The sequence below is a fragment of the Helianthus annuus genome, chromosome 8, assembly GCF_002127325.2.
Source record: "Helianthus annuus cultivar XRQ/B chromosome 8, HanXRQr2.0-SUNRISE, whole genome shotgun sequence".
In the NCBI taxonomy this organism is placed as follows: domain Eukaryota; kingdom Viridiplantae; phylum Streptophyta; class Magnoliopsida; order Asterales; family Asteraceae; genus Helianthus; species Helianthus annuus.
In genome coordinates this window covers 93380504-93452592 of record NC_035440.2, presented here as the reverse complement: position 1 = coordinate 93452592, position 72089 = coordinate 93380504, and the positions used below count along the sequence as shown (strand labels likewise).

Sequence of the window (72089 nt, the reverse complement as noted above, 5' to 3'; positions counted from 1 at the left end):
CAGTTATTTTAATAGTACCCAGTAGAAACTAATATTTAAAAAGTTTTCTATAAATTTTATGAATTCTGACTATGTCTATTTTGCTAAATAGCATGAGTAACTTGTCTAAGACCTTTCAGAATTTAAATCTCTATCCAGTAAGAGTAGAAGTTTCCAGAGATTTCAATAGATATATACCAGATATAGAAGAACCTATAGAATTTGATGCTTTATCTCTCGAGAAACCCAAGTCCAAGGAAATAGAAATTGGGGAAAGCTCTAGGCAAAATGAAAAGTTACCATCTCAGGAAAAGCTAGATTTTATAATGGCAAGCCATAATATTATTAAGCCTGTTAATGAAAATATTTTTAATCACTCTCTTGAAACACAACTTCCAATGAACTTAGAACCAGCAATTCACTCGCAAATAGACGAATGGTTGATTAATGAAATACAGTTACAAAACCATCCCTATAAGCTTTTTCCTCAATTCAGAACCTTTACCAAATCCACCAATAAGTAACGAGAATATAGCAGAACCTCGCCTTAGTAAAGAACTAATAGATACTAGGAATAGGATCCATGAGGTTGGAGGACAGATCTCCTGGAAATGCAATGAGAGGGAACACCATTACTAGAATATCATCCACAGGATAGGGGATATATGGAACTATGATTATGTAATAGTAAAAATAAGTATGTGTAAAATAAATAATAAAACGGTTATACATAGAAGCATGATATAATCAATAAAGCAAATGAAATTTTAGAAAATTTACAAATTTTGTTTGTTTATGTGATTATGTGCAAGTAAGTATAACATTGGCTTATTTCTTGTATACTAATTATTTATCTATAAATTAGTTATCCGATAGAAAAAGCTAATAACGAACCAGTTAACGAGGTTAATCAATCTGAACATCAATCAGGGGATCAATATATGACTAGGCAGGATATAGAAAATATCGTTGCTCAAGGAATCGCCAACACTATTCCAACAATGATTGCTCAAGGGATAGCCGACGCTATTCCAACAATCGTTGCTGCCTGTTAAAAACCCAATAGAACCACAACAAAACGTTCCTAGCAAACGTATTTCTGAAGATAACTTCAGTAATAGCGTAAACAGAGGCAATGATCATGTTAATCATGACAATGAACCCCAACAAGCTCCGCTCCCTAAGAAAATGAAAGCTGCAACGCCTGGTTGCACTTACAAGGAATTTCTTGCTTGTAAACCATCTGAGTTTGCAGGCAACGAAGGAGCGACTGCGGCACTACGTTGGTTAGAGAAAACTGAGGCAGTAATTGCCATAAGTAAATGTGCTCAGGATGATCAAGTCATGTATGCGTCAAACCTTTTCAAAGAAGGGGCACTCGAATGGTGGAATACGGTGTTACAAGCAAAAGGAAGAAGAATGGCGTATGCTATGAACTGGGAAGAATTTAAGAGTCTTGTAGAAAGAAAATTCTGTCCCGAATATGAAAAGGAACAAATGACAAATAAGTTTCTAACCCACCGGATGGTGGATGTAGATTGTCGAAAGTATACTACGACATTCTTCGAGTATGCTGGAGTAGTACCAACCCTGGCTTCGCCAGAGCCGGTACTTATTTCTCGATATATTTGGGGGTTGATTTCTGAAATCCGTAACATCGTCAAGGCTGCGAAACCTCGCACGATTGATGATGCGGTGGATTTAGCCAATACTCTGACTGACGAACTAGTACGGACAAGAGAAGAAAATAGAAGGAAGGAAGTAGCCCAAAAGATTACCCAGGTAATCCGTTCGGATAACCATGACGATTTCAAGAAAGGAGGGAATGGGCAATCTTCCACTAGTCCATTTTGCAATTTTTGCAAAAGAAAGCATTTTGGAAGATGCAAAGGATACTGCAATTTTTGCAAAATTCCAGGGCATCAGGAAGAAGACTGCAGGAGGAAGAAATTTTCAGTTTGTTACAACTGTAGAGAAACTGGACATCTTAGGCCAAATTGTCCAAAACTAAACAAACCATCTGACACTAAAGCCAAACCTGCAGAAGAAGCAAAAAGGAATGCAAGAGCCTTTCAATTGACTGCTCAGGAAGCAGAACTCATTCCAGATGTGATAGCCGGTACGTCCTAGGATACAACGTTTACACAAAAAGTATTATCTGACTCTGGTGCAAACCAAAGTTTTATAAATACTTCATTCTGTCAAGATCTTAACTTACCTTTAACCAGCATTAGACAAATCTTTACAGTCGAAACGGCAAGCGGAAATACCCTCATCTATTTTAATAAATCTCGAGGACGAGATTTTTCTTAAGGTGGGGAGGAAGTAACAGCTCTCATTAAAATTAATAATTGGGATGATAATTAATCAATAAGGAAACCATAATTAAGACACCTAGGCATGTCAAGCAGGTAGGTAGGCATGTCAAGCAGGTAGGTAGGCATGTCAAGCAGGTAGGTAGGCATGTCAAGCAGGTAGGAAGGCATGTCAAGCAGGTAGGTAGGCATGTCAAGCAGGTAGGTAGGCATGTCAAGCAGGTAGGTAGGCATGTCAATCAAGCAGGTAGGTAGGCATGTCAAGCAAGTAGGTAGGCATGTCAATCAAGCAGGTAGGTAGGCATGTCAAGCAGGTAGGTAGGCATGTCAAGCAGGTAGGTAAGCATGTCTCAAAAATTAGTATAAATAGAGGACATTAGAACTTGATCTGGGAAGTTGAAACGACGCTCATAAGTTCTGTGTACGTCGAGTTATAGTTAAATCAGTCCACAACACACACTAATTCACGAAGTGCTGCCACAATCAGGGTAATAACTCGATCGCTATTACGATTCAACGTCCGATCGATTATAACTATCCAACGATTGTCCGAGTGCTGCTCAAATTGAGCTTGTACTTTGATTATTCATCGTGATTTCGACTTGAATATTTGAGTGCTGTTCGAATTCGGACTATGCTCTGTTATTCGTTGAGAATCCGATTGAATTATTAAGTATCGCACTTGTTAATCAATGTGAGGGTTTGATCTCGTGAATTGACGTAACTGCTGTATTAGTTACTAATCCCGTTTGTATATGCATTATTATTGAAATTAGGTTAATTAAAGGCAAATCAGTAAGGCTTATATCTTGCTCGTTAAATCTGCAATGTGAGTCATTCTCTTTTTCTCAAACTGTTTTACAATACCTCAAAGTATTTTCAAAAGTTATACTTACAGGGACTAAGTCGTGGATATCTTGATTTATTGGTTAGTGGGGTATTGTGCACATTACTATTTCTCCCAGTTAGGTTCATTGACCTACTAGGGAGGAACGTCACTATTAGAGTTCATTGACCTAATAGTGGTATGACCATCGTCACCATTGTGACTTGTCACCATTGTGGCAGAAAGCCAGATAAAGATAAGATGTGAACCATTGTAATTGCTCTTATGCTGTAATTTATAACTAAGAGTCATTTCATAAAACCCGAATGAACTCACTCAGTATTTCCCCGCTGACAAAACCTTTTTCAAACATGTTTCAGGTAATCTGTTGTGAGCAAAGACAAGTGCCAGGAAGCACTACCAGCTTAGAAAAGTGGCTTAGTATAAATAAATAAAGAAACATGTTTTAAAAATAAAGATTTCCATGGAAATCACATTATTGTAAATTACTGGGTTTTATCCCTAAATTATGTAACGAGCAGTTTTAATACTAAAGATCCTGTTTTAAAAAGACTTCCGCTGTCGCCTAAATTAAACACCGCAGGATTTCTGTCCCGCGGCTCCTGGAACGGGTCAAACCGGGCCGGGGGCCGTGACAGCTGCAATCCCGAACATCGTTGCTCAATGCAACCAAGCTCTCAACAACAATAATGCCCCCTGCAACTTCAAGACGTTCAATTCAGCTAAGCCATCAAAGTTTTCTGGGTCTCAAGGAACGACTGCACTTCTGCAATGGTTCGAGAGTCTAAAGAGCACCTTCAGACATGTTCAATGCCCAAACGAGCGAAAGGTAGATTTCGCATCTAATGTCTTTGAAAAGCGGGCTTTGACATGGTGGAATGGTGTAATGAGAGATAGGGGTGCCGATGTGGCACTAGCTCAAACATGGGAAGAGCTTTGAGATCTGATGATGAAGGAATTCTGTCCTCGTCATGAGATTAGGGCCTTGGAAAGGGAATTCGACGATCTTAAGCAAGACAGCAGTGAACATCGAGCCTACACTGATCGATATGAGGAGCTGAGCCTGTTGTGTCCTTCCATGGTTACGCCTTTGGATAAGGCGATCGAGAAATACATTGACGGTCTCCCTGACTCAGTTCAGGACATTGTTATTAGTAGTAATCCTACCACAGTTAGACAGGCCATTGAATTATCTGCTACCCTAACCAAATCTCAGATCAGAAAAGGCAAACTTTCCCGGAAAGGCGACAAGAAACAAGCAGCTAATGTTCAGGAGGAAACCAAGGAAAGAAAAACCGAACCCTCTAAGAAGCGTAAGGCTTCACAAAATTGTGCAATTGTTGCACAACCCAACCAAAACACCCTCAACCAACCGGCTCAACCTCCTGTAAGGAAACTTTATGCCGGTACTGCACCGATATGCAACAAATGTAATGCACACCACTTAGCTCACCTACAGTGTCGTTTGTGTGCATCATGTGGGCGACTCGGTCACCTGGCAAATGCTTGTCGATTTACCCCAAAACAAGGTGGTCCAAACCAACCTCAAGTAAATCCTGCTCAAGCTCGTTTCCCCCCAGGTTCTTGCTTCAACTGTGGCAAAATGGGTCATTTCCGAGAAATTGCCCAAAGCTTGCTAATGCGAATCCAGCGCAGGGATGAGCATCGGACCGACTAGAAGACAATGTTGTTTAGAAATAATCAAGCCTTATGTATTATTTTCTTTTATTGTCAAGGTCCATGAAACAGTTGTTGTTGTTGTTTATAAATAAATCGTTTTATTTTACATTGCAACGTACAAATGTGATGGCATGTATAAACAACGTATCCCCTACAATACCGACAATCAAAGAGCCGTATTCCTTGAAAAACATACTACCCCCAAAATCCTTCCATTCTATAATCGCTTGTGTTTTCCGCAAAAATCCCAAGTACCCGTTTCTTCCAAGGAAACGAAGTACAAGGCGCAAGTTACAACTCTGTACGAATACCCAAAGTACCACTATAAATTCTTAATAGGGCACCTAAGGGTATTTCCGTATGTCCCAAATTATTATACCTTAATTCGAATATTGCGTTTTCTTGAAAACGAAATCAAAGTTTTGGTAGATCATTCTATCTTCATAGATAGATTCTTGAAAATGATTAAAGTACCAAATGAAATCCATGGATTGGATTCCTGGTGTGCTTTAAGTATCCGCGTCCATAGATAACAAATTAAAAGTCAAATTAAACAATTATGTGATTATGTGCCTATGTACTCCCTTTTATATTTTTGGTGTGATCCAAATTTTTGTTATCCAAATCCTCGTAGAATCTTCCATATCTTCGTATAAGGGATTCATAGTAGGATATCTAAAGGTACTACCTCAAATCCTTAATGGGCTTCAACGTTATAGTTAAAACCCTTGGATTATACAGTACTATTCCAAAGTTTAAAGACATCATGTGTTGATGTAATTAAAGATTCCTCTTGGGTAGTTTAGTTAAAGAGATCATTCGTTGATCTAGTTAAAGAGATTAGTTCGGCAATCTAGTTAAAGATATCATGCGTTGATATAGTTAAAGAGGCCCTCTGGTGGTCTAGTTAAAGAGATCATCGTTGATCTAGTTAAAGAGATTGGTTCGGCAATCTAGTTAAAGATATCATGCGTTGATATAGTTAAAGAGGCCCTCTGGTGGTCTAGTTAAAGAGATCATTCGTTGATCTAGTTAAAGAGATTGGTTCGGCAATCTAGTTAAAGATATCATGCGTCGATATAGTTAAACAGGCCCTCTGGTGGTCTAGTTAAAGAGATCATTCGTTGATCTAGTTAAAGAGATTGGTTCGACAATCTAGTTAAAGATATCATGTGTTGATATAGTTAAAGAGGCCCTCGGGTGGTCTAGTTCAAGAGATTGTTTGTTAATCTAGTTGAAAAGATCCTCTGGTGACCTAGTTAAAGGGACTCTATTGAAGTCTAGATAAATAACCACAGGATTACTCATTTGATCTTTTCAACTTCATGTTTCAAGCACTCACAAGTTTCCTCTAAATAAATTTCGGGTCGAAATTTCCTGAAGTAGGGGAGACTGTGACACCTGTGTCACTTCAACCATCAAACAATACCAAACCAAAAAAATATTGTATTTCATACTTGGGATTTGTATAAATATGTGTATCATTTGCACATATTAATTCTTGTTCGATTTCGGGCTTTAAATCGCTTTCTAGAAGGTTATACGCGATCTGATGCGTAAATATAACCAGTTTAATGCAACAAACACTCCGGAACAGTGACATAGGCTTAACATACCTTAAATAACCTTTACATAACTTGGAAATAAGTTTTGGATGGTTTGGTATGCCGAAATCAAGTTTATTCGCTTACAGGTACTAAATTCGACAAACTGCGAAAGTATATCAATTCGTACTGTAAGAGACCCTCCCGAACATGATCATAAGTTAAACACACCCTAAGTATCCTTTACATAGCTTAGAAATAGGCTTTGAGGGGTTCGGTGTGCTAAAAGAAACTTTTTGGTCATTCAGGGAATAAAAGCGTCAAAAATTTGCATAAGTTTGCATTTTCGCGCATATCTTACGTTTTGAATACATCCGGACATCCAAAAATTTATGTAATCATTAAAATATTATGTTTTAGTGATTGGCTTGCCAAAAATCCATTCATCACGCAATTTGGACCGTTTTTGCGTCCGTTACGACTTCCGTCGTAATTAACCGAACAACGCAATCGTACGACCAAACGAACCGACATCCATCATATTTTTGAGCATATTTCATGTTCCCTATGCTTTAATATCCTTGTGGAGCTTAAAAATGGGTTTGACGGGTGTTAGAAGTGCCAAAACACGACCATACGCGCACAGGGACCAAAGCTACCAAAACTCAAACTTGGCTGGTCTGCAGGGTCCTTACGGACCGTAAGGGACCTCATACCGTCCGTAAAGCACCCCCAGATCAGCAGAATGTTGTTTCCAGCTTGATCCAGCTGTCCCTCACTTGTGCACATGGTTTTTGGATTTCTATGGGCTGGTTTGTGTGCCCATCAAGGTGCCAAATCAGAATATGGCAAGTGTACGGCTTAGATCGTGCCCCCTTTTGCAAGAAACGATCTTAACGGTAGTGCTACACCTATAAATACCCACCTTTTCTTGCTCATTTCCTCACATTTGAATCTGATTCAAGCTCTCTAAGTGGAAGTGTATGCTTCCTACCTGAGGGAGAATCGGATCAAATCTTGCGGGGACCTTCTGTAAGTATTCTTTCGTGCTTCTCGTTCGTTTTAGCGTTAAAGTCAAACTGTGTTTGACTTTCTGCTTTGACCAGTTTATGGTCAACGTGAAGTTCATTTGAACTTCATAACGTGAACGTAATCACAATGGTTATAGTCCCTAGTGACTATACCTACTGATTACCACATTATCTAGGCTTAGTGACGAGTCGTAGTTTCGGCAAAAATGCGTTTTCTCGCGTATTTTGTAACCAAACTACTCTAGGGTATCAAAACCGTTTGTTTTGATACCAAGCCTGTTTTCTAACTTAACTAAACATGTTCTAGCATGTTTAGCTCGTCATTTTTAGAATTGTGTTTGTCTAGGGTCGTAAAGGTAAGCGATCTAAACCATCGCTTATACTTTCGAACCCGGCCCATTTGGTCGATCTTTAGGATCCGACCAAATACTTTAGGTGACCATAGTTTTATAGGGAATAACCTTTTGAGGTTATACCTTATGGTCACGTCACTTAAATAGTTGTATTTTAAGTAATTCTTATGCCTTAGGAAAATTACCAAAATGCCCTTTTTACGCATAAATTCATTTTAAGCAAATGTAACATAATTTTTGACATCTAAACTGATTTAGAAACAATATTAGACATGTTAAGGCATATAATACTTGTCATAGGACTAGTTAAGCGGTCCGGTCGCGTTTTACGCGAACGGCGCGTTAAAGTAGCACAAGCTACCTAAACGGGTCGTAATGGTTTGTAAGCACATAGGTTAGGTTTCATTTTAGTATTTGGGCTTTGTTAAATCATATCATATGAGTTCCAATACTCATTTGGTTTACGAAACTTCATACTATCCAATCCCCCGATTTAGGTCCGGTTATTTATATAGTTATCTATATAGGGTGCCGTTTGATTTCGTGATCCCTCTAACTTTGCTTGGTTGTTATTCAAGACTTCTAAGCATCCTCAAGTGAGTACATAGTCCCCTCTTTTAATGTTTTTCAAACGTTTTTGGGTGAAACACATGTGCCTACTTATTACGTTCATGCTTTTCATGTTTTCATATCATATACTTGCTATGTTCATTAGTACACTATTAGTACATGATTTTATTATGTTTTTGCTAAGTATGCCCATTGTGTGTATACTTAGTACATTGTTTTACATTACCTTTTCCTGCTATGTATGTTCATCATACTTAGTACATTTCACATCAGATGCTATGTATGACCATTTGTTGCATACTTAGTACATTGTTTTGTGCATTTTTTTTACCTATGGTTTAGCTGATACATATTTCACTCGCCATACATGACATTTTTTTTACACGTTACTTGATTGACATTTGACATAGACATTATGATATTGATATACACATTTCATGGATTACATTTTGATATAAACATTTTGACATTTTTTTCACAAAGACATTTGGCAATTGGTTTAAACATAGACATTTTACTTTGGTGGTTTGTTTGGGTAAGTGATTTAAGTAACGAGGCGCATGTAATGTGATACAAGCATGGTGGATATGCCGCTGGTACTTCCTATATATAAGTGCTTGTATTATATTACATGTCGTAGCGTTATTAAATCATTCAATTTGGATTTATACATTTTTACACAAATAACATATTTTTTCACAAGACATTGTTTTTACAAAACAATTTTTTTTATACAAATTCATTTTACTTGGTTATTCATTTAACCTTACATCATTTTCTTTTTTTTACTATACATATTTATCATCGTTTTTCAAACGATTTATAAAACAAAACATTTTACAAGGATCATGACTGACTTTTGTTAAACAACTTTTTCTCAACTTATGAGTCATGAATCCTAAATCAATAAAACCTATGTACTCGCCGGCATTTTTATGCTGACGTATTTTCACATGTGTTTCAGGTACAGTAGTTGGTGTTATATGATAATGATATTGGTGTATGCTCACATAGGAATGGGCGAGGCCTTAGTGACATTAAAAGATGCAAGACTAGTTAATTATGTTATGTTTCTTTGTTGTTAAGACATTGTAACTCATTTAATTCAATAAAACGAAACTGTTTAAATCCATGGTTGTGAAACAATGATTCTGTTACAACACTCTCCGACGTTTCCGCCACGTTTTGTTGTTTTACGTGGTCGGGGTGTGACATTAAGTATGTGAGTGGATGACATTCTTGTAATTAAAAGAAAAATAAAAGGGATAATGAGTATAGTAGCTAAGGAAATCTATATCTCTAATAAAATAAACCATGGGGACACATGTCACCCATTGGTTTAAGCCAACTCCGCTGACACTTGTCATAGCTCTAATGCCAGGATTGAGAAGCTTCTCGAATACGCTTCTTCATTACTCTCTCTCTCTCATTCTCTCATAATCGTTCAAACAATATATGTAATTTCCTTCCTTTATATGCTTCTTCATTCTCATCTAACACTAAAATTATCATCCTCTGAGTCTCTCTCACTGAAGATCATCGGTGACGGACTTCAATCCAAGTTTTCCCTCATCAATCAACGTATACCAAGATTCTAAATCGACGGTAATTTCTATTTTTTGGTTGGATTGTTTTTTTTCGTTCGATTGGTGTGATTTCTGTAAGGGTTCAATGTTTTTTTTGTTCTTTCAATCAACTGTAATAGAATTAAGTTTAGTTGTTGATCGATTAATGTATTCGATTTAGTATTCTCTGATTTACCTTTGTTTTGGTACTGATTTTGGATAAATATTCAGTTTCATCCGATTTTAGTTAATGGATGAATGTTGTTTAGGGTTTATAAAACCACGGTCAGATTATGAACATGATTATTTTCTATTCCGATTTTGGTTGATTCAATTTTATTTAGCGTTTATAATCCTAGGTGATAGTGCATGGTTTCTTTTGTGTTTCCTTTTTGTTTGTAATGTGCAGTGTATAAAGTCTGAATTTTGATAATGCTTCTTGAATGTTATGTTATGTTGGTACTGATTTTGGACAATCGTTCGTCATCTTCTGATTTTTGTTAATGCTTGAATGTTATGTTGGTACTGATTTTGGACAAAGATTCGTCATCTTCCGATTTTTGGAAATTCTTGAATGTTATTTGATATGCTTGCAGTTATTCACTTTTCTTTTAATCACAGCCTCTCATGGAAAATCTTGAAGCACAAACGTATGAAACATTTGAAAAGGATAGCGTCAAATACATTTAGGTATCTCATACTTTGTTGGTTTTAAATGGTGATTCAAGATTCTCACATATTCATGTTTGTTAATGCTTATTAATGTACACTTGTGATTGGCAGTACCAAAGGGCGGTCAGTAAAGCATTGGTGGATATGATCCCCGATGAGAATGCATCTACTACAACCGTTGTTAACTTCAGATGTGTGCTTTATGTAACCCTAACCGTTGTTTGCAGGTATTGATGGTTGTAGGTGCTAGGCGAGGACCTCATGTTAGAGCATCTTTACAGGTAATGCATATATGGTAAAGGTGGTATTTTTTTGGCTTATTTACTTATAAATGGGTTGATTTGGCTTATCTTTTATCTTTGTTTATTTGTGAATAGGCTGCTGAAGAAACCGGGCGTTAGTTAAAAGTTTATGTTGTAGAAAAGAATCCAAATGCAGTTGTTACGCTTCATGTAAATTGTTTCTCAAGTGCTTATATCACTAAATATGTAATTTTCCTATTTCAATCAAGTCCGTCTATTAACTTGTATTTATTTATATTTGTATTTATCATAGCTATATAGATATTTTTTTTTTGTAATAGAGCTTAGTAAAATTAGAGGGTTGGGAAAATATGGTGACGATAATATCTTGTGACATGCGTTGCTGGGAAGCCCCGGAAAAAGCCGACATTTTGGTATGCACTTTTGTCAATTAGCCTGTGGTGCACTTTTATCGGTTCTTTGATTATTTAAATTTTATAGTTTTGGTGTATTTGAATTTCGGTCAGTGAATTACTTGGTTCTTTTGGTGACAATGAGTTGTCACCTGAGTGTCTTGATGGAGCTTAACGGTTTCTAAAGCCAGGCGGGATTTCAATTCCATCATTGTATGTACATTATGTTAATGACCTGGTCAAGTTTTGTTGGTTATTTGTTAGTTAATTAAGATTTTTTTTTATTTCTTGGTTTATGTCAGGTATACAATACAGATGTGACAACCCGTAATTTTGAGAGCCTTTCTTCGTAGTATTTCCTTTTCATGTGTTGTGCTTTGATGTAACTGGCGGGTATGCTATATGAATAATGAATATGCTTGTTTATAAACGAATGGTTGCGAGTTTATGTGCTATGCGTTATGAAATTCTGTCTATGTATAATCTCGTTGCATAAAACCTTGGGTCGCCCACTTGTGCTCAACCCGTTCTCAGCCCAAATGAAACCCAAATATGGGCTCGACCCTCTTCCACATCGCATACACACACATAACTTGTGTGTGTGATTCTCATAATTTCCAAAACATAAAAGGTTACACCAAACCCTAAAACTCCTCCACTACCTCGCACACCCCGACGGCAACCCTATTCCTCTTTCGAAGATCTTCACAACTTCCATCTTAATCCTTTCAGCTAGTGTGTAATTACTCTTGCTCGATTTGATTCCTTGCTACACTATGTGTATGATGTTAACATGTATTGTTCTATTTTGTTATCAACAAGTGTTCCACATATAGGATTTGCATGATGGTAGGATTCTTGAATAATCAACTGTTAAGTTTAATTTAGAAGCATGATTAATGTTGATAACCGATGATCTAGGTTATAAGCATGACTGGAATTCGATTAGTTACCATGATAATAATCGGTGTTCTAAGTGATTAGATTGACAATGTTTAATGTGGATGAGTTGGATTGTGTCACGTATGATTGAATAATAATCTTGATCATGGAAAAATTGACGTAAATAATGATGATGATGATGATTGATTAGATGAAACTGTTATGGGTTAGGGTTTATGCGAGTTATGGGAAGTAATTGGTACAAAAGTGCACAAAAGAAATAATGTAACTGACACCATAATTTGTGGGCATGGATAACCACATTCATAATCGCACAAGAAAGGGCAGACCGCACACCTCAATGTTGGTCGCACACCCGGGTTGGGAACGCACAGGTCCACTTGGATCGCACACTTTTTAGTGTGGGCCAGAGACAAATGGCCAGAACTATGTTCAATCGCACACACATGTGAAATCGCACAAATTGCATTGTCGCACACCTTGTTGGGCCAAGTCCTGTTACCGGTCACATAAGTTGTGGGGTCGCACACCCGGACAAGAACTGCACAGATCAACTAGGCCTTGGGCACAGTTGGGGTTAGTGTACGGTTGGTCCCCACAACTTATGTAAATCGCACATTAAGAGCCCAATCGCACACTTAGTGACCCGGCCAGTGGTTATGGGGCCGCATGCTGATTAATTCCCATAATTTCGAAATGGGAATTTGTGCTATTGACATGTGATCTGTATGCTTAATATGTGCTACGTGAAAACGTGTATGGAACGTAATGTGTTGAATATGTGATTTATGTGGGCACGAACTGATGATTAATGGTAACCATGTTAGGATTGGTTTGATCAACTTAAGCACATAACTTATCTTACCAAGCAAATCTAAGGTGAGTTCATTGCTTTTTTTAAAGCATGCATCCCGGGGAGGGACATCTGGTAAATATTCCGGGGAGGAATATTGGGTAAATGGGTTTAACTTGAATGTTAAACTGGGATGTTGGATAATAAACTCATTTTCTATCACTTAACTCCCATCTACTACCGAAATAGTTGCCAGGGAGGCAACAAGGCATTTAGTTGACAACGCTATTAGGTTTGGCACCCTCACACCGGTACCGGGGAGGACGGGCGTGAACTAATTACTTTAACCACTCAACCAATGTTTGATAGAGCATTGGGGAAGGGCAAACAATCTGAAGCCATCTTGCGGTATCGAGTTATTATCAACATGCTTTAAACTTATATTTGATAACTAATCGTTTTAACAAACTTTGAACTCGCCAACGTTATGCTGATACACTTATATGCATGCTTGCAGGTCGTTAGATTCTTGGACATGGAACTTGCTATCTAGGAGTGCTGGAGTGGTCATGGGTCGAGTCTCTTGGATACATGTGGCATGTTTATTGGTTTCGTATAATGGTTTTGAAACATTCGAATAATGATTTACTTTATGCTTCCGCTGAACGTATCGGTTTTAAGTCGTGTTTTGGAAATACATTACGTAATAAAAGGAGACTTTTATTTAATATCTTGTTATAGTTCAATGTGATTGGTGGCTAGATCCTGGTACATCACACGTCCCGCGGGGTTTCCACATGTGGTATTTTGGGGTTGTGACAGTGGACATGTTATATAGTGGACATGTGGATTCATGTCATTTATGGATTCAAATTCTCATACTATGTCCATGTCATGTATGTAGGGTTGTATTTGCCTAGCTTATTTCTGAAGTACAAATTACATTTTTTGCTCTTGATGTGAGGAGGTATGCGGTTTATCTTACATTTATGTTGCTTCGTTCTAACTTTGTTTCAGCAATTTATTGTTAAGATTAGGGTTACAAAGCCGCCATGGTAATCAATTTCCATTTCTTTATTGTTTCATAACTGGGTGTTTTTGTATGTAGATTAAAGCTGCAGAGTTCATGTGTCTTTCATGGCTCTCCTTAGTGTCACAACCCCCGATCCCTAATCCCCAGGAACGGGCGGCCGCGAGCCAGTTTCGGTGGTATCACGTTATTAACCAATTTGGCAGCGAAATTTTTTTCATCAGGACAGTAGTTAGGAAATATTTTATCAGAGTAAACCACCACATTGTATAACATTAAACACATGGGTAAAACCCAAGTTTTCAGTATACACACTTTTATAGGAATAAATCCTATTTTATTTAATAAAAACATCTATTTTATTCTTAGGTAACTTTATTGCCACTTTTCCAAGCCTTCAGTGCTGTCCAGCTGGCTTCTATTTGGCTTTCACGTTTTGTTACCTGAAACGCGTTTTAAAAACATTTTTGTCAGTGGGAAAGTGGGAAATACTGGTGAGTGAATCCCAGTTAATCAAGTTTAAATAAAAAAAGTCACAGTGTACAGTATTGAGGGCGCATCCGCAATTACATTTGTTTCCAAGATATAACAATTAACATCAGTGGTACTGTCGTACTCAATTTGTGGAAATGTTACTCCTTGACCAGGTGGTAACAAATTTTGTATACAAAACCCCAACATACCCACTATAATTGTATTCTTACAAATACTCAATAACTGTTATTCACATGGAAAAGTATATAAGGTTTTGTAAAAACAGTTAACAAAAAGAGAGGATTACTCACATTGCTGTTTTTTATTATCCTTTAGGGTTTCCTGGTGATAATCTATAAATTACATAAATGCACGTGTGTTAGTATAATAACCCATTTTAACATTAGTAATACCCTCCCCGAGACGGCATTCCAACGACTACGTCGGGCAGAACCACGACAGCCGTTGCGGCACCCTAGATCAATCGAGCAGAGGATCTAATACGTCTCCAGGGGTTATAATACTTACATCGTAGCAGAACCTCGCTATTTAGGGGGTATAATACCCGGGAATTATACCTATTATGAGAGATTTTCGAGTTACAGAAAAGAAAATGAATGATTTGCTATTGAAGCCCGAGGCCTCCTTATATAGTGCCTGATTCTGATCCTCTCGCGGCCCACGTAAATGTACGCAAGGGCTTATGCGGCCCGCGTACTAGCCTGGGTAGGGCATAGGGTGTTCGGGTCTTGGGGTAGGTCCAACACGCACACACACGTGGCGATACCGGGGCTCGCCTGATCCTTAAGTTGTCGCGGCCCGCGTAGACCTTAAGGGTCCTTTACGCGGCCCGCCTAAACTTAAAAATCTCAATTTTTATTTATTTTTAATAATATTTTATGTATTGGGTCCCGTTTTCGCGTATGGGGTGTTTTTAAAGACATATTAGGATATTTTAAGATATTTTAGGGTGTCGGAAAAATTATCAAGGGTGTCGGTTCAGGATTGTTATACTTAGATACAAAAAGGTTGATACATCGCTTATTGGATCCTAACCTCTCTATTGTACGTGTATGTACTCACTGTTGCATTTTGTTATTGAGATCATGGCTTCGTTATTACTGAAATAAGATATGTGCATTATAAGATATCACTACTTGAGCATTAAAACTGTTTCTAACTGAAATATGGACGGTTATCCCATCTTATCATTATTAGTATATTGAAACTCTTAGATATAGGTTCTTGTAGAAAACAAAAACAAAGACTCGAATCACGTGGAATGGGTAAAAGCTTTGAAGGAACTTTATGTACCTGGGTCAAGGGATTATGTTAAGAGTCACCATCCTTTAGGACCCGTATGGAATGCGGCAGGTGTTTTTCACTTGCCAGCTCATGATCTTCATCATCTTCATCGTCAAAACAAGGAATGGCTACTGTTTTTCAAGAAATCAGTACAAAACCCGTTATCGCTAGTACGTTTCCTTTTTTTTCTTAACGGGTCAAAACAGGTTCAGGTTGAAACATGTCATGTTTTTAAATATGGGTCGAACCGCACTGGGTTGACTCAGAAACACGTTATTTTGTGTGTATATATTTTAAACAGTTATAACTAAATGTATTGATATTTATTACAGGTATAGTTAAATCACTGAATAAATGATTTAGAAGGTTGTAAGTGGTAGACAAACAGTTCTTGTCTGGTTCCTTTAAAATATTATAAAAACATATTGTTAACAAGATTAATTAAAATAATTAACGAAAACAATTTTAGAAGGTTGTATAGAGTATAGATAGAGGTTTTGAGATCATTTGAGAATGTTTAAACAAAAAATGTCAAATGACCCATTTGACTTTGAGATAAAACAAGTTCAAGAAACATGCCATTTTTTAGCATGGGTCAAAAAAGACGTGTTGACACTTTTTTGTCCATTTCATTAAAAAGTATTAAATAATCAATGCGTTAATAATGATTGACAAGACTAATCAAAATCTTTGAACAAAACTATAGAAAAGGTTGTATGCAGTAGAAAGTTGAATTGACCCATTTGCAAGTTTGAAATAAAACATAATTTAATTCGACCCGTTTATAACAAAATGAATCAAAATTCCCACCTCCAGTTATTCAACACTTTTCCCTTTTTTCGTTTATAAATGCGTTGTATAGTGATTAACTTTCATCATTATGCCTTTAGGCTTAAAAAAAGTTACAAATGATATAAAGACCAAAAACCAAACAGATAGAGCAGGCTTTGTAAGTTCCGGTGTGGAAGTAACCAACAAGAGTGTGCCATATGGCGCTTAAGTCGGACCTCCAAAGCTTGAACTTGTAATGGGTCGCAGGTGAGTATGTTATATGCTTCAGTTTGTGTTATATGTTAAACGGGTCATCTATAAACTTTAGCTAAAAGAGGAACCTGCAAATAGATTAAAAACCTTCCAAAGTCTGTTTTTAATGCATAAAACCTCCTAAATTGTTTCACTCACCTATTTGTATTATTATTGCAACAATATTGTTTTTGTAGTCATAATTATTTTACATGATATGTAGATGGGTTGTTGGTGCACTGAATGTCTGTTTACTACGTCTTAATCGAGTCTTAGGTCTAGATAGGATTGAACAGTGCACGAAAATCAAGAATATGTTTTTAGCATATGATTCCGCTTGAAAGTGGGCATGTCCACTTCAAGCGAAATCAGATCTTCATGTAATTCCGCTCGAGTTGATCTTAGGGATTCCGCTCGAAACTGCAATCTAGTGATTCCGCTTAAATCACTTGGAGCGAAATCAGGGTTCCGCTTGAACCATTTCGAGCGGAATCAGCTATCCTATAAATAGGTGATAGATTCAATTCATTTGTAACTTTGGAGCGGAATTAAGAGTCGAGGTGCTGCCGGATTTTTGCCAGAAATCATTGTAAAACACTCGGAAATCAGTAATAGAAAGAGATTAAAAGGATACAAGCTGTTTGACTTTGTTTACTTTGTTTCCGCCTCTGTAAATGAAGATGAACTACCTTCACTGACTGTTTAGGGTCACAAACACGATCCAACAAGTGGTATCAGAGCTCAAGACGAGGAGTTCATACCATTACAGCTTGAATTCATCGGATTCTCACTCTTCTACCCTTTCTTTTCTGATTTGAACTTGTTTCAGTGGTGAAAATGACCTGAAATTAACATATATCAAGCAAAACACAGTGATAACTAATCCCTGAGAGAATTGGACTTAAAATCAATCAAATTCACACAAAATTTGATATTCCGCTTGAAAATTGTTCAATAAAAGATGATGTCATCAGATTGCGCTTGAAAAGTTCAATCGAAATCCCCTATAAAAGCTAATTCCGCTTGAGAGTTTCATCTGATTTCGCTCGAAAACCAAGATTCCGCTTGAAATACTTGTATTTTCAAGCGAAATTAGTTCAGAGTCATATTCCGCTTGAAAGATATTTCTGATTCCGCTCGAAATCAGAATAAATCTTATTCCGCTTGAAAGAAAAGTCTGATTCCGCTTGAATCAGATTTCGCTTGAGTTTACTTTCTGATCTCGCTTGAATTTCATTCTGTTTTCGCTTGAAGAGATTCCGCTTCAAGTGATTTCGCTTGAAATTTCTGTTTTTCAAAAAATTTAAAAAAATTTTCTAAGTGTTTGCTGATTTTCAGGTACTTGCAAGATGGACGATCCATTCATGAATCCGTTTAGTGACATGTATGCATTTGCTGGAAATTCTGGAGACGATACATCTTCTAGCAACACAAATGAGAACTCTCCGAGTACAAAGAAAAGTTTATCGGATACTTTGGGAATGGAAAGTGCTTTTGGAACTTACAACAAACCCCCGAGATTGATGGCTATCGAAGAGTACAGTCGGTGGGCAAAGAAGTTCGACGAATGGTTAAAGGCTTTCGCTTATCCCAGCTTGAAGAGTTTAAAGAATGGATACGATGATGGAGGCAAAAAAGGTGAAAGTTTGACAACAAATGAAGAAATAGAATCGTTTGTTGCTGAGCAAAAATGCAATCACACTGCTATTTCAATCTGTCCGAGAAGATATAATATCTTTGATTGAATATACCAATGCTACAGATCTCTAGAAAAAGTTGAGAGTTAAATGCTTGGGAAGTACATAAATTGTAAAAAACAAGAAGAAACTGCTTAGAAAAGAATTTGATTTATTTGGTTGTCTAAAGAATGAATGAGTTTCTAAAATGATTGAGAGCTTTGGACACCTGAAGCTGGAGCTGGCTAGGCATGAAATTTTCTATTCTCAAGAAGAGCTAGTCGACAAATTGTTTGACTCATTGCCAGACGAGATGGATTGGCAATATTATGCATTGATGTTGAAGAATACTATCAAATCGCCAGAAGTATTGACTGTAGATTTGCTGATTGAGAGACTAGAGAGTTACGAGCTGGAGTTAAAGAAATCTCACAAAGTCAATCATACATCTTATCAACAAAATTTGGATTTGTATTATCCAAAGAGCATGATGCCAAAGAACACATCTCCAAAGACAGTTTTTTCAGCTGAACATTCCAGCACATCTAACAAAGAAAGTCAAAGCAATGGTTTTCACAGTGGATCTTCGTCATCTGCTAACCAATCTGATGTAAAGAACCTGTTTCAATGCAACATCGCTGTAGACTTAAAGAACGCTCAAAACTTCAGCGAGGAGTCGGCAAAGCAACAGATGGTTTTCTTAGCATCTGTGCTAGAATCTTATGAAAGTCTTGTAGCAGGGAAGATTGGCAACACCAACCTGACAAAGGAAGATTATGATCAAATTGATCCTGAGGAGATGGAACTGATCGACGTAAGGTGGTGTATGGCCAGTGCAGTTCGTCGGGCACAACGTTTCATGGAGATAACTGGAAGGAAGTCTATTGGTGGACCATCTACCAAGTTGGGCTTTGACAAGTCAAAGGTGACGTGCTTCAAGTGCAAGCAGAAAGGTCACTTCAAGCGTGAATGCCGAAATGCGTATGCTGATGAGTCTGAGAACCCGTTCAGAAAAGACTACTACAAGAAAGCAATTTATCATCAGAATAAATCGGAGCCGCCGAGAATGAAGCAGCTTGAGGATAACAAAGAGAAATCTAGAGCTCTTGCAGTAATTCATGACGATGAAGGTTTCGACTGGAGCGAGTTGTTACCTGAGGAGGATGCAGTTGGATATGCTTTTATGGAAAAGTCTGTTGAACCTGCTCCTTATAAAGACAACAGAAATGAACAACAGAAGTATGTGAACAGAAAGATGTTAGCAGAATACAGAATGATCAGAATATCTGGTATCTTCTGGTATCTTTTCTGAAGCAAAAAGAGCGAGGAGATGGGATCCAAACAAAGAATGTTATCTTGACCCCATGGGAAACATCGCTATTGATCATAACACTCTCGATCTTGAAACCATAATTAAAGAAATTGCTGATGAAGAAGAGTTTTGGCAAAGAAAATGGTGGGGAAGCGGAGATGAGAAAGAAGAGAAAGAGAAAGAAGAGAAAGAAAAAGAAGAAAAGCCAAAGAAGATAGATGATGGAATCATTGACATAACTCAAGAGTTGAATGCTGAAAACATGGGAAAGATAGCTGACAAGGTGCTGGCTGCTAAGGCACTTGAGGTAGACTCTAAATCCGTTTCTGAGTCTAAAAGCCAGGTCAGTTCAAACACGTCAACAACTGAGTCAGGTAAGAAAGTCAATGGTGATGTTGACTGCAAAAATTGCATCAAGGAATGCAAAGTTTGTAGTACAATCACCTATCTGAATGGTAAGAAGGTTGATGATCTAACTACTAGAGTTAGAAGCGTTGAGAATCAGATTCTTGACCGTGATAAAATGGTGAAAGCTTCAACTGACAGACTAAAAGAATTAACTAACAAAATTGAAAGTGATAAAATTGATCAAGAAAAAGTTAGAAAAGAAAATGAACAATTAATTCTTGAAAATCGTCAGATTACTGAAAAATTTGAGAAGCTTAAACGCACAGTTAAAGATGATAATGAAAGAAACGGTAAAACATATAAAGAAAATGTTCATCTGACAACAGTGCTTCGATTAAAAGAAGAATTAATCAATCAACAACCGGATGAAATCGCAAAGTTGAAACTTAAAGTACAAGAAGCTGAAATCGAAAATGAGCAAATCCAGTTGAAGCTAAAAAGTTACAACTCCGCAAGTTTTGTTTTGCAACACATTGTTCCAAAACCCATAGGTAAAAACAAAGCTGGCAAAGATGTTTTTTCGGATGGAACTGGGGTGGGTTTTCATCAAGTTCCACCACCAGTTCTAGACAATTATTCGAAAAAGCAATCTGGATTGGTTACTCTTGAAGAAGAAAATGAAGTGAAACTTCCAGATACCATTGATGTCACATTCACATCTTCCGATGACGATAGTGTCCAAACTGAAGTGGTTAACAGTGTTGTTGAAAAAGTTCTAAAATCGGACAGCGACACTACTGAGGGGGATGCATGTTTCTTGGACAAATACATTCCGAAACAAAAGTCCAAAAACAAGTTAAATGATGAACCTAATCTTGTCATGTACAAGATGTCGGGATCGGACAAGTTATATTCGGACTCTGAGTTTCCTCTGGAGAATGTAAATGTTTCAAAATTGACAAATGTGTTTAAAATGGTTGAAATCAATTTGTCTGAAGTGAAAAGTCTAAAACAAACAAAAAGGCAAATGAATTTTGAGAAAGATAAAGCTTACTACAAGAAACCTGTTGTTCCACCACGTTTTTATAACAACAAACGAAACAATTGGTCGGGTGGTTATCAGGGGGGTAAGACTTATCAGAAGAAACGTGTTCAAAACAAAAAGTTTGTTGAAAAGAAAGTGTTTGTGAACAGTTCAAGTTCACTTTCTAATGAAGAGGCAAAAATTTTTTCGAAATCAAATGAAGAATTCTTTGAGAAGAAAGCCTCACAACCTCCTCAGTCTGAAGGCACAAGTCGAGTAGTTGACACTCGAACATGTTTCAGATGTAATCAAGTTGGACATATTGCACGTAAGTGTACCAACTTGAAGCCTAAGACTGAAGTTGTGAAGATTCCAAAAGAGAAAGTTGTTGAAGTTCAAAAGGAGAAAGCTGATCCTAAGGGAAAAGCTCCATTGGTTGTTGAGAAAAAGCTTCTGAAAAAGGAAAACATCAAAGTCAAAACTGAACCCGTAAAGAATGTGGTAACTAAAAACGACAAGTTTTACAAACGGGTTGCATCGTCTCAACAAATTTGGAAGCCTAAAACAGAGAAACAAACTTCAACTTCACAAGTGAAAAAGGTGGTGAATTCAGTTCCAACTGTGAATGATGAAAAATTTCCACCACTCCAAGCTAAAAATTCTAAGAAACAAAATGCGAAAGTTGAAGATAATAAGGTTACACCCAAGGCTGGTCAGGCTTGGGTGGATATATTCTTTGTTGAATGAAAACCTGACTTGCCGGAGCTTCCTTGATCGTGAAGCATGAATCAGCATCTTTATTGAAGTAATTAAATCATTTTGTGGTTTATGCAGGATCTTCCAAGACTCGTTTCGAGATGGATTATGGATAGTGGAGCTTCTAGACATATGACAGGAAAAACTGCGTTGCTATATGATGTTAGAAATATCAATGGAGGTTATGTAGGATTCGCAGGAAACCAAGGTGGTCGAATTGTTGGTGAAGGAACGTTATACAATGGGATTGTGACGTTTGAAAGAGTCAACCACATTGCTGAGCTGGAGAACAATCTGCTGAGTATTTCGCAGATCTGTGACAGGATGTATACCACTCACTTTACTGACAAATAATGTTTCATCTTGAAGCCAGGATTTGTTATCCCTGAAGAATGGATTATCATGAGGGCACCAAGAGTCAATGATCTGTACATGTTGGACATGAGCGTAGCTACTACTACCACGGGTCAGGCTCATTGTTTTGTGTCCAGAGAAACGGAGAAAGAATCAAGATTGTGGCACCGCAAAATGGGGCATATACATCTGAGAAAAATGAATCATTTGGTGCATAATGATTTAGTTTTGGGTGTTCACATTAAAGGTTTTCATCTGGAAGGAGAGTGCATTAGTTGCGTTAAAGGCAAGCAGAAGAAAAAGTCACACCCTAAAAAGCAAGTCAATTCAGTTTCAAGACCTCTGGAGAGACTTCACATGGATTTGTTTGGTCCTGTGAATGTCAAAAGTATTACAGGAGATTAGTAATGTCTGGTCGTTACTGATGATTATTCCAGATTTTCATGGGTATTGTTTTTGAAGTCGAAAGATGAAACGTTTGACAGTTTGATGGCGTTGTTCAAAAAGATTGAAAATCTGTACCAAAGGCGTATCAAAAGGATCAGAAGTGATAATGGTACTGAATTCAAGAACAACAAGATGGAAGAATTTTGTGATGAAAGAGGTATATTGCATGAGTTTAGTGCTCCGTACACTCCGCAGCAAAATGGAGTCGCAGAACGCAAAAACAGGATGCTAATCGAGACGGCTAGAACAATGCTTGCTGATTCAAAGCTACCAATAAATTTTTGGGCAGGAGCAGTTTCCGTTGCATGCTATACTCTCAACAGAGTTCTCACTGTCAAGAAGTTCAACAAAACTTGTTTCGAGCTGATCAATAACGGCAAGCCCAACCTGAAGTATTTAGAACCGTTCGGGTCACCCTGTACAGTTCTTGAACCTTTTGGGAAATTTGGCGCTAAAAGCATTGAAGGAATATTCGTTGGATACTCAAGTCCATTACGACGAGTTTTTGTTCCGAGTTTGAAGCGGATTATTGAAGCTGCAAATGTTGAATGCCAAGGTTATACAATGCCACCACAAAATCCTGGAGATTCATGGCGTTATAATTACGAGAAGTTGTGGGATTCGTTTGACATGATGGAAGAGCCAGAAGAAGAAGATTTCTTTGATGAGTTGGATATTTTGCGAGAATATGAGTCATCGCAGGAAAGGTTCCCAGCCGAGTATTCATGGAGACCACGACAAACTTCAAATGATGATGAAGCAGGTCCAAGCAATGCTGGTGAACATGATGATGTCCAACAAGATGAAGTTGCTCAAGATAATCAGACGGCACAGAATGATAATCAAGAATCTGAAAACATGCCCGTATTTGATCATGGTGATTCAGATTCAGAGGGGGAGCAAATTCAGCTTTCAAGTCAAACAAACCCAGTTAGTGATCAAGGTGCAAATCAGAACGTTACTAATCTGGAAGGTGAGGTAGATGTTCCAAGCGATCCAATGCCACGAAGTCTTTCATATCATCGAGAGGAGCTGATCATTGGAGAACTACAAACAGGCGTTCGTACTAGACGCCAAATTGACCAAGGGCTTACATGTTTTTATTCTACAGTAGCACCTTTACAAACTGAATTTTCATTGAGTTGTTTTATTTTGCAGATCGACCACGAACTTATAAAGAGGCGCTTACTGAAGATTCTTGGGTCAATGCGATGCAAGAAGAATTGAGTCAATTTGAAAAGTTAGGAATGTGAAAGTTAGTAGATTTGCCGGAAGGTTACAGAAAGATAAACACAAAATGGGTGTTTAAGTGTAAAAGAGATGATCGAGGAGTAGTTGTGCGAAACAAAGCTCGACTCGTTGTCCAGGGCTTTAGTCAACAGGAGGGAATTGATTTTACAGAAGTTTATGCTCCTGTGGCTCGACTGAAGCTATCAGAATTTTCCTGGCATTTGCATCTTGGAAGAACTTAAAAGTATATCAGTTAGATGTAAAATCGGCGTTTCTTTGTGGGAAGGTTAAAGAGGAGGTTTATGTCGGTCAGCCGCCGGGCTTCACTGACCCAATCCACAAGAACAAGGTTTATTTGTTGGATAAAGCGCTGTATGGTTTACACCAGGCCTCGAGAGCTTGGTACGAGACTTTGTCTCAACACCTACTAGCCAACAACTTCATCCAAGGGAAAGTGGATGGAACTCTCTTCACTAAAGAAGTCGACGGACATCTTCTGATAGTACAAATTTATGTGGACGACATAATTTTTGGGTCAACAAATGAGAAACTGTGCAAAGATTTTGAATCAGTCATGAAGCAAAAGTTCGAAATGTCATCAATGGGGGAGATGAAATTCTTTTTGGGACTTCAAGTTGAACAACTACCTGAGGGAATTTTCATTCACTAGACGAAGTACGTTCATGATATTCTGGAGAAATTTGGGATGTCAGGTTCTACTCCGGCTTCAACCCCATTAGCAACGAATCATGGGATACACCCAGATCTCACCGGAGTCAGGGCAGATGAGACGTTTTATCGGTCCATGATCGGTTCGTTGATGTACTTAACTGCTTCAAGACCTGATATTATGTACCCAACGTGCCTCGCAACAAGATTTCAATCTAACCCGAGAGCTTCGCACATGATAATTGTGAAAAGGATATTACGCTACCTGAAAGGAACTCCTACTTTGGGGTTGTCGTATCCTAGAAAAGGCAATTTTACGCTCGAAGGGTATTCCGATTCGGATTTCGGATGCTGCAAAGTCAATGCAAAATCAACAACTGCAGGATGTCAGTTCTTTGGACTTCGCTTGGTCACTGGGCATTGTAAGAAACAAACTTCTGTAGCGTTATCTACATGTGAAGCGGAGTACGTATCTGCTAGCAGTTGCTGCTCTCAGATCCTGTGGATACAACAACAGATGCGCGACTACGGTTTGCAGTTTCTTAACACACCTCTTTTCGTTGATAATGAGGCCGCTATACATATAACAAAAAATCTAGTACATCACGCTAAAACTAAGCATATAGAAATTCGTCATCACTTCATTCGAGATTGCTTCGAGAAGAAGTTGATACGAATTGAGAAAATCCACACTGACAATCAGAAAGCTGATTTACATACCAAAGCTTTTGATAAAGCGCGTCTTAAATTTCTTTTAAAACTAAATGGTATGAAGCTTCTCTCGGTGTCGGATGACATTATTGGCGTTGATGAAGGTACTGTTGTAGATGATGATGAGAAACAATCTGCAATGGTTTGTCGATTTTTTACATGTTTTGGTATTTAGGGGGAGTAGATATATGTAGATATTTTTTTGAAAATACAAAAATAGTAAAAAATTCAAAAATACAAAAACATGAGAAAATTTAAAAAATCCAAAATAATAGAAAATAGAAAAAGAGCTGGTGTGAAACAGGGAAAATGATAGTACATCGGTTTGATAGTTACTGTACGCTAAAGATTTGTAAAATATAAAAGCGTTAAACAGTCTCACTAATTATGTGTCGATAGGTTTTTACACATTTAGTAAGTTTGTTCGGGATATAAACTTAAAATCTTTACTTACTTAATTTGTGGGGAACACTACTTGGATATATAGGTAACCCCTGAAATCTCGTTTGAAAGGTCCCTCTTTCTGAAATACTAGGTCTTTATACTCAGTGATATCTGGGGTATTATTCTGGGACTTCTGCTGAATGGAAGTTCTGACCTAGTCCCCAAATAATACTTTCCGCATTGCTTGAAACTTAGCATCGCCCTCAGCAAAATGATTAAACAATAAAATTGATAATCATGGCTGTTGAAACAAAAGATCCTCTAAAGGGGACACACCGAAAAGACGAAGTCGTCATCTCTCTGCGTATACGGAAGTATTGACCTGAGCTCTCACGGCCCTCGCATCTAACCCCTTACAGATATCATTTGTGGTATACTCACCTGTAAGACTGAATATTGGGATTCTGGATACGGGAGTATATTCAAGAGGTAGGACACATGAATAAGTTTAAGATCTTAATTCACCTAAATCGTATCCTGAATAGATTGAAAATTGTGTGAGAATTTAAGTGGACCAGTATATCGACAATCTACGTGAATTGTTTAATTCTGAGTATGAATTAAAGCTTAACGGTACAAGTGACTTGTCTAATAACTGATATGATTCTCTAACACGCTCACCAAAAATATGTTTGTAAATAGTTTACTTTCTATTACATTCTGCAATTTAAGTTTCTGTATTTCATTTCTGTTTTTAGAAACTTTGTTAAAAATCCAAAAAGATTTTTCATTTCTGCTTTATTTTCCAACAAACCAGAGTAGAAAGTTGATTGTCTGAATCTCAAAGTTGAAGCAGATGCAGGAAGTTTCTGGACCGGAGGATGAGGAGAGCTTATCTAGTTAGAATCTGTTTGTTGAAAAGTCAAAACAAGTTCATTAACTCGAAACTTGTTATTTTCAGAAAATATTTGAAAATTGTTGTTTCTAAATCAGTTTGATTTGTCAAAGATCAACCAAGGTCATTAAGTTGGATAAGGTAGATTAATTGAGTAATCAGGGTCATTAACTTGGACCTGAATACTTGAGTGGATTTCTAAAACTGTTAGATAATGTGATTTATTATTAAAAATCAATAGATTGTAATGTTATATGTTTGAGAAATAGGTTGCGGATATCTAAATCCCCATGGCAACAAAATGACAAAGTTCGAACCAGAAATTCAAAATCCCAGCATTCCGAGAGGGGGAGTCTGTGAAAGGGGGAGTCAGAATTCAACAGTCAAAGGGGCGTTTGAAGATAGAGCTAGGTCAAGATCCTAAACCTGTGAAGAGAGAGTTTACAATGTGAAGACAAAGTTTGGAAAGAGACCAAGACTGAAGACTCGACGCCGAAGACTTCGTCAACATCCAAGGGGGAGTCTGTTGGTGCACTGAATGCCTGTTTACTGCGTCTTAATCGAGTCTTAGGTCTAGATAGGATTGAACAGTGCACGGAAATCAAGAATATGTTTTTAGCATGTGATTCCGCTTGAAAGTGGGCATGTCCACTTCAAGCGAAATCAGATCTTCGTGTAATTCCGCTCGAGTTGATCTTAGGGATTCCGCTCGAAACTACAATCTAGTGATTCCGCTTGAATCACTTGGAGCGAAATCAGGGTTTCGCTTGAACCATTTCGAGCGGAATCGGCTGTCCTATAAATAGGTGATAGATTCAATTCATTTGTAACTTTGGAGCGGAATTAAGAGTCGAGGTGCTACCGGATTTTTGTCAGAAATCATTATAAAAGACTCGAAAATCAGTAATAGAAAAAGATTAAAAGGATACAAGCTGTTTGACTTTGTTTACTTTGTTTCCGCCTCTGTAAATGAAGATGAACTACCTTCACTGACTGTTTAGGGTCACAAACACGATCCAACATGGGTTGTTGAGTATCAAATTTGGTGTAAAGGATCCGGGATTTGAATAATTTTATTTTTTGTCTTCCAATGTATGTGTTTTTACATCGTATTAGATTTGAACATATATAATTTGTTTTTGGATGAAGCCGCGTTTATCGCGGGCATTAGCCTAGTTTAATATATAGTATATAATATAATTGGTTTTTTATAAAATAATGAAATATTGTCATGGATAGTCTATTTGGTATGTTTATTCTATAGGTTTTGTTATAAGTTTGATGAACACAATTGATGTTCATTGTTACTCACAAACAAGTTACACATGTGGTTATTAGTGTTAACAAATATTAAGGTTAATGTGTGTTTGTGTTTTTTTTTTAACTTCTAATCTTCTTGTACGTTTTTTGTTCTAATTCAAATAAGTTGAATAAACCTGAATACTATTCGAATTACAGTAAGTTAATTTTGAGGAAAATTCGAATCAAATTCAAATACTAATTCTATAAGAATGTAAGGGGTGCATGTCTATTTAGATTAGACAAACTTTCTCCCCATCCATCATTCATTTTGTGCCATGTAATTCTCCTCTCCTTCTTGCCTAATGCCCAAAAATGTATGCCTAAAATGAGATTAGGCAAACTAAATTTTTTTTCTTTTTTTAAACTACCTAAGTAATAAATGAAACTTAATTTTAACAAAATAAAATAACATTAAAAAAAGACATTAGATAAAATAAACCATAAAAAATTTAGAAACATGGCCATTCATATTTTTTTGCGATCTCGCATTTTCGAGCTAGTGTGATTTCCAACATCTCTGGTGGAACATTGTCGTGTGGCCTGTTAAACGTTTCTAGATCCTTATCAAATTGAATCGATTTCAACGCCTCTCGATGTTCATCCGCCAACTCCATATATTTTTCCTCTCGTTTCTTTTTAATTTCCACCAACTCTTGTTTCATATATTTGTATTCTTGGAGCTTGTCGGACATACCAACTGACTTTTCGTTCGGCGTTGCGTGTCCTTTATCTTTTTTGTCTTTCTTTTTTTTTCCTTGTTGGTGAGGGGTCTAAGTTTATGTTGAGTATATCACTACCCTCTTAGGTGATGTTTGTTTTTCCTGAAAAGGTCTTCAGAACCTCTTATCTCTGTGCCCCGCAGACCTTTGGGCGCAGACCTTTGGGTCCGAAGACTGTTTGTTTTCTCGAATGCGAGACCTTTGGGTCTAACTTTTATAATCTTTTCTTGAAGTTTCTTGGTTGGAAATTGTTGAGTTTTTTTGCTAGACTGAAAAGGGTTTGGCTAAAGATTGAATTTTTTTTATTGATTGGGTTGTATCTGTGATGAATTACAACACTTGTATGATAATAATCAATTAATTATGCCTTTGTGAAACTGATAATCGGTCACTTACCAATCAGTAATAAGTGAAGTGATAATAAAGAGGAGAAATCACTTTGGATTAAAGCTATATTTGTTTGAGGCTTTTATATACGTGTAGAGTCAGTTAAAAAAAAACGAACAGTCTTCTTGTTGCAGACTGCAGAGGTTTGGTCAACCTCTTCAGCTAGAGATGTTTGCAAATGTGGTCCGCAAACTGCAGACGTTTTTCCTCTGAAAAAACAAACAACACCTTAATAGTTACCCGAATTGGTGGATGACTTTCTTTCTTTGCCTCGAACCACAACTATCCTCACCCACCAATGGCAACAGGGTCCATTTCTCATGCTTTCTAATCACCTCCCACGCCTCAATATGAGGAAATCCACCCACATGTCGTTTTTTGTAATCTTTAAGCGCTTGTTTCATAATATGAGCATCGTCACACCCGCTAGGACGTAAACGATCCTATAATAAAAATATAAATTATATTAATGTAAAAATAACAATATATTTTATGGTAAAAAATAATAAATATGTAAACATTAAATGTTATACCGCTTGATGCCAAAAACCGTTGAATTCGTTCAACTTTGATTGCATATTTTTCCATTTCGGACGGACTTGATGAATGGTCCGTGAGCTTCCTCCAACGGTTGCATTGTAGTGTGAGAGAACATTCTTCCAAAAACTTTCCGCTTTTCGTGCATTTCCTTTTTTCTTGTTAAGAGTACAATGCACGTACATCATCGCTAAAGCCTCTTCTTGCTTCTTCGTCCATCTTTGCGGATCTGCCATATTCCCTTTTCCTTTCCCTTCATGTTCGGCTTCTACTTCACCTTGAACATCTTCCTCTTCGTCGACTTCTTCATCTTCATCTAAGTGTTGTGTATCGGGTACAAATTTATCATCTTCGTTGTCATCGTAGATGGGAAGCACGTGTTCAACATTATCTCTTGGAGATTGAGACGGTGGAGTGCGATAAGCAAACGGTTCAAAAGCGTTTTGGGCTTCTGTAGGATACTTGTATACACCCGGTGTAACCATCGTGGGACCTTGTGGTAATGAAAAAAAATGTGGTGGATAGTTAGGTTGGGGTTAGGTGTTGTAAAAACCCGTTTGCGGAAAAAAATGTGGTGGGATGTTGGGTTGGTACACTCTTGATCCGCCTCGTCTACTTTGCGAGCCACGCCTTCTCGCATTCGAACCCCAACCTGATACTTTTTTCTTGCCCTCGCTCTTGTTTTGGCTATCCATCGTTTGCTTGAGAACTTTTTAAATTGGGTGAGTATTTTTTAAAATTGGGAGAGAATTTTTTAGAATTTGGTGAGAATTTTTTAGAATGGAATGGTATTTATAGTGGTTTTTAGTGGTGTTTTTTTATAAACTAACGGTCACAAAAATAAGCCCCAACGTTATAAAAAACACCCCAAATATCACTTTCCAACGTTCACATCACCCTCCCCCATGCGGCATGTTCTCCCCGATTTGGCAATTTCCCACTCATCAAAGAACCTCAGCGGCAGTGTCACCCCGATTTGAGATTTTTTTTTTCCATTTTCGACCAAACGTCTAATTTGGGGTTTTTTTTTTTTTTTGGATGAAAATGGCAAAAAAACCCAAACCTCAGGGATGATTTTGGAAAAAAAGTTAGACGTTTGGATGAAAATGACAATTTAGCCCAAAAGTGAAGGGCAATATGGTATTAAAAAAAGTTGTTTCGGATGAAACTCGCAAATATGCCCAAACTTCAGGAACGATTTTGGCAATTTACTCTTTGAATAATTTTGGAACATGATTTAAATGAACAGGCATTGTGTCATGGCTTCTTATGCAGAGTTTAAAAATGGTTCTCACCCTAATATCTAACCCATTAGTTGTTGTACATATTGTAATGTAATATAGTTATAAGACTTCTTATTTAACTAAAATTCATTTTCGATGGTTTTAATACTTTAAATATGTGCTTATAGAGTAAATATTTTCAAAATCTTGAATGTTGGTCTCACCCTCTAGAATTTTAATGTTTCAGACACATGTTGGGTCTGAATATTGGTGATGCCCTGGATGCATAAGAAGAGTACATTCTATTGAGTCATCTTTAGATATTCAGTGGTTGTTCTTGATCATACACATATCCTCATATCCTGGTGAATCAATCATTGGAATAAACAAAATTGGATTTTGGATATTCAGTTTAAACTATGAGTTAATGGTTAATGATTATTCATACCGGATTTTTAACTTTCAATTTGATTGCTAAGCGCAATCACTCGCAGCTTGTTGCCTCTTTAACTGCTAAGTGCAATCACTCTATTGTAAACTTTTATTGATATATTTTTAAAAGTTCACATTCACATAAAAGTTGCCCTAGATTTCGCTCACTTGGAAAGTAGGTTTCCCATTTCTCTCGTAATCATTCATGTGAGCGAAATCAAGTACTTGTAAAGCTTTGATGGTTATGCGAGTGATATTCATGTCTTAATTTTCATCATCATACTAAGTAAATCCCACCAATAGCAAAACAAAGGTAGGGTCTGAAAATGTTAAGATGTAGACAACCTTACTTCTATCCCGTAGGAATAGAGAGGCTGCTTCCAGTAAGACCCCGGGCGCGATAGTAGTTTTGCATCAAACTTTGGACATAAGTCACATAACACTCAGCAATCGGGACAAAGACCAATTAGTGCATTTACCCTTTTGTCTTTCAGCTATCAATGCCACCACATGATACATGATTAACCGTTCTCAGCTTTTAATGTTATTTTCACGAAATTAGTAAAATAATGTTAAAATTAGTGCACTTTCATCCCTCCCCCCCTCCCAATCCCCCGTGATGGCTTACATATATATACATTATATGCGCATACCGCAAGCGGACCGTTTCTTAATTTTCAATGGAAGTTAATTTAGTTTAATGTGTCATTGGTTAATTTAAAAGTATGTATTATTATATATCCATCACATAATGAATTATTAAATCCAATATTGCTTGGAATGAACACTTTAATCTATATAAAGAAAAAACAATTATATTTTTTTGTCCACTCTGATCATATGCTGCCTATAAATACCAACTACTACCTCTTCTCCTTCAGCACAAACAGAAAATCAAATAACAACAATGGCTTCATACTCAACCACCATGATCATCCTACCAGTTCTCTTCTCTGGATTGTTGTACGCCAACGGAAGAGCGGTTGATCTCGCGTCGACTCTCACTCAACAAAGCCAGTTTGATTTCTTCACACTGGCTCTCCAGTGGCCTGCAACTTTCTGCTCAACACATGAGAATAAATGTTGTCCTGAAAATGGTTGTTGCGCAGGGTAATTAATAATTAATCAATCTCATGCAGATAGATATATTATTATTTATTTTAACAAAGTTGCATATAATATGATGAAAAACTCATTCTTTCTTATGATTTCCAGAGAAAATTCTCAATCTCCACCAGGATTCACAATCCGTAAGTTTTCTATACAAACATTCCGCACCCTTTTCGCTAATGAACACGTGAGTAACCTCTACATATACCGTGCTTGCAGATGGACTATGGCCTGATTACAAAGATGGATCATGGCCATCATGTTGTGAAGGTGCTGCTTATGATGAAACAAAGGTATCCTAATATTGTGATCAGTGGCGAAGCTTGAGATTTCCTATTGGGGGGTCGAAAACGTATATACCAAAAAATTTCTATAAAACCGGAGGGTCGAAAACGTATATACCCAAAAATTTCTATACGAAAACTATATCATCCATCAATTTGTTATACAATATTTTCGAGTTTTCTTTCATCATCCATCAACCGCTTTTCATAAACTACAAACCTAATAACAAAACTACTATACTACCTTCTGCTGTTCAGGATCAGTAGATCGAGAACCATAGAACACTTTACACACACACACACTATATTATAATTATCCAGTGTCGGTACAATGAAGGCTATCTATAGCCTTGAAATTGACAGTTACTTGACCGCTATTTCAGCGGGCATTTCAACTAAACTATGGACCCATCTGTGACCTTACTAAACCCGGACTAACATTATTTAACCCACATAAAGACTTGTTGGTGCACTTGTGTCTGTACTTTGTCTGTATTCGGTCTGATATAAACGATGTCCTGATTTATGTTGTAAGTTGACCAAGTCAACCATCCTCCGGTTTGACTTGGACAACAGTTAAAAGATGTTCTGATCGAAGGATAGCCTCGAAGGATACACCTAATCCTTCGAGGTGATCGAAAGATATGGTTCGACCATGGTTCGACCATTAGACCTCGAAGGATGATCCTTCGAGGTTCATGCTGATCTTTCGTGTGAACTATGATCGATAGATGATCCTTCGGACCATCTATCAGATCCTTCGATCCAGACTTTATGGGCTGGGTATATATACCCATGCATGTGTTGAGTGTGAGCTAGTTCTGCCATTTTACACACTTAAGAGAGATAAAGCTTGAGAGCATTCTGTCCAGAACTCACACACACACCTTGAGAGTTTACATGTTAGATTTGTAAACATTGTGCTTGTAACCGTAAACCTTTCTACGCATTAATACAAGTGGTGTTAATCGTTGAATCTTGTGTGTTTGTGTTTATACTTGTCTCATCCCGGTTTGCTTGCTAGCTTGGATTCCGCACTCGCTAGTGGGTTAGTATAACAAGGTTTAGGTTTGTTCTCGATCCTCCGAGAGGGACCTACAAGTGGTATCAGAGCATGGCTCTTAACCTTGTTTAAAACCGGGTTTTTACAAGTTTTGGTGTGTTGAAACACTTGGTTTTGCACCTGTTTTTACTTGTTTTCTTGCTTTTTCTTTGAGTAAAAACGTGTCTAAACTAACCGGGAGTGTTTAAAGTCGGTTTGGGTAACATAAAAATCGTGTTTGTGAAACTTTGATTTTTCCGGCCACATTCCGGTTATCATTCCGGTGAACTGGACTTGAGGATATGGTTTGCCTATTTTGGTAAAATTTTTGAAAGTCAAAAAGTTTGGTGAAAAGTTGTTGCAGAACCATCCATTCTGCCGAAAGTTGGTACACCAACCCATCACCTTTTCACCAACCTATCACATCAAAGTCAGTTGTGTCAGAGCTTCTCGAAAGATATCTTTCGACATCGAAAGATCATCCTTCGATATCTTTCGATCAAGGAGGGCTCGAAAGATTTATATCCTTCGACCCATCCTTCGAAGTCTGAAACATATCCTTCGAGAAAGGAATCTTTTCGAAAGATTAGTGTCCGAAAGATTAGGATCCTTCGTATTGGTGAGTCGTTCGAGATCTGTTATTCGAAAGATAAGGATTTGGCTCGAAAGATAAGGATCTTTCAAAGGGAATCTTTCGAGTTCTTGAATCTTTCAAAATCACTGTTCGAGAGTCAACAGTAATCTTTCGAGTACTGTTGATCCTTCGAACAAGGTTATATCTTTCGATTGAGGTTTGTTTATTGTTAACAAGTTTCTGTGATTTCAGATCCTTCGACCAGGATCCTTCGGCTGTGTATCTTTGGATCATTCTTACTTAGCATTTATTTTGCTCATCTATCATGAATCCGAGTTGGTGGGGAAGTCCGGCTCCAGACAGTGGAAAATACATGAATACCAGTCAATCTCCATCATGGGCCGAATCACCAGTATCTACATCCTCACAAACAAATGCCACTCCAGCTGGTCAATGGGCATTTGTTTCAAATCAAACTCCAAGTATTCAAAGTCTTCTACTAAGCGAAAGTGAAACCGGAAGTTTGAACAGGCCTCCAAAGTTGATGCATCTTCATGAATATCCAGGATGGGTTGATCGTTTCCATACATATATTCTTGGTCAAAATACAGAGTTGTGGTTGCGGTTCACTACGGAATTCGATCAAACTATCGAGGTTGCTGCTTCTTCGACAGCTACATTTGCCGATCTTCCTGAGGATCAAAAGAAGACGTATGACTTAGAAAAGAAAGCATACGCTATTCTCACTCAAGCACTGAGCAAGGATATTTATCATCAGTTCGTCAGTTTCAAGACTACGAAGAAGCTGTGGGATGCATTGAAGACAAGAGGAGTAGGTAATGAAGCCACACGTCAACTACGACGAGATCTACTGAAGAAAGAATTCGATGGCTTCACATGTATGGATAAGGAGTCCTTGGGAGATATGACAAGCCGTTTCTATCACCTACTTACTGAGCTGACCAACTTTGAAGTCACAACGACTCCAACAGAGGTGGTAAAGAAGTTTGCCGATGCATTGCCTCCTCAATGGAATAACTTCCTGGAAATCTTGAAGTACAACGGAACGTTGAGAACTACAAATATCAACGATTTCGTGCAGCTTCTGGAGAACAAGGATCAGGAAGAAACGTTGAAGGCAAAGAGAGTTGCAGTGCCACAGAATCCAGAGATGTATTATGGCACCTCCACTACTTCATCTGCAAAAGCCGGTTCACATGCTCCACTTCAAACGGCGTTTGTCACAAGCACGGATATGTATGGCAATCCAGTGCAAGTTCCTGTAAAGCCGCCTCCAACCACAGATCTGTATGGAAATCCAATACAACCACCTCCTCCTCCTCCTGTTCAACAACCACAATATGCATGTTATGGAGGAACATCATCTGCTGCAGGTCAACAATCAAAGTCAAGTACAGTACAGCTCGACACGTCAAGCTTCTCTAAAATCAGTGTAGAAGTAGCTAAGGAACACATGGAGCTGCTTAACACTGTAGTGAGCGCGTACTGTGGGTTGATAGAAGGTCAGATTGGAAACATTAATCTGACACAAGAAGATTACAGGCAGATTGATAAGGAAGAGATGGACTTGATGGACATCAAGTGGGCCTTTGCGAGTGCTGTGAGAAGAGCAAAGGATTGGATGGAAAGTACTGGCAGAACCAGCTTGGAAAGTAAGCGAGACACCAAGTATGGGTTCGATAAGCAAGCTGTTAAGTGCTTCAACTGTGGTGAACGGGGCCACTTCAAAAGGGAGTGCACAAAGCCAGCCCAGCACGGGAATCAAAACCCCTTCAGAAACCAAGGCAATCAGCAGAACAGAAACAATGATCGTACATTGGTGCCTGTCAACAACCAAACCAACCGAGCACTTGCAGTTCAGGTGGATGAAGGTTGTGACTGGTCAATCCAGTTGGGTGGTGATGCTCCTGATGGAACAGCATGTTTTGCTCAGATTGTGAAGGAGCTAGTTCACACCAGTGGTGGAGAATCTTCTGCCAGTGGTGATGAATCGTCTGAAGATGAAGACTCTTCTGGTTATAGCAGGAGTGCTGATGAAGAATCATCCAATTCTGGTGATGATTATGTGGGTGAGACATCGAATGCAGAAATCGATGCAGATATTGATGAACTCTTGGAGGAAGCTGCAGCAGAAACTCAAAGAAGATCTATTTTGGTGGATCAAGCTGCTTATACTTCGTCTTCTCTCCATTCAGCCTTTATGGCAAATGTCGACGGTTCATCAAGTCAGGTATGTGTCGATGAACCCACTGCTGTTAATTGTGATGAATGTGCTAGGTTGCATGCTAGATGTGCTGAAATGGAGAAAAGTATGTTTGAGTTGCAAGGCAAACATGATGCTTTACAAGCTAGTTTGTTTGACTTGCAAGACAAACATACTACTGTGAATGAGAATTTGAGTGACTTGCAAAGTAAGCATGACGCTTTGCAAGAGAAATATGATGTGACATTCATCCACAATCAGAAGTTGACTGTGGATCTCTCTAAATGCACAGAAGCCAACATGTTTTATGAAAACCATGAAAAAGAATTTAAGTCAGTAATTGAAACATTAAAGAAGGATAAAACTGAACTGACAAAAATGGTTTCAAGAAAACAAACTGATATTAATTTGTATATATCTCGCCTTGAGAGTATGCAAAAAGAGATGGCTTGTGTGAAAACCGAAAGTGATGCGATCCAACTCAAGCTAGACAGTTATTTGAGTTCTAGCTATGTGTTAGATCACATCATTGACGTTCAGAAGGAAAAGAGAGATGTCACATGCATAGGCTACAAGAAGTGTCCACCACCAGTGAGACATAATTATGACGCCATGCCTGATGAAGAGGACAGGGTATTCTTTGAACCTTCTGTGCCTCTAGATGTTAAGGAGTTTGCTGCAGGGCTTGGATACCAAAAGGAAGTATCCTCAGATTCAGATGTGTCAGCAGATACATTTGTGAGTGCTGAACAGAATCAAGATCCTCCAGTTGTGATTGAGGATGCTGATTCGTCTGATGATGAATCTGACGATACTGTCCCAGCAAAGTCTGATGCGGTAGCCAAAAATGAGGACATACCTCTTGAGAATCACATTCTATGTGATCCCCCTGTTCAACCCGCTAAGACTGTTGCAACTGAGTCCTCATCTGCAGAAGAGCCGGAGAGTGTGAATTTGCTGTACACTCTAGTTGGTGATGATAAAATTTACTCAGACAAAGATTTTCCCATTAAGAATGTTAATCAATCCTTAATCTGTAAAGTCTTTGAGAATTCGACGAGTAAGTTCTTAGGAAAGGCAGGACCTAAAGTTACAGTTACACAGTGTCCTCCTATTCCAAAGGCTGAAATTCGAAAACAATTTGGCAACAAGAAATTACCAACAGTGCCAACACAGCAAAATCACACCAAACCCAAAGGTAAAGCACCGGCTCAAACTAACAAGAAGCCGAACCAAAAGAAGAAGAAGAATGTTAACTTTGTGAAATCGACGGGAACAGACAAAATTGAAAAAGTTCGAAAATCAATCTAACTTAGATTTTGTCAAGAAAGCTATTGTCGAGAAAAGAAATGAACCAAGCAGTTCAAAGCCTAGTACCTCGGGTTCACAAAGTTCAACATCATCGGCTAGACGATCACATGATTCTTCGGGGTTTGTAGAACGAAGATCATGTTTTGAGTGTGGAACCATTGGGCACATTATTAGAAACTGCCCATATCTTCATAAGCAGAAAGGAAAGGTTTATGATCCCCGTGGCAAAACTGACCGTAAGCCAACTGTTTCCACAAAACAAGATCCCCGCCTTGTAAAAGAAAGGGAAAAGAAACAGAAACGCCAACAGGTCAAAAAGATTGAAAAAGCGATTAAAACCGATGTGGTTCAAAAACAGTCTGTTGTTGTAAAACCAGAAAATTCTAAAACTTCAAATCATCAAGAAGTTAAACTTTTAAAGAAAAATACTGATGAAACAAAACAGAGCTGGAAACCAAAAACGGTTGTTAAATCAGGGGGACCATCACAATTCACCAACCATCAAAGACAAGAAGTTATTGTCATTGATGAAAATGGAAGACCCAAGACCACAATGGCTTGGGTCCCCATCTCCAACTAATTCATTTGAGTTCATGTGCAGGGTGCTTCAGGAGGAACTATCAGTAGTCATTGGATTGTTGATAGTGGGGCATCTAGGCACATGACAGGCGACATGAAGCTTCTCTACGACGTTAAATCTATTAGAGGAGGTTATGTTGCTTTTGCTGGAGATAAGGGTGGATATATAACGGGTGAAGGAATGATATCTAACGGGATTGTCAGCTTTGACAAGATCAATTTTGTGCAACAACTTGATCACAATCTTCTCAGTGTTTCTCAAATTTGTGACAAGAAATTTTCAGTACACTTTGATGCTAATGGATGTTATGTGCTGAAACCCGGTTTCAAAATTCCAAAAGAATGGATTCTCTTGTCGGCTCCAAGGATAAATGATTTGTACGTCCTTGACATGAGCCAGGCTATTACTACGTCTGCACAAGCAACTTGTTTCGTTTCCAAAGCCACAGAAAAGGACACTATCTCTTGGCACAGACGAATGGGTCACATTCACTTACGAAAAATGAATCATTTGGTTTCAAATGAATTGGTGAATGGTGTTCCCCTCAAAAATTTCCATCTTCAAGACATCTGTGTTTCGTGCCAGAAAGGAAAGCAAACAAAGAAGAAGCACCCTACAAAGAAGATCAACACAGTGGCAGTTCCTCTTGAACGCTTGCACATGGATTTGTTCGGTCCTGTCAAGCACAAGAGTATTCGGGGTGATCAATACTGCCTCGTGGTTACTGATGATTATTCAAGATTTTCTTGGGTTGCGTTCATGGCACACAAGAGTGAAACCTTTGGCATCATCAAAAACTTGATCATTCAGATTGAGAATTTGTATAAGTTGAAGGTTAGGCGGATACGTAGCGACAATGGTACTGAATTTAAAAATCATTCCATGACGGAGTTCTGCACTTCAAAGGGTATTCTTCATGAGTTTAGTGCAGCTTATACTCCTCAACAGAATGGTGTCGCTGAACGTAAGAACCGCACATTGATCGAGACTGCTAGGACAATGTTGGTAGAGTCACAGTTGCCCATTCCATTCTGGACTGAAGCTGTGGCCTCTGCATGTTACACATTGAACAGAGTCCTTACAGTCAAAAGACACAACAAGACCTGCTTTGAGCTTCTTCAAAAACGGAAACCAGATTTGTCTTACCTCGAACCGTTTGGAGCTCCATGCACAATCATCGATCCTAATGGAAAGTTTGGGGCAAGAGCAATTGATGGATACTTTCTTGGGTATGCCACCCCTAACTTACGAGTCTGGAATCTAGAGACTAAAAGGGTCGAGGAATGGTCTGAGGTCAGAGTACAAAGGCACACCTTGCCAGTCAAAAATCCAGGTCAACCTTGGATGTTTGAGTACGATGACTTTTTCAATTCGATCAATGTTGAAGCCGTTGAAGAAAATGCTGCGGCTAGGATGTTTTTCGAGAGTGACAATGCAACAGTTTCACCGGTGGTTCGTCCAATTCTTGTTAATCAAGAACCATCTTCTTCGGTGAACAACAATACTCTCAACAATGAGGATTTTCATGATGCAAACGAATTGAACGAATCTTCAGAGGATGATGAATTTCTAGATGCAGATCAGGAAGCTCCTACAACAGCAGTTCATGGCACTTCAGAGGGTACTCCTCCAGTAGATGCTCATCGAACAGCTGAGGCTACTGCATCATCCTCTTCGTCAATTCCGGGTCTTGAATTGGTTGTTGATCTTAATCTCAACAATTTGGGTATAAATGTTCCAGTTCCAGATAATCCAGAAACAAGGATTCATAATACCCATCCTCAACAAAACATCATTGGAAATGTGCAAAGTGGCGTTCAAACAAGAAACATGTTGCGAAACAACAACAATGCAGGCTTGTATGCAGCTATTCGGGAATCCGGGCAACAAAACGACTGGTCCTTTGCGTGTTATGTCTCACAAGAAGAACCAAGAACGTGGAAAGAAGCCTTGAAAGATAACGCTTGGGTAGAAGCAATGCAGGAAGAACTGCAACAATTCCAGAAGCTGGGTGTCTGGAAACTCGTAGAGAAACCTGCTGGATACAAGAAGATTGGTACCCGTTGGGTTTTCAAATGCAAAAAGGATGACCGCGGAGTTGTTATCCGAAACAAAGCGCGTTTAGTCGTTCAAGGTTTTCGTCAGATTGAAGGCATCGACTACAACGAAGTCTATGCACCAGTGGCACGTCTCGAAGCAATTCGAATCTTTCTAGCCTATGCGTCCTTCAAAGGATTCAAGGTTTATCAGATGGACGTGAAAAGTGCATTTTTACATGGTGTGGTTGAAGAAGAGGTGTACGTCGAACAGCCTCCAGGTTTTGAAGATCCTATCCATTCCGATCGGGTTTGGTTGCTCAACAAAGCTCTTTATGGTCTTCATCAAGCACCACGAGCTTGGTATGCAACCTTATCTCACTATCTGCTGGAGAACGGTTTTCGTAGAGGTCTTATCGACTGTACTCTTTTCATCAAGGAACAAGATGGAGATCTTCTTCTGGTACAGGTATACGTTGATGATATTATTTTTGGTTCTACTAATGATGTCTTGTGTAGGGAATTCGAGCGCATTATGCAGGATAAATTCGAGATGAGTGCTATGGGGGAAATGACTTTCTTCTTGGGCCTACAAGTACAACAAACGGAGTCTGGGATATTCATCCATCAGACTAAATATGTTGGTGACATCTTGAGCCGGTTCCAGATGTCTGATGCAACGCCCATTGGTACCCCATTGCCAACTAATCACGGAATTACTCCAGACTTGAAGGGAGAAGCTGTTAGTCCTTCAAACTATCGCGCTATGATCGGATCTCTTATGTACCTCACAGCATCAAGGCCAGACATAATGTACCCAACGTGCCTGCTTGCCAGATATCAAGTTAACCCGAAGGCCTCACATCTTGCTGCTGTTAAAAGGATTTTTCGTTATTTGAAGGCGTACCCTGACACCGGTCTGTGGTACCCTAGGGATAATAACTTTGAATTGGTAGCTTTCAGTGATTCTGATTTTGGCGGATGCAAAATCGACGGTAAATCCACAACGGCTGGATGTCAGTTCTTAGGAAATCGCCTGGTCACATGGCAGTGCAAGAAGCAGACGTGTGTAGCTACATCAACATGCGAAGCTGAATACATTGCTGCCTCAAGTTGTTGCTCCCAAGTTCTTTGGATCCAACAACAAATGCGGGACTACGGTTTTGAATTCCTAACTACTCCTATTTACGTTGATAATTCTGCTGCTTTAGATATCACTAGAAATCCTGTGCAGCATTCAAAGACCAAACACATCGAAATCAAATATCACTTCATACGTGATTGCTTTGAGAAAAGGCTAATCGATGTTGTTAAGGTCCACACCGATGACCAACGTGCCGACTTATTTACCAAAGCTTTTGACAAATCAAGATTTGACTTTTTATTATTGGTAAACGGCATTAAGGTCAAGCAAGAGTAAAACCAACATCGGAAAATCATTTTTGTAAATATCTTTGTGTGTTTTTAAATTTATCTTAGTTTATTGATTTTAGGGGGAGTAAATCCAAAAATCAGAAAATCCAAAAACATCGAAAAATTCAAAAACACAAAAACAATAGAAAATCAAAAATGAGTTTCCTGGCGAGCAAAAGAGAAAATGATAGTACATCAGTGGTCTATCCAAATCTTTTTAAACCTTAAATGAAAAACGATAAGCAGCTTTATATAAGATGTATCGGTAGGCTCACAATCATTTTAAAGTGTGCAGGGTGATATAAATCTTAATCGACTGAAGACCAGGTGGGAACCATTCATTGGCATATGGTCTTAGTACCGAAATTTCGTTTGATAGATTGCCGAGGTTCTGAGATATTCGGTCTTTATGCTGCTTATCATCTGGGTATCATGGTTGCTTCTATAAATAGACCAAGTCTAAGATCTTCCATGATACTATACATACGTGTACATATTACATACTGCATTCGACCTCAATAAGTGATAAACAATCACATGTCCAAAACAAATAAGTGATAAAATATCACATTTATCCGGGTGTCAAGTTCGTCTCTCTGCTGTACGGAAGTACTGACCTGTTCACGGACTTGCACCTGTGCCCTCATGCATACGAAAATCAAGTTCCTCATCAATAAGTGATTATATCACATAGGACTTGTTTTCAAATCAAAAATAAGTGAGTATCTCACAATTTATACGGTCAAACAGATGATAATCGGTATACTCACCGGTAAGATGAACCCTCGTGCATACCTTGATACGGGAATGTGTCGTGATGTGGATGAACACCGGTCGGTAAGTATAAATCACACATTAACGTATCCTCTAAACATGATTACATCTGATAAGTTGAGCTTAAGTGGACAACAATACCGATAATTGTTATAGGATGCTTATCTTAATGTTAACTAATTGAACAACAAGAGTGTTTTGGCATGACCGTACACTGATATGATTCTCTTACCCTCGAAACTCACAAAAAGAATGTTTGTATATATTTATTTAATTACTGCTTAACTTTTATTGTGTTTCTTTTAAACAGTTTCGTCGTTTGGTGCATATCAGCACGACATTAGCGGTGATGTCGTTTGATAACACTCAAAGGATTTTAAATTGTTGTCTTTTAATTTTATAAAAGCCAAAAAGATTTTATTTCTGCTTTATTTTTGATCGTACGATGATGGAGCTCAAGTCTTCGTTACCTGAAACCTGACTGAAAACCGAACTGACTAAATCTTCATAAACGGTCAAAAATTTGCATGTTTGGAAGTTAAAAACTAAAATTGACAAATTTAAACTTTCAAACTGTCGGACGGTGTTTGATAGTGACATGGTCATTCGTGTGTCATGTGTTTATGTTAACTATATTCCAAGCAGTTGTTCTCATTACGCGTTTAGATTTCTTGCATGTGCAGATTCTAAAGGCTAGGAGAACATGGTCGATGACAAGCTTTGGAATGAAGACACGACGAGAAGGCGCTCAACTGATGAAGATGATCGAGTTGCCGCTGGCCATCATCAACACCACAAGGATCTCACTTCATAAAGTTAAAGTATTTCACGAGCATAACTCAAGGGGGAGCTTATGTTAAGGGGGAGTTTGTCAACACACTTCCTACATGATACGGGTAGTTTGTTGATACACTTTCTACTTTCAAGACGTGAAGACTTTGAAGATCCTCCGACATTGAAGACATGATAGGACATCAGAGTCTTGAAGACTTGAAGACCAAAGACCGTCGAAGTTCAAGACGAGTCTACACTTTTAGAAGAACAAGACAAAGCTTAGAGATCAAAGACAAAGCTACAGCCAAGGGGGAGTTTGTTGGTGCACTTGTGTCTGTACTTTGTCTGTATTCGGTCTGATATAAACGATGTCCTGATTTATGTTGTAAGTTGACCAAGTCAACCATCCTCCGGTTTGACTTGGACAACAGTTAAAAGATGTTCTGATCGAAGGATAGCCTCGAAGGATACACCTAATCCTTCGAGGTGATCGAAAGATATGGTTCGACCATGGTTCGACCATTAGACCTCGAAGGATGATCCTTCGAGGTTCATGCTGATCTTTCGTGTGAACTATGATCGATAGATGATCCTTCGGACCATCTATCAGATCCTTCGATCCAGACTTTATGGGCTGGGTATATATACCCATGCATGTGTTGAGTGTGAGCTAGTTCTGCCATTTTACACACTTAAGAGAGATAAAGCTTGAGAGCATTCTGTCCAGAACTCACACACACACCTTGAGAGTTTACATGTTAGATTTGTAAACATTGTGCTTGTAACCGTAAACCTTTCTACGCATTAATACAAGTGGTGTTAATCGTTGAATCTTGTGTGTTTGTGTTTATACTTGTCTCATCCCGGTTTGCTTGCTAGCTTGGATTCCGCACTCGCTAGTGGGTTAGTATAACAAGGTTTAGGTTTGTTCTCGATCCTCCGAGAGGGACCTACAAGACTCAAGTATACAAAAGTTAAACTTTGTAATCAGAGTTCTATTGGATTGTAATTATATAATTAATTAGGATTACATGAGGTGGGTGTTTATATTGTACACCATATTACACATCTAGTCGAAATACTATAATACTTTGTCTAATAACAAACATATAAAGTAGGCTCAGACTATTGGCACAGTTCCAGCACCTATTCACACACTTAGGGTTTTAATACGCTGCATATAGAGCTATATGCAACTTATATGTTGCATAAAATTCAGAGCCTGCCCAGCAATCATAGGCACAGACAATTAGGGTTTATATATGCTGCGTATAGAGCTATACGCAACGTATATAACCCATCAGAATTTTTTTTTTTTTTGGTTATTTTGATGTATTTGTGGTGTAAATTCTCACCAGATTCCAACATTAAATCGCTTAAAATATATAACCGTTAATGTTATACCATTAATATTATATACCGTTAAATTTTTTTGAAAAACGTATATACGGTTCGAATATATTATATTGTTATCGTTTAAATTACTTGCAAACCAACACCTTCAACTAATATATACTAACTGCTATTTTATAAGTATCATATATACAATTATTTATATTAACAGCTGCATTAGAAGTTATCTATAAAATTATCTGAGTATGCATTATTGTTGTTCCAATATGTAGATTGCACCATTGCTTGATGCTATGCACAAGTATTGGCCGATACTAAGTTGCAACGACATATCATCATGCAATAACAAAACGAACTCGTTTTGGGCCGATCAGTGGGGTAATCATTCATTTTATAAGAATCTTTGCTTTCTGGTTTGTTCTTTTAAATGCTTTAATTGGCTTCATTTTATTTGCAGAGCAACATGGTACATGCTCCACCTCAGTAACAGGAGACCAATATGGGTATTTCCTAACAGCCCTTGAATTGTATTTGAAGTATAATGTCACGGTAAGGTGTTTTTTTTTTTTTTTATATATATATATATTTTGTGAATTTTAACTGCTTCTCTGGCTAGATTATAATATGATAAGTCATCCAAAAATCAGCCCATCATTTCTTTTCACATGTCTATAATTAAATCCTAGGAGTATGATCAAATACAAACCACATTTCGCATACAAACTAAGAACCATTTAAAAAGTGTCGCATGGCATCCAACCAATTATAGATATATGATAAAATAATATTCTAAATAATATCAGTTATATTATATTGAATTCCCTGTAAATATGCTAACAAGCAATTAGTTCTTTATTTGGATCTTCGTTTTTGCTTTCAATGTGCTGATTAAGAAAGTGCAGATATCATTCAAATATGTGCTAAAATAAATTATCTTGATTAATTTTCATGTCCTAATATAACTCAAAAGTGGCTACTTTTATGTATATATTGTTTTGGTATGTGCTAATTTAACTTTTTTTAAGTGTTAGGATCTATTCTTACGGTTTGTACCGAAACCACGCCCTTAAATCCTATGTTTCTCCTGTTTTCAGGAAGTTCTTTTACAAGCAAAAGTTAAACCTTCAAATTCAAACACATACCCATCAGCTGTTCTCATTTCTGCTATTGAATATGCTTTCCATGCAAAGCCTCAATTGGTCTGCAAAGACGGTGATGTAATCAAAGAAGTTCGTTTGTGTTTTACCAAGGACCTCCAGGTTTGTCACTAACCTTTTTTTTTTTTTTTGTGATAGATCTTTATAATAAACCTATAATCTGTAGACTATTATACATTATTTTTATGTATTACTACAATGACTTCTAATTATGGTGTCTTACTGTTGATCTTGCAGCCTCGAGAGTGTGTCGAACCTAGTTGGTGTCCTGCTAATGTCCGCTTACTAAAATTCGCATTCTTGGGTAAGCTTAGTCTCAAGTACTCGTAACAGCTTTTCGTCAACAACATATATGTGAACAAATATTTAAAATATTTAAAGGCATCACATAAAAAAGATTGCTACCCTAAGGGTGGCAAAACGGATGGGTCACACGGGTTAGATAATATGTCAAACCGGGTAACATTTTGGTACGGGTAAGTAGTGAGTCGAGGCAGGTCGGACAGGGTTGACTAGAAACACTTCTAATAGATAATTTCCGTGTTAAATATGATTATATATAGAAGTTGTATAAGGATTATATGGTTAATAATATTAGTTTGGAATGCATATTGTTATTATCATATGGTTTTTTTACTAATCACCACCTTTTGCTTTCCATTTGTAGAAGGCGCCACCAAGACTGAGGATTGGTTGCTTTCTGCTGTGAAAAGTGTTGTCTAATGAATGCATTACAAAACCATAAATAAGTAATGGAGGCAGTGTACCTCAATTGATGTACCTTTGTGTTCGTGCTCTTTTTATGTTTGTAGAATGGCATGTCAGCATTTTCTTTGAATAATAAGTCAAGGAGATAGTGACAGTAGTCACACCGTACCTCCATTGATCTACCTTTGCATCTGTTGCTGTTCTATTTTTCTAGTTATATAATATTGTTGGTGCACTTGTGTCTGTACTTTGTCTGTATTCGGTCTGTATGTAAACGATGTCCAAAGTTAGTCTGTAAGTTGACCAAGTCAACTATCCTCCTAGTTTGACTTGTCCAACAGTTAACATATATTTGATATGTGTGTCGATGTCGAAGGATAGACTCGAAGGATTCTGTTGATCCTTCGAGGTGATCGAAAGATAGGCTTCGAACAATAGACCTCGAAAGGTGATCTTTCGAGGTCCTTGCTAATCCTTCGAAAGCTTTCTATCCGAAAGATGATCCTTCGGACCATCTATCGGATCCTTCGACCAGGCATCATGAGCTGGGTATATATATACCCATGCAGTGTAGTGTGAAAGGCAGATGCACACAGACAAGAGATAGAGAGCTTGAGAGCATTCTGCTGGAAACACACACACACACTTGAGAGTTTACATCTTTGGTTTTGTAAACATTGTGCTTGTAACCGGAACCTTCATACGTATTAATACAGTGGTGTTAATCGGTGAAATCTTGTGTGCTTGTTTCTCTACTTGCTTCATCCCGGTTTGCCTACTAGCTTGGATTCCGCACTTGCTAGTAGGTTAGTATAACAAGGTTTAGGTTCGTTATCCTCCGCGAAAAGGGACCTACAAGTGGTATCAGAGCCTCGCTCTTTACCTTGTTTAAAACCGGTTTGTTCGAGTTCTTTGGTGTGTTTGGACACTTGGTTTAGCACTCGTTTTTGGTAGTTTCCTTGCATTTTGAAACTGAAAAACGGATACTAAACCTATCGGGAGTGTTCGGGGTCGGTTTGGGTAACATAAAAATCGTTTTTGTGAAACTTTGATTTTCCGGCCATTTTTCCGGTGGTATCTCCGGTGACTGTTGTGGATTAGGTGTTTGCCATTTTGGGTAAACTTTTTGAAAGTCAAATAGTTGGTAGAAAAGTTGGTAGCAGAACATCCTTTCTGCCGAAAGTTGGTACACCAACCTGTCACTTTTCTCACCAACCCATCAGTACTTTCGGCAGTGTGTCAGATCGTCGAAAGATAACTTTCGAGCTCGAAGGATCATCCTTCGATCAAGGAGATTCGAAAGATAACCATCATTCGAACATCTTTCGAAGTCCGTGTGTTATCCTTCGAGTCAAGGAATCTTTTCGATAGATACATCCTTCGAGTTACTGTTCACTACGAAAGATAAGGATCCTTCGTGTTGGGTGAATCTTTCAAGGTTATCTTTCGAGGTTATTGTTCGAGCCATCAACAGTGATCCTTCGAACACTGTTGATTCTTCGAACAAGTGTCATCTTTCGAGACCTGTGTTCGAAACATAAGGAGAATCTTTCGAAATTATCTTTCGAAAGATAAGGATCCTTCGTATAAATCAATCTTTCGAAGTCATCCTTCGAAGTTTTTGTTCGAAACTCAACAAGGATCTTTCGAACCCTGTTGATCATTCGAACAAGTATTGATCTTTCGAACAGGTTGCATCTTTCAATTCATATCTGTTTTTGCACTTAACAGTTTGTGGTGTGTAGGTTTGATACTTATATTTGATCAAAATGAGCTGTACAAGTCCATGGGATTGGAGTTTGGACTCACGAAACAATCAAGAGTTAGTGACTGCTGCAGATTGGGCAAAAAGCATGGTTCCACAGCCATCAATCAGTCCAAGTCAATGGGCTTTGGTATCCAATCAAAGTCAAAGTCTTCAGAACCTTCTGATTAGTGAGAGTGAAACTGGCAGCAACAACCGTCCACCTAAGTTGAATCATATGAACGATTTTCCATCATGGAAAAACCGTTTTCACACATATGTTCAAGGGCAAAGCACTGATCTTTGGACGTGTTTCATCAATGCGTTCAATACTAATCTAGAGACTGCTGCGTCAACTTCAGAGGGTTATGCAAATATGCTTGAAAATGACAAGAAGGCTTATGAATTGGAGAAAAAGGCCTTTGCCACACTTACTCAAGCACTCAACAAAGACATCTACCATCAGTTCTCTTATTGCAAGACCACGAAAGCATTGTGGGATGCCTTAGTTGCTAGAGGAGAAGGCAATGCAGCTGCTCGAAAATCTCGGCATGATTTGTTGAAGAAAGAGTTTGAATCCTTTCAGTTTTTGGAAAACGAGACTCTGAACGATATGATCACACGTTTCTATCATTTGATTAGTGAGATGTGTGCTTATGGAGTTGTCGCTACTCAACAAGAAATGGTGAGTAGATTTGCTGACGCCTTACCTCCAAAGTGGAGTTCCTTCATTGAACTGTTGAAGCACACTGGAACTCTAGATCAAGTCAACATCTATGAGTTCATTCAAAAGCTGGAACATAAGAATGATGAAGAGATTAGGAAAGCAAGGCGTGCTCCAGCTCCTCAGAATACGGAAATGTATCTTCCAGGATTCGATGTTTTGGCAAGATCTGCTGCAGCTCAGCAACAGCAACCTAAGCTGCAGACTGCATTTGTGTCCAATACAAGTTCAAGTTCCTTTCCGTTTCCTCAGTCAACAGCTGCTCCACCACAACCTCAATTCGATCCGAGGTCTTACATTCCTGTTCCAACACAGCCACAACCACAACCTCAACAACAACAACAGCAAGCTCACTATACAAGCAATCCTCAACCTCAACCTCAAAGTCATCACACAATCCGAGTCGACAACTCAAATCTTTCACACCTTAGTATTGAAGTTGCTAAGGAACATATGGAGATTATCAACACCATGGTCAGTGCTTACTTTGGTTTGGTAGCAGGTCAGCTTGGAAACATCAACATGACCAATGAAGATTATGATCAGATCGACAAGGAAGAAATGGAGTTGATGGATATTAAATGGGCTTTTGCTAGTGCGGTTAGAAGGGCGAAAGATTTCATGGCACGAACTGGAAGAACTTCGTTGGAAGGAAAGAAAAACACGAAGTATGGGTTTGATATTAATGCCGTCACGTGCTTTAATTGTGGCGAGAAAGGACACTTTAAACGTGAGTGCACTCGACCAACAAAACACGGCAATCACAACCCTTTTAGAAACCAGACGAGTGGTAATGCCCAACAAGAAAACCGTGAGAGGAGGATGGTGGCAGTGAATAACAATCAGGGACAGCCTGGAGCTACCAATCACAATCGGGCTTTGGTTGTTCAAGCTGATGAAGGATGTGACTGGTCAGTGCAGTTTGGTGAAGGTGATCAAGGAAGTGGAACTGCATTGTATGCTAAGGTCATCGAGCAGGTTCATAAAGAAGAATCTTCTGGGAGCGATGACAGTTCTGGTTATTCTGGCAGTTCGGATGAAGAAGGCTCTGTTTCTGGGGATAATCACTCAGAGCCTGATGTGAATGAAGAAGGAGATGATGATATTCAGGAGCTACTGAATGAAGCTGATGAGCTTAAATGTCAGAAATCAATTCTGATTAGGAAGGCTGCTACTGCATCAAAGGAAATGGAAAAGCTATTCTCTGAAGATGGAGCTTTTTCTTTTCAAACTGCCTTTATGGCAAACGGCTCAGCCTCTACTAGTCAGGTAACTTCTGAACCCCCTGCTCCTAGTATTTGTAAATCATGTGCAGAGATGAAGCTTGAATCAGAAAAGCTTCATAGCCATAATCAGAGTTTGGTTATTGAACTATCGAAATGCAAAGAGGCGAATATGGCTTTAACTCGGAACGAAAAAGATTTTAAGGAAGTAATTGAAACTTTAAAGAAAAATGTTTCCGAAGTTAATAAAGTAGTTTACCACAAGCAAGTAAGTATAAATGAATATATTAACACTGTGGAAGAAACTAAGAAGCAACTAGCCATTGCCAAATCTGAGCATGATGCGATCAAACAGAAGTTGGATAGTTATTCTAACTCCCGATTTGTGCTTGATCACATCATCGATGTTCAACAATTGAAAGGGAATCAGAAAGGCATAGGGTACAAGAAATGTCCGCCCCCTGTTATGAACAATTATACCAAGATGCCTGATGAGGAGGAAATGCCTCGGTATGAACCCAGTGTGCCTCTTGATTTTGAGGAATTTACTACTGGCCTAGGGTTCAAACCGGACAGTTCATCTAACACATCCGAAAAGCAACAAGAAGCATCAACATCCATGGATCAAAGTTCTCCAATCATTGAGGACTGTGAGACATCGGATGATGAACCAGAAGTGGATGTGAGTGAACAGGATAACTCACTTAACAAGATGAAAGGAGTTGTCATTCCCATTGAGAATCACATCCTGTGTGATCCTGACACTCCTGCCGTTTCATCAGTCGAGAAACAAGTGATAGATCCTGTCAAGGTTGAAAAGAAGGCGGTGTCTACTGTTAAAAGCAGTAATGTGTTGTATACCTTGGTTGGAGATAGTAAAATCTATTCAGATCACGTTTTTCCAATTAAAAATGTAAATAATCTTTGATTGATAAAGTCTTTGAAGACAATACAAACAAATTTTTGGGAAAAACACTTCCGGGAATTGTGGTAACACAATGTGATCCAATTCCTAAGGCTGAGATTAGGAAACAATTTGGTAATCAAAAATCTCCAACCACTCAACAACCGACTGCTTCTAAGGGTAAACAACAACAACGAGCTCCAAAGCCAAAGGCTAAGGTTGAATCAAAAGGAGCTCGTTACGTGAAGAAAGGAAAAGATGTTAAGTTTGTAGCATCAAAAGGTACAGATAAAATTGAGACTTTTGAAAACAAATCAAACACTGATTTTGTACAACAAGTCAAGATTTTGAAACGTAACAGTGATAACAATTACACCCAACACACAAATGGGTGTGATGAAAGAGCAAGTACCTCAGGTTCTACAGGCTCAACATCTGGTAGTCGATCAAGTTCTCCTAAGTCTGTTGAAAGGAGAACTTGTTTCAAATGTGGAGAAATTGGGCACATTATCAGAAATTGCCCAAATGCTCCAAAGAAGAAATTTGTTGAGAAAACTCCACCTGAAACAGTTCACCCTCAACGTCGGTCAGTTTCACCTAAACAAGATAAACGAACTGTAAAAGAACAAGAAACTAAACAACGACGTAAGAACATAAAAACTGTTGAAAAAGCTTTAAAATCTGAAATTAAAACAGTACAAAAGGAACCAAGTGTGTCACAACCTGTAAAACCAGAATCTTCAAAAACTGGTAGGCACAGACAAACTTGGTTACCTAAGTCGGGTGACAATTCAGGGGGAGCAGTTGTTCTTGAAAACCTTCAAGAGATAGAGCTTACGTATCGTGATGCCAAGGGACGACCCAAGACCACTAAGGCTTGGGTCCCCATTCTCAACTGATGTGTTTATTTGACATGTGCAGGATGTTCTAGGAGGAACTATTAATAGTCATTGGATTGTTGATAGTGGAGCATCCAGGCACATGACTGGCGACTTACGGCTCCTGTATGACGTGAGAAATATCAGAGGAGGGTATGTTGCTTTTGCGGGTGATAAAGGCGGGTACATCACTGGAGAAGGAAGTATCTCCAATGGTATCGTGTGCTTTGATAAGATCAATTATGTGAAGCAAATTGATCACAATCTTCTGAGTGTGTCGCAAATCTGCGATAAAAAGTTCTCAGTGATTTTTGATGACGCTGGCTGTTATGTGCTGAAGCCTGGATTCAAAATTCCACAAGAATGGGTTCTCTTATCGGCTCCGAGAGTTAATGATCTTTATATTCTCGACATGAGCCAGGCGATTACAACATCTGCACAAGTTACTTGTTTTGTCTCAAAAGCCACAGAAAAGGAGTCTATATCTTGGCACAGGAGAATGGGACACATTCACTTGAGAAAAATGAACCATTTGGTGAAAAATAATCTTGTGAATGGTGTGCCTGTGAGAAGTTTTCATTTGCAAGATATCTGTGTCTCGTGCCAAAAGGGGAAGCAAACAAAGAAGTCTCACCCTTTGAAGAAAATCAACACTGTCAGCATGCCTCTCGAACGTCTTCATATGGACCTTTTTGGACCTATGAAGCACAAGACAACGTTTGGTGATGCTTATTGTTTAGTAGTTACTGATGACTACTCTAGATTTTCTTGGGTATCTTTTATGGCACACAAAAGTGAAACTCCTGGCATCCTCAAGGATCTTCTTACAATGTTGGAGAATCTCTATACGTTGAAAGTGAAAAGGATCCGAAGCGACAATGGAACTGAATTCAAGAATCAAGTTTTGGATGAGTTTTGTACTTCTAAAGGCATTCTTCATGAGTACAGTTCTCGTTATACTCCACAACAAAATGGTGTCGCTGAGAGGAAGAATCGAACTATTATTGAAACTGCAAGAACAATGTTAGTAGAGTCGGAACTCCCTATTCAATTCTGGGGGGAGGCTGTATCGGCTGCATGCTACACGTTGAACAGAGTTCTTACAGTTAAGAGACATGGCAAGACTTGCTTCGAACTCCTTCAGAAAAGGAAACCGGATCTTTCTTACCTTGAACCGTTTGGTGCTCCTTGTACTATGATTGAGCCGGATGGAAAGTTTGGTGCACGAGCTATCGAGGGTTTCTTCCTTGGATATGCTACTCCGAATTTTCGTGTTTGGAATCTAACTACCAAAAAGATTGAGCTATGGAGCGAAGTTAGGGTTCAAAGGTACACGAGTCCTGTTAGGGCTCCGGGTGATCCGTGGATGTTCGATTATGATGGGCTATTTGACTCCTTTAATCTGCCAACCTTTGACGAAGAATCAGCAGCGGCTCGAATGTTGTTGGAAAGTGACAACGCTGCTGTCTCGCCATTGGTTAGACCTATTGTTGTTGACCCTCAAGCTTCTTCGTCAGTCAACAATATGGTTCAAAATGAGGTTTATGAAGATGCTGCTGATTATAATGACTCTTCTGAAGATGATGAATATCATGATGCAGCCGAAGGATCTTCAGCTCCAGCTGCTCCTGTTCAAGGTGCCTCTGGTGATACACCTCATACGCAGAATATCGATACTGCTGAAGGGAATGCATCCACCTCTAACCACATTCCTGGTGTGGAGTTGGTTGTTGATCTTAATCTTACCAATTTGGGTATCAATGCTCGTGTGCCAGATAATCCTGAAATGCGGATTCACGATACCCATCCCCAGCAGAATATCATAGGAGATGTCCATCGCGGTGTGCAGACGCGTAATCAGCTGAGAAACAACCGGAATGCTGGTTTGTATTCAGCTATAAGAGAATCTGGCCAACAAAATGACTGGTCCTTCGCGTGTTATGTGTCACAAGAAGAACCAAAGTCGTGGAAAGAAGCATTGAAAGACAGTGCTTGGGTTGAAGCCATGCAGGAAGAATTACAGCAATTTCACAAGCTGGGTGTTTGGAAGCTTGTTGAAAAGCCTGAGAATTACAAGAAGATTGGCACTCGATGGGTCTTCAAATGCAAGAAAGACGACCGTGGAGTGGTTATTCGGAACAAAGCTCGTTTAGTCGTTCAAGGTTTTCGTCAGATAGAGGGGATCGACTACAACGAAGTCTATGCACCAGTTGCACGTCTGGAAGCTATTCGGATCTTTCTGGCTTATGCATCATTCAAAGGATTCAAAGTTTACCAGATGGTCGTCAAAAGTGCATTTTTACATGGTGTGGTTGAAGAAGAGGTATATGTCGAACAACCTCCAGGTTTTGAAGATCCTGTTCATCCCGATCGGGTTTGGTTGCTCAACAAAGCTCTCTATGGTCTTCATCAAGCGCCACGAGCTTGGTATGCAACCTTATCTACATATCTGCTGGAGAACGGTTTTCGAAGAGGTCTTATCGATTGTACTCTCTTCATCAAAGAACAAGATGGAGATCTTCTTTTGGTACAGGTATATGTTGATGACATTATTTTTGGTTCTACTAATGATGTTTTGTGTAGGAATTTCGAGCGCATCATGCAGGATAAGTTCGAGATGAGTGCTATGGGGGAAATGAATTTCTTTTTGGGCCTACAAGTGCAACAAACGGAGTCTGGGATATTCATCCATCAGACTAAATATGTTGGAGACATCTTGAGCCGGTTCCAGATGTCCGATGCAACGCCCATTGGTACTCCATTGCCAACTAATCACGGAATAACTCCTGATTTGAAGGGTGAACCTGTTAGCCCTTCATACTATCGCGCGATGATCGGATCCCTTATGTACCTCACAGCATCAAGGCCAGATATAATGTACCCAACGTGCCTACTTGCCAGATATCAAGTTAATCCGAAGGCCTCACATCTTGCAGCTGTCAAAAGGATTTTTCGTTATTTGAAGGCTTACCCCGACACCGGTCTGTGGTATCCTAGGGATAATAACTTTGACTTGGTCGCATTCAGTGATTCTGATTTTGGCGGATGTAAAATCGACGGCAAATCCACAACGGCTGGATGTCAGTTTTTAGGAAATCGCCTAGTCACATGGCAGTGCAAGAAGCAGACATGCGTCGCTACATCAACATGCGAAGCTGAATACATTGCTGCCTCAAGTTGTTGTTCACAAGTTCTCTGGATCCAACAACAATTGCGGGACTACGGTTTTGAATTCCTAACTACTCCTATATACGTTGATAATTCTGCTGCTTTAGATATCACTAAAAATCCTGTGCAGCATTCAAAGACCAAACACATCGAAATCAAATATCACTTCATACGTGATTGCTTTGAGAAAAGGCTAATCGATGTTGTTAAGGTCCACACCGATGACCAACGTGCCGACTTATTTACCAAAGCTTTTGACAAATCTAGATTTGACTTCTTATTATTGGTAAATGGCATTAAGGTCAAGCAAGAGTAAAACCAACATCGGAAAATCATTTTTGTAAATATCTTTGTGTGTTTTTAAATTTATCTTAGTTTGTTGATTTTAGGGGGAGTAAATTCAAAAATCGGAAAATACAAAAACACCGAAAAATTTCAAAAACACAAAAACAATAGAAAAACAAAAATGAGTTTCCTGGCGAGCAAAAGAGAAAATGATAGTACATCAGTGGTCTATTCAAACCTCTTTAAACCTTAAATGCAAAACGATAAGCAGCTCTATATAAGATGTATCGGTAGGCTCACAATCATTTTAAAGTGTGCAGGGTGATATAAATCTTAATCGACTGAAGACCAGGTGGGAACCATTCATTGGCATATGGTCTTAGTACCGAAATTTCGTTTGATAGATTGCCGAGGTTCTGAGATATTCGGTCTTTATGCTGCTTATCATCTGGGTATCATGGTTGTATCTTTTACCGAAAAATAACGGGGACGCAAGTCTAGATCTTCCATGATACTATACATACGTGTACATATTACATACTGCATTCGACCTCAATAAGTGATAAACAATCACATGTCCAAATCAAATAAGTGATAAAATATCACATTTATCCGGGTGTCAAGTTCGTCTCTCTGCTGTACGGAAGTACTGACCTGTTCACGGACTTGCACCTGTGCCCTCATGCATACGAAAATCAAGTTCCTCATCAATAAGTGATTATATCACATAGGGCTTGTTTTCAATTCAAAATAAGTGAGTATCTCACATTTTATACGGTCAAACAGATGATAATCGGTATACTCACCGGTAAGATGAACCCTCGTGCATACCTTGATACGGGAATGTGTCGTGATATGGATGAACACCGGTCGGTAAGTATAAATCATACATTAACGTATCCTCTAAACATGATTACATCTGATAAGTTGAGCTTAAGTGGACAACAATACCGATAATTGTTATAGGATGCTTATCTTAATATTAACTAACTGAACAACAAGAGTGTTTTGGCATGACCGTACACTGATATGATTCTCTTACCCTCGAAACTCGCAAAAAGAATGTTTGTATATATATATTTATTTATTTACTGCTTAACTTTTATTGTTTTCTTTTAAAACAGTTTCGTCGTTTGGTGCATATCAGCACGACATTAGCGGTGATGTCGTTTGATAACACTCAAAGGATTTTAAATTGTTGTCTTTCACTTTCAAAAATACCAAAAAGATTTTAGGTGTGTTTTAACATAAACTTTATAAATACCAAAAAGATTTTAGGTGTGTTTTAATATAAACTTTATAAAAGCCAAAAAGATTTTATTTCTGCTTTATTTTCGATCGTACGATGTTGGAGCTCAAGTCTTCGTTACCTGAAACCTGACTGAAAACCGAACTGACTAAATCTTCATAAACGGTCGAAATTTGCATGGTTTTGAAAGTTAAAGACTAAAATTGACAAATTTATTAAACTTTCAAACTGTCGGACGGTGTTTGGTTGTGACATGGTCATACGTGTGTCATTTGTTTATACTATATTCCAAGCAGTTGTTCTCATTACGCGTTTAGATTTCTTGCATGTGCAGATTCTAAAGGCAAGGAGAACATGGTCGATGACAAGCTTTGGAATGAAGACACGACGAGAAGGCGCTCAAAAGATGAAGATGATCGAGTTGCCGCTGGCCATCATCAACACCACCAGGATCTCACTTCATAAAGTTAAAGTATTTCACGAGCATAACTCAAGGGGGAGCTTATGTTAAGGGGGAGTTTGTCAACACACTTCCTACATGATACGGGTAGTTTGTTGATACACTCTCTGCTTTCAAGACGTGAAGACTTTGAAGATCCTCCGACATTGAAGACTTGAAAGGACATCAGAGTTTTGGTAACTCGAAGACCAAAGACCGTCGAAGTTCAAGACGAGTCTGCAACTATAGAAGATAAAGACAAAGCTACAGCCAAGGGGGAGTTTGTTGGTGCACTTGTGTCTGTACTTTGTCTGTATTCGGTCTGTATGTAAACGATGTCCAAAGTTAGTCTGTAAGTTGACCAAGTCAACTATCCTCCTAGTTTGACTTGTCCAACAGTTAACATATATTTGATATGTGTGTCGATGTCGAAGGATAGACTCGAAGGATTCTGTTGATCCTTCGAGGTGATCGAAAGATAGGCTTCGAACAATAGACCTCGAAAGGTGATCTTTCGAGGTCCTTGCTAATCCTTCGAAAGCTTTCTATCCGAAAGATGATCCTTCGGACCATCTATCGGATCCTTCGACCAGGCATCATGAGCTGGGTATATATATACCCATGCAGTGTAGTGTGAAAGGCAGATGCACACAGACAAGAGATAGAGAGCTTGAGAGCATTCTGCTGGAAACACACACACACACTTGAGAGTTTACATCTTTGGTTTTGTAAACATTGTGCTTGTAACCGGAACCTTCATACGTATTAATACAGTGGTGTTAATCGGTGAAATCTTGTGTGCTTGTTTCTCTACTTGCTTCATCCCGGTTTGCCTACTAGCTTGGATTCCGCACTTGCTAGTAGGTTAGTATAACAAGGTTTAGGTTCGTTATCCTCCGCGAAAAGGGACCTACAAATATTTATTTACTAGCCTACGACCCCGCGAGCTTCGCGGCTGGCTAAACACCAACTAAACACATAAAATAATTTAAACATATAAGCGTTAAAGTGTGATTTGTTAAGCCTAATATTTTGAGAGATTTGAGCACGTCCTAATAGTGCATCTACATGATGTTCGTTACACATTAAGTTTTTGTATATGAAACCTTCATTATGATGTTTTCATGCCTTTTGTCAAAATGACTTGCACCGGCAGTGTGAACATAAAAAAATACATTAAGAAATAAAGGTAGAGTAATACATAATACAAACGAATTCATCTACGTAAAGGTACTAACGAACATTGTGTCACAAAAGTTGTAAACGAAATGCGTTAATGCTATGCATGATATGATTAATATTTAGTAGAAAGCAATTTTAGGGAAAAAAGTAAAAACAAAAACAAAAGAGTCTGGAGTGAGATTAAGATAACAAAACATATATAGTAATAATAGTCTAAGATCCCGCGAGTTTCGCGGGTGGCTTAACACAAACATATAATATCTACTGCCATTGAGATGAACTTTGTAATGGATTTTTTTCAATATAAACGTATAAAAATGATACTGAAATAAAAAAAATTATAGATAAATGAGTAGCCCAAGCCTACTATCAAAAGGCCGCCCGAAGGCCCACAAACGGGTCATAAAACCATCAAAATTAGTGGGCGATAGTATGGAGCTGCCCACATGAGAAAAGCCACGCAAATGACTTCAAATTTAATGGAATAAAATTTGGGACAACATATTATCCCTCACCCCAGATACAAACATACAAACAGTGTGAACAAATAACCAAAGTCACAACAATTTCAAAGAAACATGCTCCTTTTTTCCCAAGACAAAGCCTGCGCCTTTGATCGTTTTTTTATCCAAAGGTACCCCAACCTTTTTATCTCCTCTACAGCACTCCCCAGATTCGGATTCTTCTGGTTGAATGCTAAGTTGTTTCAACGTCATATACTCCACATGTCATATACTCCACATTCTAGTCTGCATTATAGCGTACACCATTTTTTTCATTTCGTCGACCCACTCGCACGACAATGATATCCGACCAAATCTTTGCTTTCAAACATATACAACCCAGTTAGACAACACCAACTTGCAACCCGGTCCCAAACACCTTGAGGCGAAGTAGCAAGACACGAAGAGATGGTCAACCGGCTCCTCCTATGACCCGCATATCAAACATCAAATTAAGTAGTTCAGCATGTAGTATTGTCATAAATACCTCAAATTAATATACATCATTAACTTTTTAACCTTAAATAATATATATTAACAACTTAACAGAGAAATAAACTATTTGGGAAAGATTTTGCTTATTGTATCATGGTAAAGAAAGGTGCATACAACCTTAATCCAGTGGCAAATGACTATAGCTAGTTTCCATTCTTTTTTTTGTCAGACCCAACCAACCTTATTCAGATTCCAAAAAACTAAACCATAGAAAAGTTAAATAAAAAAAATTACATTAAAAAGTAATTTATTTTGCCAAATGAAGGAACCATATAAGATAAAATTTTGATAGGTTTAGTTGAACCTGAAGTGCTCGCAAATTTAAAAGCTTTCAATTTTTAACCAACTTATTTGGATTTAATATACTGAGTTGCATCCACACATGATAACTAAACTTTTAGAGTTGCAAAAGCAGCTTTCATGCCTTTGACCAAGTCAAAGGAGATGCAAATCAGATGAAAGTTGGAATTTTTAGCTAATGTATGTTATACATTCCTATCTGTATGGAAATGGGTTAAAATTTCCACATAAAGGTAAAATATATAGCACTTACTTCCTGAGTTACAGGCAACGTTTTCAGACCCGGACCGGACCGGCCGGCCGGACCGGTCGGGCAGGGGTTCGGAAGCTTTGCCGGGCCGGTTCACTATGTCAGCCCGTTTCTGCATCTGGCCGGGGGTCCGGCCGGAGACCGGCGGTCGACGATCCGTTAGGAGATGACGAGCCGGTGCTTCCATCTTCTGTTCTGTTACTTCTGTACATTTGTTCACACTCAACCTTAATCGATCGTCATGTGTTCATCGATTGTTATTCACTTATTCTTTAAGAAATTGCTACCATTATCTATGTATCAGAGATGAAGACAAAACGAAATAGAAGAAAGAAGGATGGTGACAACGGCTAATAACAAAAAAAAAACATTTTTCAAACCCTAATAATAAGACAAATGGACTACATGGGCTAAGATATGTAATTATTACATTTGGGCTTTTCCACCGGTAAAATGAAAATTAAATTATATTGGATAATAATGATATATCATACCTTTCAAAAAGAAATGATATATCATATAATCATAAGCAAAATAAAAAAATACGTAATATAAAAATTAAAAATAATAACTAAGTATTATTATAGATAGATAATTTTAGATTTAGATGTTTATAAAACTAATGATTTTTCATATTTTAAAAATCATATATATTACTATCCGGTTTTTAAATCCGGTCCGACCGGTCAGACCAGTGAACCGGTAAGGAGGCCGGTTCAATGTCCGGTCCGGTTCTGAAAACATTGGTTACAGGAGCATGCAACTTAATTATATGACACCGGGTTTTCACTTATTCAAGAATCTCAACATCACATTGACAACAAAGAACCGATTTACAAACATCTTAATAGCATTCCATAATCAACAATATTAACTTCTTAACTTCTGAATGCACTAACTGGTTTGTCAACATCATAAAGGATCATGACTATATTAAAAAAAAAAGAAAAAGCAAAGTCAAAACCTACCTCAAGTGTTTGACAACCAGCTCTAAGCCTCCCATAACCCCACCTCTGTAGAACTAAAAGTGATATAGACCATATTATGATTATTTTATAATTCGAGTATCAAATAACAAAATTTATATAACCTCGTTTGTTCCGAGACACAGTTTGGGCCTAATTCCAAGTCCAAAATCTATTGACTCCTATATGCTATTTCTTTATAACAACTGGGCCGCCCTAAAATTTATCCATTTAGATTTAAAATAATAGGCATCACGCAAAGAAGATAAGGTACATGTTCTACAAAATGAATGTTCTCTAAATATTAAAATACGTTAGTATTATACAATGATGGAATTTACAACACATAGCATGACTTATTCACAACAGATCCAATTGAATGAAACCCAACTTGGAACATGATTTGTAGACGTAGAGAGACCTGCATAACTGAGACCCAGAAGCACCTTGATTTAGAATAACCCCATCTTTATTGACAAAATAAAAACCAACAATAATTGTGAAAAATATATCAAAAGTGAGTACAATGGTTACCTTCATTGCCAAGCAAGACGTATGGTGTTGGGTTGCCGGTTAAACTAAGGGATGGTTTGATGGTTAGCCCTAAAATATAAGGATCATCAGTATACTTTATCTCTTTATCTCTGAAAGTTTCTAATAAGATATACATTAATATAAAGAACCCGCCAAATAAATAATATAAATAATATGATGAAATGTGTGTAAACAAATAACCAGTTGTTTTTGAAACCAAAATTAACCTGATTAATAAAAAAATCAATAGAAACCAAAATTAACCTAATCAATAGAAACCAAGTATAAAAAATTATGGGCTGGGGCCAAGTAAAAAATTATGCTAACCTAACCAACAGTTGGTTGTGTTCAATGGTCTGCTCCCCTAGTACAGCACCAATAGCTTTGTCAATCTCTCTCAAATCATTCTTTATGTTTGCAGAGCAACCTGCAGTAGCCAAAAACAAACAAAATCTAAGTAATCAATATCAAAAGAAATATAAAAAAAATCAACCTTGCTTTGTAACTAACATTTTATCCACTTCACAAGGGATGGAAAAAATTTTGAACTTTATGGACTAAAAATACTGTTTGGTTTGCTAGAATAGGAAGAGCACAGTATAAATTTTATACACTCATTCATAAAAGCTAAATCCAACAAAACCGCATTAAAAATCCAATTGAGATTATTAATAATGAAAATTTTAATTTTAAGATTATATTAATCAATTGAGTTAAAATGTAATTTTCTCTTAATTTCGTGATGGAATGAAAAATATAATCGGCCCATCGCCCGACACCCTCAACTGGTGTGTTTTTTTTGTTGACAAAAAACAGCCTTAATATTTCCGCAGTAAGATAATGTTTCTATATTAGGATCTAAATTCTAGCACTATCATTACTCGAAAGTCCTATGAGATGTTCTTACACGTTGCCTTGTCTTCTCCAGCTTCACACTGTCATCAATTCTGTATACTTGCATGCCTTTTTAGTAAAGTCGTAATGCATTATATCTGAAATTTTAGTCCACCGAGAGAAAATTAGAACTTGCTTACCAAAAAATCAATAGCGCGTTGAAAAATCAAAAGAAACAATAAAAAGATAATAACTTTAACATCTAATATGTCTAAATGTTGATGTTTTATGTGCCATAGTTTGTGTTTGCGAGGAAGAAAGCAACTTTTGTGCTAGGCGCTAAACGAATGACACTAAGGTTTAGACTTTACATATATGGATCTGGAAAGGACCCGTGTGTTGTGTATTCCTGTCAACTCCACAAGACAACCATCGTCTGTAGCTTAGCTTACCTTGACCAGTCTTTTTGTTTTTTAGTATCAGCTTATAAATGCATACACTAATCTAATCTAAACTCGTATACACTTGTTCACTTTCAGGGTTTCCTACATCATTTTTATCTAGAAATGAAAAGGCACCTACTACTAAATTGATCGACATTCAATGATCAATCATGAGGACACTAATCTAAACCCGCATATGCTTGAAAAAAATAATCAATTATCTCAAACGAATTGAGCATACCCATTTTAATAAAATTTACATGTAAACATAATACCTTCTGGAAATGGGAACATTTAGATTGTTAAGATCAGTTTCTGATTACCGAGACCAAAATCGGCTTGAATTGTCACACCCTGCTAGTAGCGGAAGCGTATTGTGTGTGACGTAAGAAAGGTAATCATTGCATCCAAATGAGTAAACACATAAACAACAACGATGCCATAGATATAATGATTTTAACAAAAGATCACTAGTTTTCCAACATAGTTTCAAGTTTACCAACGTTCACAACGTTAACCAGACATAGATTAAGTTATATTACACAACACAAAAGCTAGTGTTTGACATAAATAATAGTGAGGTTTTGTCCCCTATATACCCATACGAAGTTGGGATATAAAAGACAAACCCTCCAAAAGTGGCCATCGTTGTCATTGACTTTCCCGTTACCCGTAGTGTATCACCGGCTCAAGACCAGTTTCCTGAAATACATGTAGTTTTAAAAAGTCAACAAAAGTTGAGCGAGTTCATGCAGTTATTGTTATCATACGAAATCTCATAAATGTTATCTTGTAATCATGGTATGTTCTGATTCATACATGGAGTTTGTTTAAGGATCTATCAGTGGGTAGCGAATCCCCTAACAAAATGTACCATAAGTAAATAACCAAACCGAGAACACTTTGTTATCATTTGGGATCACAAAAGCACTCCACGGTTAACAACTAGGAGTGGGGCGTGTCTCGAGCCCAATAAATCTACACCTTTTGCACCTTGGTCACTATGTGATTAATGGTTACTAATGTTATCATCCTACTTATGCACATTGATCATGTTATCTTCTACTCTGTAACTAACATACCAATAGTTTTAGCATGTATTTCCCCTCGATGTTTTTTGAAAACAAAACATTGAAATTAGTGAAAGGAGGGACATGAACTCACTAGTTTGCGTTCCTTGTATGTAATACCGTAGTGAGCGTCCGTACGTGTGATTAACCCACATGTGTACTAACTTTATTAGACACTAGGTCTTTCGGACCTCGTACAAGTTGTTCATCTTGAATTCTTTATTATGTTCCCGTCTGTCATCTTTGGAACAACTTTTTATTTTAGAGCGTTGATAGTTTACTCGCTCGATTGTTATGTATATACATGTATTCTATACGTATTGGACTATAGGTGAACGGGCTTCACCCTTCATATGTCTTCGTGCTGCGCACGCGTGTAATTGAGCCTGTAGGTCCGGCTAGGGGAGGATCTAGTCACCTAATCCTTGTTATCGAACACACCCGGTTGTGCGGAATCCAACCGGAGATGCAAACCGAGATCGAGAAAGTGAACAATACGTAAAGATATCAATGATTAACAGTTACGTGTATTGAGTTTGACAAAGTTTCAGTACAATATTCGACAAATACAAAGCTCACCGGAACTTTCTCTCACTACACTCTCTCTCTAGTTTTCTACTCTGTTCTGTCTATCTTGTGTCTGTTTATATAGTCACAGACACACTAATCATGACGAAACAAAATGCCTTCGACGAATTACAAGTTGGACTCGACGAAACTGAACAGGTGACTCAGCGAAACGGTTTTCGTCGGCGAAACACTTCAAAGTCGACGAAACAGATGTTTGTATCCTCGACATGCATGTGGGCAAGTGGGTTTCGGCCCAAATGCAATGTATTTCGGCCCAATGATACATGTTATACGTAAATCCATTCTCAACATGCAGATTATAAGCCTTAGCCAAACAAGTGACATCATCATGACATCATCATGGTGATGTCATAATGATGTGGCAGCGGGAACCGGCTCTCGGCTATCCGTGCTTCGCGTGTCGAACTCTGGGACGCACGACGGAGGAATGTCATGTCGTCGGGCATGAGCCGAACCTAACCAAGTCGAACCGAACTGAGTCGAACCGAACCGAGTCGCGTCAACATAATATGTATCAACAAACTCCCCCTTGGACGCTACTCATGAGGTTTCATCTTCCATGTCTTCCATGTCGGAGGATCTTCAAAGTCTTCACGAGTTGAAAGCAGAAAGTGCATCAACAAACTCCCCTTTTTATGTAGGAAGTGTGTTAACAAACTCCCCCTTAACATAAGCTCTCCTTTGAGTTGTGCTCGCGAATCTTTTGATCTTCAATAATTGAGATCCTTGTGGTGTTGATGATGGTCGGCGGAAACTCGATCATCTTTATCTTTTGAGTGCCTTTCACGTCGTGTCTTCATTCCGAAGCTTGTCATCGACCATGTTCTCCTTGCCTTTAGCATCTGCACATGCAAGAAATCTAAACGCGTAATGAGAACAACTTAACATAAACAAACGACACACGTATGACCATATTTCAATCAACTACCGTCCGACAGTTTGAAAGTTTAACAAATTTATCAATTTTAGTTTTTAACTTTCAAGACTTGCAAATTTTGACCGTTTATGAAGATTAGTCAATTTGGTATTCAATTAGGTTTCAGGCAACGAGGACTCGAGATCCAACATCGTACAATCGAAAATAAGATAGAAATAAAATCTTTTTGGCTTTTAGAAAGTTTATATTAAAACACACCTAAAATCTTTTTGGTATTTTTGAATATTTCAAATGTAAAGACAGAAAGCAGTAAATAAATATATACAGAGATGCAGAAATTGAAAGCAGTAAATAAGTATTTACAGACATTCTTTTTGCGAGTTTCGAGGGTAAGAGAATCATATCAGTGTACGGTCACGCCAAAACGCTCTTGTTGTTCAATTAGTTTACATGAAGATAAGCATCCTATAACAATTATCGGTATTGTTGTCCACATAAGCTCAACTTATCAGATGTAATCATGGCGAGGGGATACGTTAAGGTATGATTTATACTTACCGACCGGTGTTCATCCACACACGACACATTCCCGTATCAAGGTATGCACGAGAATTCATCTTACCGGTGAGTATACCGATTATCATCTGTTTGACCGTATATGATGTGAGAAACTCACTTATTTTGAATTGAAAACACGCCCTATGTGATATAATCAGTTATTGATGAGGAACTTGATTTTCGATGCATGAGGGCACAGGAGCAAGTCCGTGAACAGGTCAGTACTTTCGTACAGAAGAGAGACGAACTTGACTCCCAGATAAATGTGATATTTTATCACTTATTTTGATGGACACGTGATTGTTGATCACTTATTGAGGTCGTATGCAGTATTTACACGTATGTATAGTATCATGGAAGATCTAGACTTGCGTCCCCGTTATTTTTCGGTAAAAGATACAACCATGATACCCAGATGATAAGCAGCATAAAGACCGAATATCTCAGAACCTCGGCAATCTCTCAAACGAAATTTCGGTCCAAAGACCATATGCCAATGAATGGTTCCCACCTGATCTTCAGTCGATTTAAGTTTATATCACCCTGCACACTTTAAATGATTGTGAGCCTACCGATACATCTTATATAGAGCTGCTTATCGTTTTTCAGTTTAGGTTTAAAGAGGTTTGGACAGACCACTGATGTACTATCATATTCTCTTTTGCTCGCCAGGAAACTCATTTTTGTTTTTCTATTGTTTTTGTGTTTTTGAAGTTTTTCGATGTTTTTGGATTTTCAAGTTTGGATTTACTCCCCCTAAAATCAACAAAACTAAGATAAATTTAAAAGACACAAAGATATTTACAAAAATGATTTTCCGATGTTGGTTTTACTCTTGCTTGACCTTAATGCCGTTTAACAATAATAAAAAGTCAAATCTTGATTTGTCAAATGCTTTGGTAAAAAGGTCGGCACGTTGGTCATCGGTGTGGACCTTAACAAAATCGATTAGTCTTTTATCAAAGCAATCACGTATGAAGTGATATTTGATTTCGATGTGTTTGGTCTTTGAATGCTGCACAGGATTTCTAGTGATCTGTAAGGCAGCAGAATTATCAACGTAAATAGGAGTAGTTAGGAATTCAAAACCGTAGTCGCGCAATTATTGTTGGATCCACAGGACTTGGGAGCAACAACTTGAGGCATCAATGTATTCAGCTTCACATGTTGATGTAGCGACACACGTCTGCTTCTTGCACTGCCATGTGACTAGGCGATTTCCCAAAAACTAACATCCAGCCGTTGTGGATTTGTCGTCGATTTTGCATCCGCCAAAATCAGTATCACTGAAAGCGATCAAGTCAAAGTTATTATCCCTAGGGTACCATAGACCAGTGTCAGGGCAACCCTTCAAATAACGAAAAATCCTTTTTACAATTGCAAGATGCGAGGCCTTCGAGTTGACTTGATATCTGGCAAGTAGGCACGTTGGGTACATTATATCTGGTCTTGATGCTGTGAGGTACATGAGAGATCCGATCATCGCGCGGTAGTATGAGGGGCTAACAGCTTCACCCTTCAGGTCTGGATTAATTCCGTGATTTTGCTGCAATGGGGTACCGATGGGCGTTGCATCAGACATCTGGAACCGACTCAAGATGTCACCAACATATTTAGTCTGATGGATGAATATCCCAGACTCAGTTTGTTGCACTTGTAGGCCCAAAAAGAAAGTCATTTCCCCCATAGCACTCATCTCGAATTTATCCTGCATAATACGCTCAAAATTCCTACACAAAACATCATTAGTAGAACCAAATATAATATCATCAACGTATACCTGTACCAGTAGAAGATCTCCATCTTGTTCTTTGATGAAAAGAGTACAATCGATAAGACCTCTGCGAAATCCATTCTCCAGCAGATAATTAGATAAGGTTGCGTACCAAGCTCGCGGTGCTTGATATAGACCATAGAGAGCTTTGTTGAGCAACCAAACCCGATCGGGATGGATAGGATCTTCAAAGCCTGGAGGGTGTTCGACGTACACCTCTTCTTCAACCACACCATGTAAGAATGCACTTTTGACGTCCATCTTGTAAACTTTGAATCCTTTGAAGGACGCATAGGCAAGAAAGATCCGAATTGCTTCAAGACGTGCAACAGGTGCATAAACTTCGTTGTAGTCGATCCCTTCTATCTGACAAAAACCTTGAACGACTAATCTTGCTTTTTTTCTGATAAGTACTCCACGGTCATCCTTTTTGCATTTGAACACCCAACGGGTACCAATCTTCTTGTAACTAGCAGGTTTCTCTACGAGTTTTCAGACACCAAGTTTCTGGAAATGTTGCAGTTCTTCCTGCATTGCTTCAACCCAAGAGTTATCTTTCAAAGCTTCTTTCCAAGTTCTTGGCTCTTCCTATGAGACATAACATGCGAAAGACCAATCGTTTTGTTGACTAGATTCTCGAATAGCTGCATATAAGCCTGCATTGTTGTTTCGCAACATGTTTCTTGTTTGAACGCCATTCTGTACATTTCCGATGATGTTTTGTTGAGGATGGGTATTGTGAATCCTTGTTTCTGGATTATCTTGAACTGGAATATTTGTACCCAGATTGTTGAGATTGAGATCAACAACCAATTCAATACCCGGAATTGACGAAGAGGATGATGCAGTAGCTTCAGCTGTTCTAGGTGCGTCCACTGGAGGTGTACCCTCTGAAGTACCATGAACTGCTATTGTTGGAGCTTATTGATCTGCATCGAGAAATTCATCATCCTCTGAAGATTCGTTCAATTCGGTAGCATCGTGAATATCCTCATTGTCGAGAGCATTATTGTTCACTGAAGATGGTTCTTGATTGACAATAATTGGACGAACCACCAGTGAATCTGTTGCGTTGTCACTCTCGAAAAACATCCTTGCCGCAACATTTTCTTCAACTGCTTCAACATTGATCGAATTGAAAAAGTCATCGTACTCAAACATCCAAGGCTGACCAGGACATTTGAATGGCAATGTGTGCCTTTGTACTCTGACCTCAGACCATTCCTCGACCCTTTTAGTCTCTAGATTCCAGACTCTTAAGTTCGGGGTGGCATACCCAAGAAAGTATCCCTCAATTGCTTTTGCCCCAAACTTTCCATTAGGATCGATTATTGTGCACGGAGCTCCAAACGGTTCAAGATATGACAATTCTGGTTTCCGTTTGTGAAGAAGCTCATAGCAGGTCTTGTTGTGCCTTTTGACTGTAAGGACTCGGTTCAACGTGTAACATGCGGAGGCCACAGCTTTACTCCAGAATGGAATGGACAACTGCGACTCTACCAACATAGTCCTAGCAGTCTCGATCAATGTACGGTTCTTACGTTCAGCGACGCCGTTCTGTTGAGGAGTGTAAGCAGCACTAAATTCGTGAAGAATACCTTTTGAAGTGCAAAACTCCGCCATGGCATGATTTTTAAATTCTGTACCATTGTCGCTGCGTATCCGTCTAACTTTCAACTTATACAAATTCTCAATCTGAATGATCAAGTTTTTGATAATACCAAAAGTTTCACTCTTGTGTGCCATAAACGCCACCCAAGAAAATCTTGAATAATCATTAGTTATCACGAGGCAATATTGATCATTCCGGATGCTTTTATGCTTTACAGGACCGAACAAATCCATGTGCAAACGTTCTAGCGGAACGGCCACCGTGTTGATCTTCTTAGTCGGGTGTCGCTTCTTCGTCTGTTTTCCTTTCTGGCACGAAACACAGACGTCTTGAGGATGGAAGTTTTTAAGAGGAACACCATTCACCAATTCATTTGACACCAAATGATTCATTTTGCGTAAGTGAATGTGACCCATTCGTCTGTGCCAAGAGATTGAGTCTTTTTCTGTGGCTTTGGAAACGAAACAGGTTGCTTGTGCAGACGTTGTAATAGCTTGACTCATATCAAGGACATACAAATCATTTAACCTTGGAGCAGATAAGAGAATCCATTCTTTTGGAATTTTGAAGCCGGGTTTCAGCACATAACATCCATTTGCATCAAAGTGTATTGAAAACTTCTTATCACAGATTTGTGAAACACTGAGAAGATTATGATCAAGTTGTTGCACAAAGTTGATCTTGTCAAAGCTTACAACCCCGTTGGATATCATTCCTTCACCAGTAATATATCCGCCTTTATCTCCAGCAAAAGCAACATAAAGGCAATACTATGGAATGAGGGGAACGTCTAGCTTACTTGACTCTTGGCCAAGTATATTTCGAATTCTAGGGGGATGAAACTAATACTAACACTGGTATTAACCAAAATGGATGCAATGGGTCATTTGGTAGGAAACGTATCGACGACCCTTAATGACCTTACATGACTCCGCTAATTCCCCTTTAGCTAACTTACTAGACTAAAACATGTTTAACCTACATGACTCTAACTCGTATATAGATATGCTTAGTATCTAAAGATACTGAGCTAAGCCGACGTTGGTATTCAAGGGATTGATACATGCTGGTTGTAGAGTAGAACGTACCCATGGCAACAATGGGATTTTGGGGAGTATTCATAGTTCTACCCATACACTTACTTATTCGCTTGCATGATTCGTCACTAAACATCCCTGCTTGTAGTGATCTCTTTGCCAAAGTTAAAACCTACTCGTTTATTCTTGAATATAACTAACTCATTAGTTTCCGTTTTGTGCCCAGTCTCACCACACTGTTACTCTTGGCACTTTTGCAAGTGCCCTCATGGTGAGAGTTTCACTTTTCTCACTCATAATTTTTGGAAAGTTATTAGCATACATTTTGATGTCAGCTTTGTATCTCATGGCTAAACTTCAAATGTAACGCCCAGTGCATTCGAATTCGGGTGTTATCTAGTATGCAACATTCTTTTAGAGATCATAGAGGCGTCGAGGTAACCAGCTACGTTCGCTCTAATCATAATCGAGTTCTAGAGTTCGGTTCCCATCCTTGGAATTTACCACTAGTGAACAATATTATTCTCGTGTTAGATCCTTGAGTTCTTCCATAATAACCTCTTTGTTGCATTACTACCTATAGTTTGCACTTGGAGATTCCACCAAGTTATCGTCTCCCTCAACAGATGACTATTCGTTTACCAAATCGTTTACTTAGGAGTACATTTATTAGCACGGTTAACTGACTTCATTGTCTTTATTTAGCAGACATAACTTACCAAACCTCTCGTATCGATGAAGTCTCGCGGCTTGTAATCCGGAGATGCCTTAGAATTAAAATCTGGTGTGATTGCATCTCCAAGTGTGGCATTGCTACTCGTTCTCATCCCATCGGAATTTGAACCATTTGAACTGCCGGTACCATCAGTACCATCACTAGCGTCAACTCATCAACCTCATATTGTGCAATAAAACTCTAGTTTGACTTTAATAGCAGGGCGTTGATTAACTGCCCCTTTTGGGCGTAGATTTTCTTTTTGTCGCCATGTTATTTTGATACATAGTATCAAAGGATCTAGACTTGTATTTGGACAGATATAGCCTACCATACGTCCAAGAATTAAGAATGTAATAGGTCATGGAAACCTCAAGACCGCATTGTTCATGCATGTTTGAACAATGATAACATGAATAAACGCAACCCAAAATGTGCAGTACCTCCTGCATGTATTGACCATATGCCTTAGTGGGAAAAGAGGTAATTCAGTGAGGAGGAGAAACCAAACGGTGTCTCCATCCTTACAGCATGTATTTCCTACCTTGTGGACCTCAACCGTCCCACGTAGGAAAATCCTTCGCCGCACTAACCCATGTGACGATACGCTGATATCCCTTGAGCTCCATGAGGTTCTACAAATTTGTTATAATTCCCATAGAAGTCGAATAATGCAATGAAGGGGTTGTAGCATGGCTCATACCATATCATCCTTTGGAATAAGACAAATGTCAAACGACAGAGTTTAATGTAATCATTTCCAATAACTAAGATAAGGTAAGGTGTCATAGACACCAAAGAACCAGCCTATGTACAATAATTCTGAGAATGTTGAGGGAATTCTCAATGAGTGGCTAGCAAGTTTCATGTGCTTTCGATGACTAGTCTCGTACGACTCATGTTATAGATCGAATGTTATGTGCGAACAATACGTGTGGTCTTCCTGTATCATAGAGTGTTATAGTAACCATTCCGGTTAGTGTTCTACTAGATAAAAACTTGAACAACTTAAGAATTTTGAATGGATTAGTGATAATTAGCTTGACCCGCAGAGCCCACCAGGATTCCCCATGCACTACAAGTTGTTATTACGTGGGCCCCGTAATAATAAATTGTCTTGCATGGTCACCCTAGCATTCTCTCGTTCAAGCAGACGATCAGTCAAAGAAAGGACATTGTTGTCTATATACCCTCAACATAGGAGGGACCTTCATGATGGTCCACATGCTAACGCCCATTGTCATTATTCG

General features: G+C 38.4%; 1 protein-coding gene across 1 annotated transcript; it reads left to right on the top strand.

Moving 5' to 3' along the window:
- Positions 1–32036: 32036 nt before the first annotated feature.
- LOC110871358 (ribonuclease 2) lies at positions 32037–46107 on the top strand. The gene is made up of 7 exons (XM_022120165.2): positions 32037–32255; positions 32361–32395; positions 32475–32548; positions 44893–44998; positions 45078–45169; positions 45715–45879; positions 46015–46107. Exons 1-7 carry the CDS (start codon positions 32053–32055, stop codon positions 46105–46107), a joined length of 768 nt encoding a protein of 255 aa, XP_021975857.2. The 5' UTR covers positions 32037–32052.
- Positions 46108–72089: the final 25982 nt, after the last annotated feature.

Coding starts and splice junctions, on each gene's coding strand:
- LOC110871358 (XM_022120165.2), top strand. CDS start 32,053: ATGGCTTCATACTCAACCACCATGATCATCCTACCAGTTCTCTTCTCT. Junction 32,396..32,474: donor TCCACCAGGATTCACAATCC/GTAAGTTTTCTA, acceptor CCGTGCTTGCAG/ATGGACTATGGCCTGATTAC. Junction 44,999..45,077: donor GTTTTGGGCCGATCAGTGGG/GTAATCATTCAT, acceptor TTTTATTTGCAG/AGCAACATGGTACATGCTCC.